Source organism: Theobroma cacao, chromosome 1 (assembly GCF_053813885.1).
Source record: "Theobroma cacao isolate CCN51 chromosome 1, ASM5381388v1, whole genome shotgun sequence".
Classification (NCBI taxonomy): Eukaryota; Viridiplantae; Streptophyta; class Magnoliopsida; order Malvales; family Malvaceae; genus Theobroma; species Theobroma cacao.
Window position 1 is genome coordinate 13,356,382 of NC_142639.1, and position 72,089 is coordinate 13,428,470.

The following is a 72,089-nucleotide window of genomic DNA, read 5'->3' on the forward strand; positions in this document are numbered from 1 at the left end:
GGCTGCGTCTACCATTCGGGCAGCACTTGCTGCTGAGCAGGTCGATAGTCCTCCACATCCTCCACCTCCTCTGCCACCTACTGGTATTCCCGCCATGCCTATTAAGGCAGCACAGGCATTGGCAGCTTTCTTTACCGCAATGGCTGGTGGAGCTCAGACTGGTCAAGTTCCACATATAGTACCACTAGTTACTACTTTAGTTCCACCACCGGTACAGGATGTATCCATTTCCAATAAGCTAAAAGAGGCTAGACAGCTCAATTGTGTGTTTTTCGCGGGTGAGTTGGATGCCACTGTGGCAAAGGACTGATTAATCGGGTTTTAGAGACTCTCTGATATGAGATTAGACGACGACATGAAGCTGATGGTGGCTACGAGATTATTAGAGAAGAGGGCTCGTACTTGGTGGAATTCAGTGAAGTCCCGTTCCACTACTCCTCAAACGTGGTCTGATTTTCTCAGGAAATTCGATGGTCAGTATTTCACTTATTTTCATCAAAAAGAAAAGAAGAGAGAATTTTTGAGTTTGAAACAGGGGACTCTAACTATAAAGGAGTACGGGACTCGTTTTAACGAGTTGATGTTATATGTGCCAGATCTGATGAAATTTGAGCAAGATTAGGCTAGTTATTTCGATGAAGGGCTCCGTAATGAGATTAGAGAGCGGATGACAGTGACTGGTAGGGAGCCACATAAGGAGGTGGTACAGATGGCTTTACGGGCCGAAAAGCTCGCGACTGAGAATAGGAGGATTCGAACTGAGTTTATAAAAAGGAAGAATCCTAGTATGTCTTCTAGTTAGCTAGTAAAAAGAGGCAAGGACTCAACGATTTCAGGGAGTACTACTTCTGTTTCTGTGACATCTCCTCGACCTCTATTTCCACTATCACAACAAAGACCTTTGAGGTTTAGCAGATCTACTATGACTGGTTTTGGGAAGAGTTTCGGAGGTTCTGACCGATGCAAAAATTATGAGAATTATCATAGTGGGCTATGTAGAGGGCCAACAAGATGTTTCCAATATGGACAGACGGGTCATATTAGGAGTAATTGCCCACGGTTAGGACGAGTCATGGTAGTTGCATCATCTTCACCAGCTCACACTGATATGCAGATGAGAGATTCTTTTGGGTTGCCACCGAGACAAGGAGTGCCCATACGGTTCAGTGTGGAGAGTAATACCCCGACACATCCACCTTCGAGACCACAGACTAATACCTTGACAAGAGTTTTCGCTATGATGGAAGATGAGGCACGAGTCCGACTTGGAGCAGTGACAGGTACTATGTCTTTATTTGATAAAGATGCTTATGTTTTGATAGATTCTGGCTCAGATAGGTCTTATGTGAGCACCACATTTACAACGATTACTCATAGGAAAGGAAAAAAACTGATATGTAAGCCTTGCGGGGTTTCGGTTGGCATTCCGGATAATGAGTGTCAATCGAGACGTCGCGACGATTGTCATGGGCCTGAGGGAGGTTCCGGGTCGTGACAATATCAGCTAGTTGCCTATCAGAATTGCAATGGTGGAAGACAACATCTCCATTCTTTTTAGCATCATGAATGGCATGGAATTTAATCTTAATATGCTTTGTATTCCCATGATACATAGGATTTTTGATGATGCCAATTGCTGGCTTCTTGTCAATGAACATGTTAATAGCTCGAGTTTGAGGAAAATACAAGTCATCAAGTAGTTTTCTCAACCAAATAGCCTGGTTTGAGGCTTCAGCAACTGAAATATATTCAGCTTCACATGAGGACTGAGCAACCACTGATTGCTTGCGAGAATTCCATGAGAATACTCCATTTCTAAGTGTAAACACATAGCCAGAGGTACTTTTAGAGTCATCTAAGTTTCCTCCCCAATCACTATTTGAGAAACTAGTGAGTTTGAAGTCTTGCTTTCTTGTGAAATGAATTTCATAATCCAAGGTTCCTTTAAGATACCTTAGAATTCGTTTACCAGCAGCATAGCGCAGATCAGTAGGCTCCTGCATAAACCTGGAAAGAAAACTCACAGAGAACATAATATCTGGTCTCGAGGAGCAAATGTAAAGAAGGCTCCTAATTAAACTTCTGTAAGTAGATGGATTTTGAAGCTTAATTCCACTGTCAATTGAAAGTTTGTCATTCACAACTAAAGGAGTTAAAGTAGACTTACATTGGCTCATTCCAAATCTCTTCAACACTTCATAGACATACTTTCTTTGTGACAATCGAATGCCTTTAACAGATTGTGAAATTTGCAATCCAAGAAAATAACTCATTGGACCCAAGTCTGTCATATCGAATTCCTCTTGCATTTCCTTCCTGAATTTATCCAAGGTAGCATCATCTCTTCCAGTAACCAAAAGGTCATCAACATATAAGGAGACAATTAGTTGGTGATCTTTGGTACTCAAAATGAAGAGAGTAGCTTCATTACAACTTTTCACAAAGCCTTGCTTGGATAAATAACTGTTAATTCTGCTGTACCAAGTTCTAGGAGCCTACTTTAAGCCATATAAAGCTTTATGAAGCTTGTAGACTTTGTCTTGATCAGCTAACAACTTGAACCCTTCAAGCTGCTCAACATAAATTTCTTCTTCAAGTACTCCATTCAAAAAAGTAGATTTAACATCTAAATGATGTACCTTCCAACTTACAGTAGCAGATAAAGCAAGTAGTAAACGAATTGTATCATAGCGGGCAATAGGAGCATAAGTTTCAATATAATCCAAACCTGGTATTTGACTGAACCCTTTCACAACTAAGCGAGCTTTTTATTTGTTTAAACTCCCATCAAGATTTATTTTCCTCTCATACACCCACTTGACTGGAAGAACATGTTGGTTTGATGGTTTGTCAACCAAGCTCCAAGTTTGATTTTTGTTAATTACTTCCAGTTCATCAAACATAGCATTTATCCACTCAAGATGTTGCATGGCCTCTCCAAATGTGTTTGGCTCAGCTATGGCCACAAAGCTGCTATGATAAATATCATAAATGGATTGTGACCCTCTCACAGGCTCATCATCAATGTTATCATCATAAATTGGTTCATCAGTAACCACATCGTTTTCTTGCACATCAGTATTCACAAAGATAAGAGCAGGCACCTGATTATTGGCAGTAGTTTATATGTTCCAATTCCAGTTGGAAGCTTCATCAAATGTAACATTTTTGCTAATGATTATTCTGTCATGTTTTGGTAGATAAATTCGATAAGTTTTTTACTGTGTGCTATAGCCTATGAAAATACCCCTGTGAGCTCTTTGTTGAAGCTTATCACGCTGTGTGTTTGGCACATGACAGTATAAAATGCTTCAAAATATTCGAAGATGATCAACAGATGGTCTAAAGCCATGCCAAGCTTCAAATGGAGTTTTGTTCACTAAGGCTCTAGTAGGAAGCAAGTTGAGCAGATATACTGCTGTGCTAGCAGCTTCTGCCCAAAATTTCTTGGGCAAATTCTTCTCGAACAATAAAGATCTGGACATTTCAAGTATTGTTCTATTCTTTCTCTCAAAAACACCATTCTGCTGAGGAGAATATGGTGCAGTGAGTTGATGAGAAATTCCAGTACTTAGGAGAAATTCAGAAAACTCATTCGAGGTATATTCACCCCATTATCAAACCTCAAGGTCTTTATCTTGCAACTTGTCTAAAGCTTTACTTTGGCCTTAAACTTCAAGAACATTTCAAATACTTTAGATTTTGCTTTTAAGAAATATATCCAGCAAAATCTAGACATATCATCAATGAATATTAAGTAGAATCTACTGCCAACCAATGACTCAACTTTCATAGGACCTGCTACATCAGTATGAACCAATTCAAGCTTGATTTTTGCTCGATGTCTACTGGCTAGAGGATAGGGCTTCCTTGATAACTTCCCAAATTGACATGCACCGCAAACTGGACCTTTGTTAGACAATTTAGGTAAGTTATCAAGTAAACCAGCAGAACTTACTTGATTAAGAGAGGGATAGTTGTAGTGCCCAAGCCGCTTATACCATAAGTTTGTTTCATCAACAACTGTAGTTGCTTGCATGCAGGAATCATTCCAATTTAGAGAGAAGATTCTATTTCTCATTGGAATAGTCATCAAATAATCGCCTGTGGGTTCATAGATGGTACATGCAGAATCTTGGAATAGTAAAACATAAGAGTTTTCCACAATTTGTCCAACACTCAATAGATTTTGAGTGATGGTTGGAGCTGAAAGAACCTCAGAGATGTGCTTGGTGCCAAAACAGGCTTGCACACTGACTGTCCCTTTTCCTACTGCATGTAGGTAAAGCCCGTTGCCTATTTTAACTTGTGAGCTATAATTCTTGTCCAAATCAATAAACATAGCTTCAAAAGGAGTCATATGATTGGAGCATCCACTATTGAGCAGCCATTGAGGATTATCAACTTGATGAGAATTTGTCAGTGCCATAAACAAGGTTTCTTTAGCCATTTCAGCTTTTTCAGTCTCCTTTGTTGGTTTTTCTAGTGCAGTTTGTATGTTCTTACAAACTTTCTCCATGTGACCAACTTCATTGGAAGCTTTGCATTTAGCATATGGCCTAAACCAGCAATGTTCTTTTGCATGGTTTCGTTTCTTGCAATAAGAACACATTTTAAACTTGTTTTTTTTGCTGGAGAAATGACTTGGTTGGTAAAGCTTTTTATATTTTTCTCTAGAATTTTTCTTAGAATCAGAATCAATGTTGGCTTTCCCTTTATGTTTAGCAACTAATGCACCCTCCACAATAGCATCTTGACATGCAGTTCTCCTCTGTTCATAAGCTTCAAGTGCACTCACTAGCTCAGTAACAGTGAGTTGAGTGAAGTCTTTAGTATGCTTTAAAGAGGACACTATTGCTTTAAATTTTTCTGGAACACTGTTAAGAATTTTTTCAACAACCTGTACCTCTTTCAAGTCTTCACCTAGCATACGAATCTGATTTACCAGATGCATGACTCAATCAGTATAGTCCATGACAGATTGATTGTCTTTCATTTTGAGAAGCTCAAACTCTTTTTGAAGATTTTGAGCCCGCATTTGTTTCAATCTTGCAGAGCCCTGAAACTCCTCATAGAGTTTATTCCATGCTTGCTTTGCAGTCTTGCAACCTATGATTTTGCTAAATATTGTCTCAGACACAACTGCATGAATGAATGACAAAGCCCTGTATCGCTTTGCTACCTCTTTAGAGTACTGTTTAATCTGAGTAATTGTTGCATTATCTCTCAATGTAGGTGGCTCCTCCTTAGATTCTATGGCATTCCAAAGATCATATTTTTTTAGATAGGCCTCCATCTTGACAGCCCACAATGAGTAATTTTTGCCATCAAAGATTGGTGGAGATGGGTGAGAAATAGTGGGAGTCGACATATTGTTGAAGTTTGAGCAATTTGAAGAGTGGTGGCTTGACTTTAGATGTATGGTGAGTTTTTTGGTATTTCAGGTCCAACTGAGATCTTATATTTACAAGAGCTCTGATACCATGATATATTTCTAGTCTATAACAGGAACCAGATGGCAAAGATGCTCTGTTATAAAACTAAAACAGAGGTTAACAAAGCTTGAAAGAAAGACTGTCGATGGTTACAAGAAACTGCAGAACATACTTCATTGATCATATTGAAGTACAAGTTAAATATGCAGTAGGCATGATTAACACTTGTAACATACTCTAGACACAAGTGTTATGGCATAAAGACAACAAACTCATGCAACTATACATGTAGGAGATGGAATTAACAGAAAACATGCATGACTAATGACTAGTACAATGAAGCAAAGTATAACAAAAGCTTGACAAGTGTACATTATCATGCAAGTATTAACTTAACATCAGCAGTTGTGGAAGTCATGGTTCGATATTCTGCTTTTATGATTGATCTAGAGATCATGGGTTGTTTCTTGGAGGACTGAGAGACACAGTTGGCACTCATAAATGGAATGTCCACTTGTACTACGCCTTGTATTTGAGCAATTGGCCTAGTCTACATCACAATATCCATGGAGCTTAAATGGACTTTGAGCAAAGAATGTGAGGACACAGTGAATCATTCCATTGAGATATCCGAGAATACATTTGATTGTTTTCATATTTCCTTCAGTTGGAGATTAGAGGTGTTGACATCCTGAACAATGTCGAGTTGTGTGTAGGTGAGGTATTGGAAAGCACCTACTAGACTTCTGTATTCTTTTGGATCAATGCTTCTGGAGTCTTGTGGTGAAAATTGCGACTTGAGAGCCATTGGGGTGTTGAAATGAGAGCAATCGGTGAGCTTGGCTCGGTATAGTAGGTCCTTGTTGTGCTTGCTTTGTGAGATTATGATTCCTTCTGAGAAATATTGTACTTCAAGGTTGAAGGAAGTAGCGTAGTTTTCCAAGGTCTTTGAGAGCAAATTCTATGTGGAGTCTATTTATCAAATTCTCAATAAATTTGTCATCATTACCTGTGAGAACAATATCATCAATGTAAATAAGCATAAGCACAATTATATTGTTCTTGCATAATGTAAAAAGAGAAGGGTCAGCTTGGCTGCATAATAAGCTAGTGTGGATTAGAAAGTCGGACAACCAATCAAACCATGCTCATGGTGCTTGTTTGAGGCCATAGAGAGATTTGTATAGCTTGCACACATGATTTGGCATTTCGAAATTCTTGAATCTAGGAGGTTGTTCAATGCAGATGGTTTTTTTGAGGTAGCCATGTAGGAATGCATTCTTCATGTCTAATTGTCGCATTTTCCATTTTGAAGATACGCTATAGCTAGAACTAATCTTATTGTGGTGGCTATGGCGACAGGGTTTTATGTTTTTTTTGTAGTCTAAGCCTTCAACCTAAGTATATCTTTAGGCCACGAGTCATGCCTTGTATCTTTCGATGGAGCCATCATCCTTATGTTTGATTCAAAAAATCCACTTGGACCAATGATGTTGGTATCTGGAGGTCTCGGAACCCAGGTCCAGGTTCGATTGTTACTGAGTGCTTGAAGTTCTTCAAGCATTGCAGCATGCCACTGGGGAATGGAGAGAGCTGCTTTGTCGTTTTTTGGAACTGTGGTGACTGTGGTGTTGTGTGCCTCGTTTGTTTGCTTGCCTTGAAGCTGCTTGATGTTTTCAGCTAGAGTTGGATCAAGGTTACGTTGTGCATCAAGTTTTTGGCGAGTCACCATTAGATGTATGTTTGCTTGCTCGGTGTTTGTTTCTGAACCTGCAGAAGAGGATAGGAGTTAGATTATCACTTACGTTTGGCACATCAATGAGATTTTAAGATTTATTTCTTGCAGATTAGCCTGCTGTTCATTTTCGACTTTAGAGATTCGAATTGTTTTAAGTGGATTGACTTGCTGTTCATTCTCAGTTACGGTCATGTGAGTTGGGTGCAGTCTGAATTTCAGCAAGTATTTGACTTTGTGCCTTAGGTTTGCAAAAGTCATCAGAGATAGAACTTAAGACAGTGTTGATCCCTTCTTGCATTTGAGATTCATTATTGCCTTGGTTGTTTGTTGGTGTGGGAATGCTAGTTTTCCCTTTTTGTACCCAAGCCCTGACAAGTAGACCAGATATATGGTGGGATTTAAACATCGGTATCCTTTGTGCATGGGACTATATCCCAAGAAGTTGCGGGGATTCGTCTTTTTTGAGAACTTGGTTCTTCCCATAATCCCTTAGATAAGGAAAACACCTGCAACCAAAAATCCTTAGACCACCATAGTCAGGATTTTTTTAAACAATTTTGAAAAAGGAATTTCCATATCAAGTGTCTAGGATGACAATCGATTTATGAGATATAAAGATGTAAGGAATGCGTCTACCAAGTACTTAACAGGTAAATGAGCTTGGAATAACAAAGTAAGACCAGTTTCTACAATATGACGATGTTTCATTTCTGCCACACTATTTTGCTTTGGTGTGTTTGGGCAAGAAAATTGATGATGAATTCCACAATTTATCAAATGACTTTCAAATTCAAAAGATGTAAATTCACCACCACTATCACTTTGAAAAATTTTGATTTTTTGATTAAATTAATTTTCAACCATTCTTTGAAAATTGAGAAAAGTTTTGAAGAAATTAGATTTTTTCTTTGAAGAAAACAACCATGTATATCTTGTGCAGTCATCGACTATCACAACATAATATTTAAATTGCTGACATGATAAAATAGGTGCTGGTCCCCATAAATCACAATGTAATTTATTTAATGGAAATTTAGAAATATTATTTGAGAATGAAAATGGGATTTTACATCTTTTCCCCATTGGACAACTACTATGAATCGTTGAGTTTTTCTCCCAATTGGAAACATTAATTGAGCCTTTTGATTGTAATTCTTTTAAGTATCTTAGATGAGGGTGACCCATTTGTTGGTGCCATATGTTTTGTTTAAATGCAAGAAAAGCTTGTTGCTTAATTTCCTATAACGCATAAAAACCTCCATTTCTGAATCCCTTAGTATCCTGCCCTGTCAAGATTTAATAACAAAATCGCTAGCAGAGAATTCAATGGTGCAGGTATTGTCTTTTGTTAATTTTCTTACAGAGATTAAATTTTTCTTTGTTTTTTTGGAACAATCAACACATCAGTTTAAGATCTCCATAATTTGTTTCTATTTTTCCTTCACCTATGTGAAAAATTTTGAGGCTTGCACCATTTCTTACAAAAATGAATTCATTACCTTTATAAGGAGTAGTTTTCATGAATTTACTTGGATTATTTAAAATGTGTGACATGGCCTCGGAGTCTGCATATAGGTTTTAGTCCTTAGTTTCTGAATTCATTGTAGCAAGTGCCTTAGGAAGATGGTCCTCGGATTGAAATGAATGATCAAACTCGTTCCAGCATTCTAGAGTCGAGTGTTTGGCTTTTCCACAAATTTGACATGTCACTATTTGTTCCTTTCATTGAGAGTGATTACTATTGTTCAATTTTCTATTCACGCAAGTGCACGTATTACAAAGATAATATGGAGATGAGTAGAGTGTTGATCCCATAGAAAATTGAATTAATCTTTATTGCTAAGTACTAAAATAAACACATTCTAATTTTATCTAAACAATTAAAAAGAAAGATTTGAAACTAATAAACTAATAACTAAAACTAAAACTAATCTAAAATCTATTAGCAAATTTATTTTATTAAATTCGAGTGACTACCAGACTTAAGATTATGATATCCCTCAATACTTCATCTGAATATTGTCTTTCTCTCTTAACTTAGTTTAATGGATTAAGTTGCTAACCTTAAATCCTAAATTATTTACAAGTCTCTTTCGAGTTTCTCATAAAAATACATCTCTCAATTAATTTACTATATGTCTATGCAAATTATATTGAAGAAAAATTCATTAAGTTTGTATTCTAATTTTGGCTACGTATGGCTTATAGGTATATGTCTACCCTATATACAAATTAAACCACCTAATCAACTAATTAAGTGTATTCGATCATACATTATTCTATTTAAGGTCTACCTAAATCTCCTTCGTCAAGGTTTAACTTAGGTTTCTAATTCAATCTAATTGGTGACTAGTCAACTAGAAGCATTAAGAACAAAATAAAATAAACAACTTAAATCTATCAAAAATAAGTAAAAGAGAGATAAATAATTTAGACTACATATTGAGTTCAATCATAATCTTAGATTAACAATTTAGTTCTCCATCAAGTCATATATCATCATTGAATAAATATTAAACATTAAGAACAAAACAAAGAAAATTAGAGAATAAAAGAAAAGATAGAAAAACTCAAGAGTTGTATTCTTGATCTCCAAGTCTCCTTGAAGCCTGCAAATTCTTCTTAGCTTCAATGACTCTGTGGCTTGACACTTAGCTGTTAATCTGGTGTTTCTTTTTTTTCTCCTTAAGTCCTCTGAAAGGTTATTTTTATAGGCTTTGAAGTTAGGCCAAGTTGTGTGGAGAAAGAAGTCAATTTTAGCTGTAATTATCTCACCAAACTATGTGAGTCGCAACCTTGCCTAATTAATTAACAAAAATCATAACTGCTCTAGGACTACTACAGTATGTCAACTTTTATAAGTTTTTAACCATCTTTCTTGCTGAACTGGGTAAAGTGGTAAACATGAAAGTTGTATCTTTTTCTCTTATCTTTCCAATAGTCCAAGAATCACTTCATTTGGAGCTCTATAGAGAAAGTTATGACCAAAATACCTAAACATATGCATTAGAAGTTAGTACCTTGAAATTGCTCTCCTTCTTCCATTAAAGTTCTTCTTTCATCAAACACCTACAAAAGCACAAATAAATCAATAACAACCTATCTTAACCACATTAACAGCAAATTAAGTAAAAAATTAACTAAGATTAGATTGACTCACCTAAAATAACTAATTTAAAATAATTAAATAAAACCTATTAATTTTTATGCATTATTACAAGAACTACGTTAATTTATTATCAAAATTAAGTCCAAATAACTCAATTGGTTTTTTGATAGCAGCTAGGCTATCACAGATACTTTTAAATTTTTTGAAATATTCATCAAGTGGCATATTTCCCTTTTTGAGAGAGATCAATGTGTCATTTAACAATTGTTCTTTCTCGACTGTGTTAGGTAGCAATTGGTTTTCAACTGATTGCCGTACTTGAGATGTAGTTTGTACATTCTCTAAAGAAATGAGTACCTTAGTTTCAATATTTCAAAGTAGCCAAGCAATTACCAATCCATGGTTGTTATGCTAGACTTGGTATTATGGGTTAGGAGATGTTTTGTCGTCTTCTCCAATTATTTTTTCGCAAGTTTGTTTCATTAGTCAAGTGATGCTCTAAGCCAATGCTTTGGATTAGAGGTTCCACCTGAGGACACCACAACAAGAAATTTGAGCTATCTAGTTTTAATGATGTTGGGTTAGTACATTGGTGCAGGGTTTGAAGAGAAAGAAAATGTTTGGGATTTGTTGAGTTGGCCATGAGACTATGGTTTTTTTGTTCCAACCTTTGATGATAGCTCGATAATATAAAGAATTTGAAACAATTGTAAGAGATTTAACAAAAAATAGTTATCATTCCACCTTATTCATGAACACATAGTTACCTATATATATATATATATATATATATATATTTGTATATGCTATTTACACGAAAGGTTATTTAAGTAGAAAAGTCTATTAAGGAAAGATTTTATCTAATGGCTATAATGTGATTGTGCAATCCCTTGAGAGAGGACCATGCATTTGGCTAAATGTATGCGAAGCTGATTTGGACTTTCCTTTAAGGTGGAAAGAGTCGTTGGAGAGAATTGAGGAGCTATAGCCGTTGGAGAAGATTCTATTGAGTGACAGATTTCAACCAGTATTTTTGATTGCTAATCTTCCCTTTTAGCGTGGACCATGTGAATCCCACATTGTAGAGATATGTTCTTAGTGGGTAGAGCCATAAATCTCATATAAAAAGGAAGCTCCTAGCGAGGAGTCAAGAGAGAATTCCAAATGCTAGGGAGGGGAGCTATTAATCCCTTATCGGTTATGTACTAGAGTGATACTAGTTATATAAGGGTTCACACCTTTAATCTGTGAGGTGCCTTTTGTGGGATAAAACCATTAAACCAGTGAGCTAAAGTGGGCAATATCTCATAAGGGTTGCCTCAAACTTATTTGAGTTGTTTATCTACTTCAACTTTCACCAACACAAAGTCACTGCCACTTCCTTCCTTCCTACTATTTTTGTCGCACCATATGCCCCCGTCGACTCCACCTCTCTCTTGATCAATCTCTTTCCACGTCTCTCCCTTTCCTCTTTTTCATATTGTTTTTCTCTCCTTTGCTTCTCTCCACCTATCTTTTCTTCATTATTTCCTTATCTTTCTTTCACCTTTCTCCCTCTCTACATTACTCTATCACTGGACAATATTCTCCCACCCCAACAACTATACACCCACAATGAAAATTTGGATTTTTTTCCGTAACCCGAAAAAACTATGGCTCTTATTCCTCTCTCTCTCTCTCTCTCTCTAGCATAAGTTTAGGAAACTTCATTTATTTTAATTTTTATTTGTTCTAATTAAAAAGTTTGAAGCTTGAGAAAAGCTGAAGGCTAGCATGGAAAATATTGATTCTAATTGTGCTCTATACTTTCTTTCTTGCATTTTCTCTGGAAGTGTTTTATGCCTCATTATTGTAGTAATTTTAGGGTTTTCTTAATCATCCTCCTTTTGCACGCTTGTTCCGTTTAGTATAATTTTTTTTGGGTGTTGGTTGTTATTGATACACTACTAGCTTTTTCATTCTCTTTTCTTGATTTCATTCGCTCAAGTTACTATTTTGTTGCCCCAAAAAATAATACTACACTACAACATTTTTACCCTTTTATTGCAAAATTTTAGATGCATTTTTTCTTATGTAACTAAATTCATCATATTACTCTTGATACATTTCATTTAATTACACTATTTAAAGTGTAATCACATAAAAAAATTGAGAAAAGCCCACAAAATAAAAGTAGCCAACAGCCTAAAAAAAAAAACAAACAAAAGCCCCTTACCCTTTTCGTGGTCAAATAGACTATATTCTTGCAAAATCCCTTTGGCTCTGCCCTGCTGCTTTCTCTTTTCATGATTCCAAAAAATGCCAAACAAATGAAGAGTTGATGATGCCAACCAACTCAAATGGATTTGTGTCGCATGCGTAGTCCTAGACCTGTTCCTATATTTGAGCTTGCCCATTTCAATTCCCAGGTTCTCTGCTCCGTACAAAATATTTGATCTACTCTCAATTTTTCTAAGACAGGTAAATCTCTTTTTCTCGATTCATCAATTCTCTTTTTCTTTCTTTGGCTACTAAGAACACTATCGGTTGACACAAATCTAAAGAAATCCTTAGTGATTTTCTCAACTCTTTTGATTTTATGTTATTTTTTCAAATTTATTTGAAATTTGATAGTTGAGAATTTTGAACAAATATTGAATAGAGTTTTTTATTGTGTTCAGGCAAGTGTTCATATTCAATTCTCTAATTCTGATTCAGCTACTCACTCTATTTCTCCTTTGATTTTCTTTTATTTTAAGCATTATTTATGTAGTTCAAGTTTATATTAGAGTTTCCTATAACACTAATTAAGGATTTGGATCGCAAATTAGGGTTGCGTAGGAAATATAGATATCAATATAGGGTTGCTTAGGGTTGTTGGTCTTTCTTTTATTGATTTGTGAGATATTTTTAAATTGGATTTTCGTTTTCATTAATTTTCTCTTTTTTTTTTTTTTTTATTTTCTACTTGATTGCAGTTAATGTTTCTATTTTGTCTCTTTGATTTTAAGAGTAAGATGACTTTGGTTGCTTGAGAATCTGACATAGGTAAGTTTCAGTGCTTTTTCCTTCTATTTCTTTTGTAATTTAGTCGATGATGGAATTAACTTAAAGAAATTGTGTTGTAAGCTCTATGATAGTGCTTATCTTCATTACAATCGCCTTTATACTGCTCAGCTAAGAAATTTAAAGACATACTTTGATGAAATTAGCAACTGGATTATAATTTTGTCCTTCACTTTTTATTTATAAAATTTAATGTAATTAAGCTATAAATTCCCAAAGAACCCTAATTGTGATAAGCAATAATATAACTTATATTCTACATTATAGGCACACAAGAAGAAGCAGCTGAAGCTTATGATATTGCTGCAATTAAGTTTAGGGGGACAAGTGTTGTAACCAATTTTGACATAAGTAGGTATGATGTAAAGAGAATTTGCTCAAGCTCTACTCTTACTAACCTCAAGTCAAGTCAGCTTATAATTAGTAAGCTTTTAACATTAAATCCCCAAAACACCCTTTGACTCTTTACCTCTCATTTCCATCTTATTTCACAGATCCGGGTCTTCTTCTTCTTCTTCTATCAAGGTACATGTTTTGTTATTGCTTTTTTCAAGTTTCAATCTTTAACCTAGTTTTTGTTCATAGCTGTCATTATCATTTGGTCATTCTTTTTGGGTGCTTTTCCTTTGCTGTAAGTTTTTCAGATTAGATCAGCTAATTAGGTTTTGCATGGTAGATTTGTTTTGCCTTGTTGGGTTTTTCTTTTTGAAGTCCCAGATTGGGTTCTGAGGATGCTAGGAAAGGGAAATGAGGATAAAAGTTTGTAAAAGATTTTGAGTTTATGTTTTGTTCTGTGTTGCCTTTACTCTAAAAAGGAAAAAAAGAGTATAAAAAGTTTAGCTTTGCTTGAGTTTAGGTTGCAAATACTGGCTCTATGGATTGGCATTTATGTTTTCTTAAGACCAAAATTGAGGATGAATTAATTGATTCAAAGTTCAAAGCTATAGGGCTGGTTTTGTTGAATTTGACATAATCTGCTTATGAATTATGTTTTTGGTTGTTTGTTTTAACATTTTTGAGCAGTAAATATTAGCAAATAAAAGGCAGGAAATTGGATTAAAGCTGATCTGTCGAATTAGATAAAGAACAGTACGGTTAGATCTAAAGCATATTCTAGCCATGTCTTTTATTGGTACCAAGCAGAAATGCAAGGCTTGTGAGAAGACTGTTTATCCTGTGGAACTTTTGTCAACAGATGTGGTTCCTTATCGTAAGTCTTGCTTCAAATGTAGTCATTGCAAAGGGACTCAAAAGGTAAGGTTTTTAATTGCTTTGAGTCATTTTCTATTCCTTTGTTGATGTAGTTGCAAATATAGTTGACATGCTTGTTTTGTACATTGATTAGGTTTAAAGCAAATGGGATATCAAATTATGTTGCCGTTTATTGCATTTACACTGAGGTCACTAAGCATTTTATTTTTTTTGCTAGTTAATTTAGTAGATCTTTGTTAGAATGTGTAATCAAAAAATATACTAAGGAGTAACTTGGACACTATTGTCATCTTACTGCTGGTTTTTTTTATTATTCATTTTTTTCCTTAAGAAAGAAAATTTTGGGTGATTTTTTGTTGTAGAAAATTAGCATTGTTGTAGGCTCTGTGAACGAGTGTTGCTCACATGATAGATTTTGTTAACCAACTTTGTTGATTTATGTAATGAAGTTTCTGCTTCTAACTTAGCAGCATGTCTTATGTTTCCAGTTGGGTAATTACTCCTTGATGGAAGGTGTTCTTTATTGCAAGCCTCATTTTGAGCAACTCTTCAAGGAGACGGGTAACTTCAACAAGAGTTTTCAGTCACGTATGTATTTTTCTCGTGATGGATAAAAGTTTTTATTTGACTTCTTGATAGTTTTGTTTTGTTGGTTTAATTTGTCATTAATTTTATTGTCAGCAGCTGCAGAGTCAGCTGAGAAGTTAACTCCCGAGCTGGTAAATATCCCCTGCAACACCAAATGTGTTTGATGTTTGATTACGTAAAGAGCTAAAAGTTGTTATTAAATGAGGATATATGATGAAATTATATCTTAGCAAGCATTTTGCATCTGCTAATGCTTCATCTCTGATAATACCAAGTATAATATCTTTCCCCTTCTCTTCCATTATACCAAGTATTTTTTATTTATGATGTTGTTAACTTATAAGTTATTTTGTTAGTAATTTATTTTATTTTTTATTAATACAGAAAGTTAATAGTTAAGTATTAGGACATAAGTGCTTACCTATCTTTATATCATTGTTGGTTTGGTATTAATTGACCCATCCTTTAGGTTAATTTTATTTGATTCATGAAGAATTGGCCGAACTGAAAGATAGCCCTTTGCTTGTCACTTTAAGAGTTTTTATCATTTTAAAGTTCTAATTTGTAATATAATTTAAGATTTATGATTTGTGATATCATTTTTACTTTTCTTAGATGGTGGAAGTTAATGTTCCTCAACTTCTCTTGGAAGAATAAAAGCACAACTTCGAACAAATGAGCCTAACAAGATACTTGGAAGAATTGATTCCAAATGCTGCTATTGATGAATTCTGTAAGTCATTTTATGTTAATTTATGTAATTGCTTTGAAGGTAATTTTGTTCTAGCATTATCATTGGAATTGTTCTATGCTGGATCCCTATTAGGATTTTCTGATGTATTGTTCTCTACTGGGAACTTCCTTGTTTTTGATGACTCGTAATCTTAGGGGTCTCTTTTTTAAGCTTCTGGTGGCAGTTTCTATTAGCGAAACGCAGCAAGGTCTTGCGATTTATTGGCTTGGCTCTGATTTTATTTTTGTGACAGAAGCATTTCTTTGTTACCTTGCTTTTGGCTCCTATTGTTTTCAGTCTTCTTTTCCATCTTGTCCTTGCTGAACTTAGCCACTTCATAGAGATTTTATTGTAATTGTACAGCTCTGTTACCACAACAATTTTTATGCCATTAAAGTCTTAGGCTAATAAGACAAAAGACTTGCCATGGCATCCATTGGTGATGGATTAATATAATTATGCTTTTTAGAAAAATATTACCTATTATATGAACTACTTGCAAATGATTTTTATCTTGCAACTTAATCTTTGCAGGTAAGGACAGCAATGTCAGTTGGGTTTGTTAGGTTGGAGAATGGACAAACAAATATGTATAGAGAGGAATTGGAGAGAAAAAGAGAGAGATGACTAAAATTAGTTGAGGAAAATGATTGTAAAGATTGATTTTTAGACATTGTAAACGTTGTAAAGACCTTTGAAAATGATTTTTAAAGCATTTGATTTTTGAGGCATTAGTTCTACAATTTGATTTCATGATTTGTGAGCATGTCTTTCTATCACATATTAAAGGTTATATGTCTCTATTTTATACTTTTTAGCTACACATTTTATATGCTGCCATATGATTTAAGATTGCAGTCATATAGCATACAGCTGCACTTTAATTTTGCTGTTGAATCCCATAAAGAAGTGCAGCCATACTTTTCCATACATTGGCTAAGGCTGCACTTAGAAAAAGTACAGCCTTAACCTAAGGTTGCATATTTTTCACCGATGACTGCAATTTTTTTTGCAGCCAAAGGTCAAAAATGTTGTAGTGCTAACTGCTATTCTAGTTTCTCGAACGTAGCTAAGCACACTAGTGCATGCTTGATAATTCTCATATGATTGGCCCAAGGAAGGGCTTAGATGGGGAGTAATTGGTTGAGTTGAACCATTAATTCCTATCAATTCAATCAAGTTTATTTATTAATTTATTGTAGATGGTCACATTTTCAATCAATCGATAACATTGGTGATACACGATATATAAATACACTAGCACATTGTATGGTAAAGCAGGAAAAATGAAAGCAAGCATTGTTCTTCTCTTTTATCCCAGTTCCATTGATTGTTAATGTACTTTAAACTTTAAACCCACATTTTAAGTTCACAATAAAATTGTTAAGGTATTTGAAGGAAAATTCTCACTTGAGAATTTATCAAGGAGTCATGGCATTTATATTGTTGATGTGTAGTTTCCACAAGAAAGAATATTACAATTGAGAAAATGAAGGAATTTTACAGTCAATAATGAAAAACATGAGCCTCAAACATAAGACATGTTGATATTGGGAGCTGTTTACTTGCCATTAAACCATTCCCATTCTGGCTCTTAGATTGCCAAACCACCGAAGTTTTTTTTTTTCTTAATCATAGATAATTTTATTACGTATCAAAATAATTGATACAAAGATTGGTCTGAAGTAAAGCTACAGAAAATAGGATACAACAGTCTACCTATGAAAAACACTTAAACGATTGACTTAAAAACACCTTATCAAATAGAGAAATGACACTACAATACAAAAGACTCAACATTATACTTCTGAAAAAATCTTCCACCGCCTTTAACTGTTGCAATTCAAAAATCTTCCCACTCATTCCAGCGTCACATAAAATCACAATAAATAGTAGACATATGTCCCAACACATAATCGAAACTATATTTGTCAAACCGCAATTCTATATCTCACTAGATGCATTGAACTCGAATAGCCAGATCAAAATAGATTAACAACTAATAGCACAATCACATAAGCATACTTAACCTTAGTCAAACTAAACAAACAAGAATCCAAACTCTCAATCTCAACATAGACTTGTAATCGAGAAATAGAAAATAATAGCTTGACAGACCATTCATAGAAATAACATCCAGCGTATTTAAAGACCTCAATCAACCCATACAACTCCTTAGTGCACAAACAATCTTAATTACCACCATGCAAAAATATTTCACCAGGTTCCATCCTAAATTTTGCTAAAGAATCGGCCACTGCATTCGCCTTTAGAAGAGTATGAACAAAATCAACATCACCAATACCATCACACTATTTATCAATCTCATTAATCTCATTGAAGGTGTTCCATGAATTCTTAAAATGAAGATGGTTCTCCCTCACCCATGCGAGTGCCACCTTAAAATCATACTCAATAGTCAATTTCCTTTTGCCCATCCAAGTAGAAGAAGCAAATAGTTTGAGTGTATTTTCAATGACCATCAAATCAGCATAATTAGAATTTCCCAAAAGTCCAAAAAATATTCCCAATATACACTTCCATAACCAGCTGGACCTGGTTTATCACATGCTAATTCGTTGTTATATATGTCGTACAATTAGAAACAAAAAGACTCCATGGTTCTGACTTCCACACAATTTCATTTACAATTTCCTTAATTCCACAAGCCTTGATGCGAAGCATAAATCGCATTTTTATGAGAAAAATAATTTCATCTCCATTCCAACTTTTTTTAATTAAAGATGGTATCATTTGTAACTAACCAAATTGATCGACATGTAACCCCACACCATTAACCGACTTGTTTTTGTGACAGCTTTCCACTGACAACCTTGCCATGCTTGTAAAAGAGACTCCACGGTTCATGAAATAAACCATTGAAATTCTCACCATTTCAAGACACCACACCATACGTTCCAACTAAAATGACATGAAACATGTATGTGTTTGCAAATTTCATCAAATAATCCACACCAACTACATGCTAAACCTCATTATCAAATTTCATCCCTTTCATATTTAAAAAGCATTTAGTTGGATTTTCTATTTGACTTTGGGCATTGCTTTGCATAATGACCTGATTTTCCACAAATGAAGTATCTTGATGACTTTTTGCCTAGTTGCTCTTTCTTTCTTCCATACTTGATTCTTTTGAATTTCTTTCTTCTTCGGAACTTCCTAGTTCTCATGAGCTAGTTCAAGTAGGATGTCTTCTGAAGTGGCACTTCCTCCCAAATTAAAAGATTGCGATGAAAATGAGTATTCCATTGTCTTTATTGATGAAGTTCCACTACTTTACTTTGCATTTCCATAGCTAATGAAAAAAAGTCTTGAATACACCAAGCTAAGTGGTTTGTTTAAAAGCCACTTATTAAGTCAAAAGAAAAGTCCATCCCTTGACAACTCTCAAAACCCACCATCGTATAAACTTCGTTATGAGATGACAATTTTATAATTTGACTCCATACCATCGACATCTTTAAAGTAAGCTCTGTTGAAGGCAACCAGTTTAATTTATCAACACCATTTTTCTCGACAAGCAATTTTTTCAATAATGAATTCTCTCCTATTCCATACCTCCACCATCATTTGCTAAGCAACACCAAATTTTTGTGCATTAAATTGGAAATGCCTAAACCTCTAAAGAATTTGGGTTTACACACCACATCCCATCTCACTTTTACCATTTTCCTTTTTTACGCATTTTCTCCCCAAAGAAAATTTCTATGTAACTGCTCAAGCTTATTAAGAATTCCCTTCAGTGCTTTAAATATCAACAAATAATACATTGATAATAAATTAAGCTTTGAATTAATCAGGGCAATTCTCCCACCAAAAAAGAGGTACTTATGTTGCCATAAAGCTAACCTTCACTTGAATTGATTAATGGCCGAAGTACCAAAATAGTCCCTATACCCATGCATTTTTTTCAGTTTAGTCTCTGCATTCAAAATCAAAGCAATTTAGTCTTTCAATTTTGAGAATTGGAGCAATTTAGTCCCTCCCTCTAATGTTGTCCAATTTTGCCACATGGTAGTGCCGCGTCAGCATGTCATTTTTGGCCTCCAATCAGCCTATGATCCATAATTAAATCAATCCAAGCAGTTTGCCCACTTATTTTATGTCATTATTCTAAATTCCCAGGGGTATACAAAATGAATTGGAAAAAATTGAAAGAAGGTTTTTATGGGCTGGTGGTAAACAAAGTGGGGGGATTAATTATTTGAAGTGGGATACAGTTTGCAGTTTTAAAGAATGTGGTTGCCTTGGCATAGTTGATTGAGAGATAAAAAATAGAGCATTACTTAATAAATAGTTGTGGAGGTTTGGTAATGAATGGGATAACTTATGGAGAGAAGTTGTTATAGCGAAGAATGATTATGACCCAAGTGCCCTATAACCCATTGCTAAATTTACTCGTAATTTCTCTAATATTTGGAAAAATACTATTTCTCCTTTTGTGCCTACTAATAAGTTTTTCTTGCGGGTCTCACCTAATTTTGCCATTGTTATAGGTGATGGAAAATTCATTAACTTTTGGCAAGATCAGTGGCTAGACGAATTGATATTACAAAATGAATGTCCATGTCTTTTTGCATTGGCCGTGAACAAGAAAGGAAAAATATGTGAATTTGGCGAATGAATTAATCTCAAATGGTACTGAAAAATTGAATTATGGTGACAATTATTTGGAAGGGAATTTCAGTATTGGATGAGGCTATAGAGTTATCTAAGACAACGTACGTTAAGTACTAGTTTGTAGGATAAGGTGATATGGAAGGCTACCACAAGTGGAACATATACATCCAAATCTTTTTGCCAAAAAAATTCTCTAGTCTTATGGGGAGAATACTGATTTATGGAAAAAGGATAAGGATGGGCTTGGTTCATACAGAGTGGAGGTATTTGTATGGCAATTGATGTGGAAGGAAATAGTCGTTAAGGATGAACTTGTAAAAAGAGGACTCCTAGGTGATGATGTGCAAGAAAAACTGTGAAACTGTTAGCCATCTCTTTTTTACATGTGAGGAAATATCGAAGGTATGGAGCATGTGATGTGTCGAATGGAATATGAATTGGATTATTTCATCATATTCTCAAACATCTTTCATGGTATGGTGATCTCTAACTCCTCATTGTGTTCAATTTAATATGTGGTTAATTGCATTCAATGCTATCACTTGGTCATTGTGGAAATTCTGAAATGATATAATCTTTAATGGTAAAGTATGGGATGTGATTCAATTGTATTAGATCATTAAATTAAGAGTTGCAGTGTGGGTTAAATCCAAATGTCTTGAATTTCCATATTCAACAGAAGAGATCTTTCGAAGTCCAAATAATGTAAAAAGTGTTCAAAGTCATAATTCAAATCGTTGGATGAAATTTAACATGGATGGGACTTCCTCACGTGGTTCAAGCTAGGTTGGAATTAGTGGTATTTTAAGAGCTAGTGATGGCACGGTGGAGGTAAGGTTTTCTATATCAACAAGGGTTGCGGATTCAAACAAGGTCGAATTAATGGCAATTATAGAAGCTTTCTACATTTTTGAGAAGAGTTTGTATAATAATTATTACAAATTATGGATAGAAAGTAACTCAATGAATGCAGCTTATTGGATGAATAATTCGGAGGAGGTGCCTTGGAGACTTAGAGAATGGATTGTTAGTATGGAAACCTTGCAAAAAAATTCAAGCAATGAAGAGTAACACATGTATTTATAAACGCTAATGGTGAGGTGGATCGACTTGCTAAGGATGGAATTGGTACAAGGGAGCAATTCATACAAGTCTTGATGCCATCAGTAAATTAAATTGGAAGATAATGTTCATGGAGATTTGTTAATATCCGAGAAGAGTCTTCACAATTTTAAAGGACGGGTCACATGTGGATTATGCACAAAGAATCCAGCATGCAAATTTAATTTTGCAAAAAGATTGAATTTGAAAGGAGTCCATCATTTTTAAGACTCTAAAGCCAAGTGAAGGTTGGATGATACTATGTGGTTAAAATTTTCAAGAACATGTATGTGGAATTCAGCATGAAATTTAAATTTCAAAGAGTTTTATTTTGAAAGGAGTCTGTCATTACTAAGACTCTAAAGCTGGATGGAGTTTGCATATTATTTTGCTGTCTAAATGAGAAGTATTCGAACCTATCATTGGATCATTTGGATAGGTTATTCATGTTTGGATGCCAAGGGTTTTCAAGAGAGCTGTGGGCAGATCTAGGGTAGATAAATTCTACCCAAATCTCTCCAAATTTGGGCTTTAGGAGATGGGGTTATTTCTTTGTATTGTTTATTTTTTGTATTCATAAAATCCTAAGTATAGACTTTGGCATTAAGTAATAAAATTTGCTTACTTTTTTTTTTAAAGTCTCTCTGCCTAAAAATTTAATAATAATAATACTAATAAAGAAAAACTTTACCATGATTTAAGTGGATAAAATGTAAGTCATGATCTTCCAAGGTCTTACGTGCTCTTGAGTGTTCTATAAACTATCCCTAATGCAAAAACAGTGGGAAATGACAATTGAGAGGAGGAAGGTGAAAATGTAAAAGAAAAATAGTAGTACAATGAAAGACAGCCTTCGGTTAATGTATTTGGTAAGATGGTTAACCTTGGTATCATCGACATAAGAAAAATTATAAGGTTGAAATAATTTACTGTTCAACCAAAAGGGCAACAATCCATGTGCATAATATACGAAGTTTACCAACTTTGAGGACCATATAGCAAAGTGGATAAAAAAGATGTAACTTTTGAAAGATAAAATATATATCTCGAGGGTGATTAGGCAGCTACATCTTAAGTTTTGTTTATGTGATTTTAATTGCTAATTAATTCACTATGGCACTTGAATTTAGCTTCCTTAAGATAGACATAAAAAAATTAAATGGTGTTATTGAGATCATACATTTACTTTAGCAATGTAGAATAGAATCAATATCTATGTAAACTTTCTTTCTCTTTTTAACTCAATGTCATCATTAAGTTGAATCAACTTTTGTTTTGACTTAGACACAATAATTTAAACATTAATATGAACTTTATTTGAAGTCTTAGTTATTGACCTAAAACTTATAACACAAAAGTATTTTCAGTGGTTACTAGCTACGAAAAAAAACAGGAAATTGCACCTAAAAATGCAAAAAGAAGTAAAGTTGGAGTTGATTTGTCATAGAATGGATCTATGTATGCTATGGTATGAATTAACAGGTGGTTGAAGCAGCTAAAAATGGAACTTGGTTTCCATAACGCAAATAAGTTGGAGTACATATTATTCCAATTGTCGACTACTTGAAGTCTATTTGTTGGCAATATTTCTTGTGACTATGACTCAAAAAGAGGCCTCCATACTAAGGAACAATTGGACTTTTTGTGGCCTTCGGCTCCTTGCAATTTAATCACTATGGCTTTATGCACCAAGAAATATGGTCACCCCTTTATGTCACTAGAGTGATGCTCATGTGTTACGCTCAGAACATTGAATACTTTTCTTTATTCAGTTGTTGAGAAGTCGGCGAAATATGATGAATACTGAGCAAGAGAGAGAGGAAGAGGCGGCACATGAGAATGAGAGAATATTAGAGAATTCTCATTACCCAAAAAGGTATTCTTACAGTAGTATTTATATACAGGGTCTCTGTTAGTCAGAGAAAAACTAATACTTATATAACTAACAATCAAACTTTAACTAACTTTTAAACTCTAAAAACTCTATTAACAAAATGGTACACTTTGCTGTAGTTGTGGAAGGCTTTTATTGAAATGGTGTGCATCATTTATCTGCTTATGGCTTTTATTGAAACGGTGTGTACTATCTGTCAATTTGTGCCTTCTTTTTTTCAAACCCCGACCTACTATCCTCTGTACAATTAACTAACCTGCAGGCCTTATTCAACTAACTGTGTCTAATACTCTCTTTCAAGATGAGGAGTGAATATCATGAACACTCATATTGCCTAATAACTTGTAGAATTGTCTTAGCTGTAGGGCTTTGGTAAAAATGTCTGCTATTTGTAATTGAGTTGAAATGTGTACAAGCATTATTATCCCAGCTAAAACCTTTTCATGAAGGAAGTGATAATCCATTTCTATGTGTTTTGTCTTCTCGTGGAATACTGGATTCTTGTTAATGTGTATCGTAGATTGACTGTCAGAGAAGAGGTTTACTACTTCCTTGTGACTGATTCCAAAATCTGCCAAAAGGTATTGCAACCAAATAATTTCACAATAGGTTGAAGCCATAAACCTGTATTCTGCCTCTGCTGAGCTTCTAGCCACTACAATTTTCTTCTTTGATTTCCAACTTACGAGAGAATCTCCAATGAAAATACCAAATCCTGTGATTGATTTTCGTGAGTCAGGACATCTTGCCTAATTACTGTCACAATAGGTTGAAATTGTCAGACTAGACTTTGATTTCATTAGGATGCCTTGGCCTGTTGCCCTTTTAAGATACTTTATAACTCTGTAAGCTGCCATGAAATGTTCACTGCTGGGTTTATCCATGAATTAGGACAAAACTTGCACTGCATAGGAGATGTCAGGCCTAGTAAAGGTTAAATATAACAATTTACCGACCAGTTGTCTATATTTGGTAGCATCCTGAAGATTTTGCTTACCCTTGGTCTTGCATAACTTATGATTGTAGTCAATGGGAGTACTTACAAGCTTGGTTCCAAGTAGACCATGCTCTTCTAAAAGGTCTAGGGTGTATTTTCTTTGGCATATGGATATGCTTTCTGGAGATCGAGCAATTTCAAGTCCCAGGAAAAACTTGACTTTACCAAGATCTTTAAGTTTAAATTGTGAACTCAAAATTCCTTTGACATTAGATGCTGCTTGAGCTGAGGTACTTCTTATCAAAATATCATCAACATAGACTAAAATTGCCACAAAGTCCCCATTGTTTGCCTTCATGGTAAACAAAGAATAATCTGATGTTGATTGTGTGAAGCCAAACTGTAGAATTGAGGCAGCGAGTTTAGCATTCCACTGTTTGGATGTTTGTTTGAGTTCTTATAGGGATTTATGAAGCTTGCAAACCAACTTTGAACTTGTTTGATACTCCCTTTGAACAGAATACCCCTGTGGTAGTTCCTTGTAAACTTCTTCTTCTAGGTCCCCATTTAGAAAGACATTGTTAATATCGAGCTGAGATAAGCGCCAATTGTTTGCAGCAGCTAAAGCAAAGAAAACTCTTACTATTGTCTGTTTAGCCACAAAACTGAAGGTTTCCTGATAATCAAAACCTATAATTTAATTGAACCCTTTAGCCACCAACCGTGCCTTGTACCTTTCAACTTCACTTGCAACATTTACTTTCACCTTGTATATCCATTTACAACCTACAGCATGACAATTAGGAGGTAGTGGAACAATGCTCCATGTACCATTGTTTTCTAAGGCCTTCAACTCAACAGCCATGGCTTCCCTCCAATGATGATGATTAATAGCTTGATGGTAAAAGCTTGGCTCATGAATGGATGACAATGAATCAGTAAAGGTTCTGTGTGCAGGTAACAGTTTATTATAGGATATGTACTTGGTGATTGGATGTGCAGTGACTGTGTTTGAGTGGGATGGTAGGTCTGTATAGTATGCTTCCAAGTATTTGAGAGTTTGTTTAGGTTTGATACTTTTTTTAATTGGTTGTACTATGTCAGTAGTTGTGCTTGGCTTAGGTGAATTAGTACTACTGACTGCAGGTTCACCAGTAGGCAATGAGTCAATAGGTAATTCATTCACATTTAAACTAGAAGTTTCTAATACATTTGATACAGCTTTAGGGAGATGTGTTTCTATTGGTTCTTGGTTTTGGTGAGGATAATTGGATGAATTTGTATCAAAATAGTCAAAATAATCAGCATGCACACCAAGTGTTTGGTCAAATGCAGGATGAGAAGTAGCATGCTGTGATGAATGAAAAGGAAAAGTATCTTCATGAAAAACAACATTTTTGGATATTAGAGTCTTTTGTGCACAAAGATCATATACTTTATATCCCTTGATGCCATTGGGATATCTTAGGAAAGTACACTTGCTTGCTCTCTTATCTAATATCTTCCTATGCTGTGCTAGTGTGGATACAAAAGACAAGCATCCAAAAACCTTGAAATGATCATATGATGGTGGTTTCAGATAGAGCAACACATATGGTGATTTATTTTTGAGAATTCTAGTAGGCACTCTATTGATGATGTGTATTGCAGTAAGCACTACATCCCCCCAGAAGTGTATTGGAACTCTAGATTGGTGCATCAGGGCTCTTGCAACCATCAGGATGTGTTGATGTTTTCTGTCAACAATTCCATTTTGTTGAGGTGTATCAACACATGATAAATGGTGGATTATACCTGTCTTGGCAAAGACATCTGTAAGTTTAAACTCTTGGCCATTATCTGACCTTAAACACTTGATTTCAAGATTAAATTGCCTTTAAACTATAGCATTAAAGGAAGGTATAATTGTTGAAACTTGTGATTTGTTCTTTATCTGAAAAATCCAAGTAAAACGATAAAAATCATCCACAATGGTGAGGAAGAAACGATGACCATTTAAAATGGGAGTCTTATATGGCCCCCAAATGTCCACATGGATTAATTTAAAGGAAATCTTTGTGCTTTGAGAATAAGTAGGAAAAGGAAACTTTCTCTGTTTTGCCAATGGATAGATTTCACAAAATAACTCATTTGAACATTTAACATTTGGAAATTGTCGATGGATTACATTGATCCTTTTTATAGGAGCATGACCAAGTTTGAAACGCCATAAATCAAAAGTTCTATTCACTGCATTATAGTTACTAACGGAAGAAATAACAGGAAATTTAATAATTCTGTCAAAACAGTAATTTGATAAATCTTGAACTTATTTCTTATACTCCATGAAATATAATCCTGATGAGCCCTTAGCAACCCCAATCACTATCCATGAGGGAATATCCTTGACAATATAGTATATGTCAGTGAAAAAAACATTGGCCTTTCTTGAACTAATTAGCTGACTTACAGAAATCAAGTTGAATTTGAAGCTTGGAACACACAACACATTCCTTAAGATGAGTGGTGAGGTAAGTTTAACTATACCTGCATGACTAACGATAGCTCTTTTATTGGTTTAGAGCTGGACAAAGGAATTCTTAATTGGTTTTGCATAGATAAAGTCATCTAAAGAATGTGAAATATGATCAGTTGCACTTGAATCTACTATCTAATAATTTTGTTTTAACATGCAAGTGCTTATGTTTCTGAAGCTAGAAGGCATGTTGTTGGTGGTATTGAAACAAAAATGGTCTGAAATGATTCTTGTAAAAGCTGAATTTACCAATGAGTGTTTTGCTTGTTGGTTGTTTGAGGAGATGCCCTTACCATCACTACTGATTAAACCATTTTCATTGAGAATTTCCATTAGCTTGTTGACTTGTTGTGTTAGGACAGACAATTGGGACATGTTGCTTGAACCACTGAACTTTTCCTATTGTTTTGCTTGGGTTTCAACAGCTGATGCCTCATTGATTATTGTGACATTATTAACTGCAACTTTGCCTCTTTTAATATTAGGCTTTCCTTTTGTAAATTTAAAATCTTCTGAAACCCTATAATTCTGTAACATTTTTCTTTGCTGTGGCCTTTCTTGCCACAGTGGCTGCAGACCAGATCTTTTTTTAGCAAGTTCTTTGAATCAGTTGTGTGAGCATAGCAGAAGACTCAAGAATAGGCTGTGACTGGAACAATAAGTTTCTCTGTGTTTCCTCTCTCAATACAAGATTATAAACTCTGTCAAGGGTTGGAATGGGATCCATGAGTATGATTGAGATCAAATTGCTAAGAAAGATTCATTCAGACCATTCAGAAACCTGAACACCATGTCTTTGTGATATTGATCAGTATATTTCTTGAAACACTCCACATTGCATCTTTCACATTCGTAATGTGGCAGAGGACAATAACTCATCATCTCTTCCCACACTGCCTTCAACTTAATGAAGTATGCGCTCACTGATCTTGTTCCTTGGGTGATGTTCCCTAAGGTATACTACAAATTACACAACCTGGTGTCATCTGGTTGAGCATAGTTAAGTTTCAGTGTATTCCACATCTTCATTGCGGATTCTATGAAAAATATGGTAGAGGCTATTGGGGGTGAGATTGAGTCTAAATGCCAGGCAACTATGAGGTTGTTGCAACGAGTCCATGATGGGTACAGAGGGTCTGTAGCAGTTGGTTTAGGAATAGATCCATTGATGAAACCTATCTTGTTCTTAATGGAAAGGGCCAACAGAAACGATCTGCTCCATGCCACATAGTTATTAGTGGTAAGCTTTGGATTAATAATGACTGAGTTAGGGTGATTTGAATGGTGAAAGTAAAATGGAGATTGAGGATCTCCAATGGGTGAGATTTGTGATGAGGTTTGAGAGGCCTAAGGCTTTGATTGTGATGATTCAGATTCATCAGACATGGTTAATCAGTCAGTAGATGGAAGAACAGGAAAAAAAATAAGAAATCAGTAACGAGAGGATAAACTTACTGGTGAAGAAGAAAGATATAACCAGAAAATGGCAAGAACAAGTCATCTGATTATCAATAGCAACAATCATTCACTAGTATTCTAGACTTGCTTTGATACTATGATGAATACTGAGCAAGAGAGAGGAAAAGGCGACGCATGAAAATGAGAGAATGTAAGAGAATTCTCATTACCCAAAAATGTATTCTTACAGCAGTATTTATATACAAGGTCTCTGTTAGTAAGAGAAAAGCTAATAGTAATATAACCAACAATCAAACTTTAACTAACTTTTAAACTCTAAAAACACTATTAACAAAACGGTGCACTTTGCTGTAGTTGTGAAAGGTTTTTATTGAAACGGTGTGCATCATTTGTCTGCTTATGGCTTTTATTGAAACAGTGCGTACTATCTGTCTTCTTGTGCCTTCTCTTTTTCAAACCCCGACCTACTATCCTCTATACAATTAACTAACCTGCAGGCCTTATTCAACTAACTGTGTCTAATATGAAATAGATATGTAATTTTAAATGTATTATCATATAGAGCTGTTGGTGAATGTTTTAGCTATATAGTGCATTTTTTTACAAAAATATATGCAATGCAAGTGCAGTCGTAAGGGAAGTCTGGTGCTTTCATACAAAAATGATAAGGCTTGTTGTTTTTAAATTGCCAAGAGCAATTTTTACAGCTTTTATGTACGAAAGGTAAACCAAAAGTGTGTAGTGGAATTGTGGACAATTAACAATAATTGTGTAAGGCTCTTATTTTCATACAAAAACAAGAAGGGATCTCATTCTGCAATCGTCAAATGCACAAAAGGTGAACAAAAAGCTTCCAGTAGGGTTATAGAAATTTCATAGTGATCTTTTGGTGACTGACTTATATTGGATGAATGGTGTTAAACGTTAGTATTTTAATGCTTAAAGGGAAAGGTGTGTAAAGTTTTGAGTATGATGAGAAAATACATACGCATAATATGAATCGTAAACTCAAAAATGCTAGTTGAATAATAGTCACATAAACAAATATGCTTAGAACTTCAAATTCAAAGACAAGAAAACTTCAGGGAAGGGTGAGCAAAAAAGTATTTTGCTTACTTTTACTTTTGCATCTAGTTTACCAACACAACAACTTTTATTAATAGATTTGTGAGATTTTAACTAAACATGTATGTTTGACTATAATGCAATAAGAACAAACAATTATGAATGTACATATATTTGGAATGAGAATGTATAAAACACTATTATAAGGAAGAGGGCATGACATCATGGAATGAAAATAGGATTTTGTAAGGTATAGAAAAAATGTAAGAGTACAAATATAATACAGGAAAGAGAAATCATTATTTCACACATTTAATAGAAAACAATAATAACATGATGCTTGTAAAAGCACAAATATAGTTGTGTAACGTATGCAAAGAATAATAGCATATTGCTTATAAACATGTAGTGTAAATATTATGTGGTTGGAAAAATAAATGAAGATAGGATGGTAAAGAATTATGAGTAAAAGGTAAATAATATAGTATTAGGACATTGTTTTGAAGACAATTGAAGACTGGAAGTAATAAATAACAATAAATAGATTTAATCTAGGAATAAGATCATGATGGAAACAAGTTTTGAAATATTATTGAATAGGAACAGAGCAAAGTGCTGATATTATCGAATTTTAGTTTTTTTGGTCGAAAATTTTCCTCCATGGCTGTTGTTGGGCTATTTTTGAGGTGTTGAATTAGGGAAAAGCTCCCTTACAACTTGGCTATTGATTGGAGATGGTGAAAGTTGATGTTGAGATTTATCGGATGTGATTTGCATCAGTGCTGATCTAGATGTAGGTGTATCTAGTGCATTGAGGGACAGTTCATGTTGGATCTCATCACAGTCACGTAGATTATAATTTGCAATTCCTGCTTTGGCTGTCTTTAAGGTCAGGTCTATTATAAAGGTCTTCATCTGATTGATCAATGCTTTCATAGGTCCAATAGTATCATTTGATGGATGGTTTCCATGGCTACAAGTTTCGCTATGGTAGCCTCAATAAGTTTATTTGCTGGTCGTCTGAAGGCCACAACGTTCGTTTGTCCAAAATTGTCTTCAAGTACTAGCTGTATGGAGCATCTTAAAAAGGTGGAAAAGCATTATCTTAAGTAGAATTATAGAAATAATATGCATTTATAATCAATATAAAACTTGTATTTCATATATGGTTTTGAGTAAAAAATATATCCAAGCGTATGCACAATATGCATGATATTGTAGTGTTAGGCCTATTAATGTTTTGATATAAGAAATTAACAATTTCATGCTGGTTTTGTCAGCTTAAAGATATACATATATAGTTTTTGACTTTATTATTAGTTTTAACAGTATGTTCTTAACTAATGTCACTCAAATCTTAAAGTTTTTTTTGTTTCTAATTCTTTCCTTTGTTTTGTTCCTTTTTTGTCTACCACTTGCAAATATAATAAGCATCACAAGCAAACAAAATAATTTTCAGAATCAATATTTTGGATTGCAAAATTGTTTAAAGAGTTTAAACTAACTTAATTTGAGTTAATTACACCACGATAAAATAAAGAGATGCTTTTGTATGCACATGTAAATTCCTATTTGCTATATTTTGAAAGTTAGTAAAACAATTTAGTATTTGATCATTGTAGGCATATTTCGATGAGCAACTCAAGTTATAATAGTTATAGTCTAGAAGGAAGAAAAATGAAAAAAACAAAGGAAGAAGAAATGAGTTGTAGACGCGTTATCCTTCCCATATCATTATTTAGGCAAAACTATCAAATATTGATAATGACCCTTTGTCAATTTTATCACACAAGTGTATTTATTGTAACAAGTAATATAATGTAAGTAGAGTGTTAAATCCTACAGAGAATTGTCCCAACTTTTGGTAAATACTACAGTTAACACAATCTAATCCTATTCAAACAACCAGATTAAAGTGATTAATTAAATGCTAAACTAAAACTAAATAGTAACTAAATTAAATATAAAAACTGATGGGCAAAACTTTACTAGATTACACTATCCCTCAACACTTTATCTGAATCTTTTTTCTCTCTTTAAACTTACTTCAATGGATTGAGTTGCTAACTTAGAGTCCCAATTTATTTATAAGTTTCTATCGAAATTCTTATAAAAATATCTCTCATAATAAATTTACTATATGTCTATGTAAATTCAACTGAAGAAAAATTCATTAAGTTTGTGCTCTAATCTTAGATACATGCGACACATAGTTATATGTCAATCCTATATGCAAATCAAATCATTTAACCAACAAAATGAATTTGAACACATGTTATTCCATTCTTAGCCTAATCTAAACTCTATTCTTTAAGTTGTATTTAGATATCTAAATTAATTTAATTGGTGATCAGGCAATTAAAAGCATTAAACATATAATTGGAATAAACAACTCATATTCCATTGATAACAAGAAAAAGAGAAATAAAGTATTTAAATTACATGCTGAGTTCAATCATAATCCTATAAAAAGTAAATTAGTCCATAATATCTACTGAAAACATCATCCAAATAAAATCAACCATCGATCCAAGTCAAAGAAAGTGAGCAAAAAACAAGGTAGAGAGAGAAACTAAGATTTGAAGATTTTAAATCTTTAATCTTCTTTGTTTTCCCTTGCTTTCTTGTTTTGTTGATGGCTTTTTTTTTCTTTAGAAAAGCTACTCTGTATGCCTCGTTCGAATCCTTTGAAAAAGTCCCTTAAAATACCTCCCAAAAATCCTATTTTTTAAAATTTCGTAAAAGTAGATTATTAGGTGGATGGCAATGTGTCGTGGCCTAGCTCTTTGGGCACTACGGCACCTTGTTCACGGGAGGAAGTATGGTGGCTTTTCCTTTTATGGGAGCTGCGACCTTCCTTCACCATGGCGGTGAAACTCTCCTCTTTAGTCCATGTGAGTTGCTTTGTTGCATGTCCTTGGTCCATTCAAGGCAATGGCCTTGGCTCCCATGTGTTGCCTTGTGCAAATTCTGCTACAGTTCTTTCTTTTCCAACGTGATTTTCTCCTTAGTTTGAATTGAATTAGGCAAAGTCGTAAACATGAAGGTTGTTTCCCCGTCTTTTAACTTTCCAATGGCTTAAGAATCACATGAATTGAAATTCTATCATGAAAGTTATGCTCAAAATACTGCAGCATTTATGAAAGATGTACTTAGCCATACTTGTGTGTTCATCACTAATTAAAGCCTTTTATTTGAGAACCTTCAAAAACAAAAGACTAAATCAGTAATAGCTATTCTTAAGACATTTTAACATAAAATTAAACTGAACTACTTGAATTAGATTGACTCAACAAGGTTTAAACTAAATTAAAAAAAATGAATAAAACTACCTAAATTCGAACCAAAAACTCAAGACTTAGCTATTTTAGTACCCAAAATGTGGCAAAATAACTCTATATGCTAGAGTTATCATACCCCCAAACTTAATATTTTGCTAGTCCTCAAACAAAACATAAAATAAAAGAAAATAACATAAATGAAGAACACAACTAATTAGAAGTAGGTTGCCCCAAATCAATGATCACCTTTAATTTCCTCATAAGTTTTCCCATATTCTCAACTCAAAGAAAAACATAAATACTATCCAAGTTCACATTTCAATTCAAATGTGAGTTCATCCTTAAATGGATTTTTGTGTGTGTGAGTAATTTTTTACTAGGAATATCATGCAACACAGATAAGTTTATGCTTATGGAAAATTCAAATTAATGCTAGAGTTCCATATGTTTGCTTTCCATCTTTTTCTCTATGAATGTAAACTAACACTTAATCAAGGATTCTTAGGACTTTAATAAGCTTGTAATGTATGACTAGGGTTAAGGTAGGATATGGAATATAATGTGGCTGAAATCACCCTAAGCACATAATCATTTTAGGACCTATATAAGGCTTCAACTTCATTCTAAATATACCTTTTTTTTTTCTTCCAACTTTTCATTTATCAAACATTTTATTCATTTTTTTATCACAAGTTTAACACCCCTAAACTTATTCTTTTGTTAGGTAATGGGGTGAATACTAACACAATTCTTGAACTTTTTCAAAAACTCCACCTTTTCTACCTTTGTCAACTTTTAGCTCAACACACATCCTAAAATGATATATATACTTAAGAATGAAGGGTGAAAAATTAGAAATATATTTAAAGGCTAGGTTAAATTAATTATGTGTTTAACAGGGTAAAAAATTAAGCTCAAAGGGGTATACTAGGGATAAACTTTTGTGAAAGTAGGCTTGAAAGGCTCAAGCAGTCCAAAGATAGCCTAATTCATTTCTTTAACTAAGTATTGCTTATGATTTCACCTCTAGAGAGAATAAAAAACTCAGGACATAATTCGAAAATTTACATTCAGATAAACCTTCTCTAGATGTGCACAATAATTAAAAGTAAAAGATATGGTGCTCATATTGTGAAAAATCTAATCTTAACAATGATGCTTGACATAAGAATTTAACATAATACTCAAACAATAATCATGTTTACTAAAAGCAAAATATAATAAAATAACTAGGTTTCATCATTGGATAGGTAAATCAAAGAAATTGACATAACTAACTCTAGTTGGAGTTCTCAAAACATGAAAAAAATTAAATAACTCAATAAACTTAAAATCTAAAAATACAAATGCAAAAAGATTAAGCCCAAGCTTGCAAACTTAAAAATCCCCCCAAACTTAAAATTAACACTGTCCTTAATGTTACTATAATGGATAAAGAAATGAAAGAGAATACTCCCCTAGAATTGTAGAAGGACTCTACTCTTCCTCTTTATGCTTATCACTATCTCCAAGGTGGGATCATTAGGCAAAAAAGGAAAGTAAGCCATATCCATTCCCATGTGGTGCACACATACTCTCAACATCTGCTTCATTGCCTGATTGCACTCTACTTGATGTGCCATTCGGAGGTCAAGATGTTCCATCCTTTGTGTGCAAAGTTAGATGCTATGGTTGAGGCCGAGGACGTGGTGCAGATGAATAACTCCCACAGGCAGTAGAGTGTTCATAGGCATAAAATCGACCAATTATCCTTGCATTTAGAGGAACCTTTGGATGTAATAATTTCTCACTGCTATCCCATTGAACGTTAGCTTGTGTACACAATGTAGTGATGAGTGAAGGAAACCAAAGGCCATCTCGAGGTGAGCGAGCTATGTGGACAATATTATTAAAAAGCAACTGACCAACATTAATGGACTTGTTGGAGACCATAGCATAAAGCAACATTGCTTTATCCTTGGTGACATCACTAAGATGCTTGACTAGGAGCATCTTGGTCCTAGAAAGTGATACCAAACTTTATAGTCACTGTCCATGGCATTGGCTTTAAATGAGACTGTGTCACGACCCGGTACACTCCATGAACCCGTGACAACTGCCGCGATGTCCCGATAGACATTCATTACCTGGAATGCCAACCGAAACCCCGTAAGGCTTTAATATCAGTTTTCTCACCTCCCTTGCGAGCAATAGTTGCTAATATCATATTTTAAAAGATTATAAGCTATTTCCAATCCAAAACAATAAAAAAATAACTTTCGTCTCACAAAGGTATTTTGGTAATTTTTTCTCAAAAATTTCGAAACCATCTAAAAATGTAGTATATGAGTGAAAGATACATATTTCATAACCAAAAATAAGTTCAGATGTTTAAAACATTGATTTAAAGTGAAATGATAGCTATTAGAATAAAATAAAAATATTAAATAAAATATTCTATTTTCTTATGAAACAATATTTGTAGAGATATCTGTAAATAATTTTTGTAGTGTAAAAGCAAAATAAATTCGTACATACAATAACACAGTGAGCCAGAGTGTGTAATTTAATTTACAATGACATGTGAGCCCCACCTAATGACCCAAAGTAACGAAAGTTACGGACCTACGATTTTTGAGGATGTAAATCCAACTGTAGCCCTCGACGAAATCTGCTATCTATGGACTAACCTAAGCCTGAAATGGGTGGAAAGGAGGGGTGAGTTTTTATATACCCAGTGAGTAAACAAACATTATCTAAAATATCTAAAGCCGAGTAAATGGAGACAACTTAAAATAGTTCATCGTACTATGATTCGTAACGTTTCAAACTTATTTCAACTAAACAAAATAAATTCATTTCACTCAAATAATCAATATGGCTTATGAATTTCTTAAAAATTTGGCTTGTGTCAAAACTCATTCTTGGAGATACCTTGGCCAGGGCATCTAATCAAGTCCGCCAAGGTTGTTAAAGAAAAGTTCATATATGCATAAAACACATTTTTACGTTTAAAAGCATAGCCGTTCCTTGGCGTTGGCTGAGTTCACCCTCACGTGGTGATTTAGCATGTAGTGAACTCTAAAGCTTTACCTCAGGAGATACCATTCGTGCCTTTCGTACTAAGGTAAATATAACGGGGTTTACCATGCCCCTCTAATAGGTTGGTCCACGGAAACCCGCCCACTGCAGTAAGCTAAATACATAACCTACTAAATCAAAAACATTTCGATAGCATAACATGGCTAATATAATACTATCCAGCCTGTTAAGGCAAAACAAACAATTCGTACAATTTCAACACAATTTCCAATTTAGCCATTCATGCCAATATCACCATAAGCCATTCAATTCAAACCATAAATTTACAATACAATTAAACAGTCTCTAATTACTCAATTTCTAAAATCATCATTCAATTTCAAAATGATTTATAAAACTCATTTCATTTAATCACATTTTACTTATAAAACATAAGGATTTACCATTTAAACTCATTTTTCTATAAAATCACAAAAACGAATAAAAATTACTTTAAATAATTAAGACGATAATAAGGTTACTCACGATATCGGGAGTTCAAAATACTCCTATTCTTGGTCCTCTCGCACAATGTCTTTACTCTTGTTAGAAGACTCACCACCTATACACAATACATGATAAATAATTTAATATTTTGTGTCATGTCATTATAAATCTATTTCAGGCTCTATATGAATGCATGAGGTTGTTCAGATAGTTACTTAAAGACAGTGTTATACGTTGGTTCAATTATGATCGAAATGGATCGATTTTCGACTTAATTCGAACTCTCCACCTTTGATTTAACCAAAACATCCAAATTGAGTCCAATTATATTCATCACACTTCCAATGTCCCAAAATACACCAAAGTGCCTCAATGAGCTTGACTTTGTCATTGTTATTCAACTTATTTACTAAAAGAACTATACTTTAAAATTATCATTTTCGATTTCCATCACCACCATTAATTAAATTCTAACTAAATAACACAAGATATCACAAGAATCATCATCACTAGGTTCCTTATGAAATTTAGCCATGGTGGGTGCATAAACACTATGATTTTTCATACCTGATTTTTTTATACCATAAATCATTAGTTCCTAACCAAATCACTTGAAATAAAATCAAATCCACCATCAACAGACCATAAGGAAGATTTGGTCAATGAGGGTGATGGAAGAGCATGAATTTTTCTTGTTTGCTTTTCATGCTACACATCACCAACCAACTAAAAAACTAGAATAGCATGTTTTCCAAATAAATTCATCATCAAATCTTCTTCGCCTAGGTTCGGCCAACAAGGGATCCATCATGAAATCATGAATTTCAACCATGGAAAATGAGAAAGAATGCTTAGGAAAGATAAATCTCAAGCTAAAATTGAAAAATCTTACCTTTTGTCACTTGATTCCTTGAAATTCTAAAATTTTCTCTTGAATTTTTCTAACTAGGGTTTTGTTCTTTGTTTCTTTCCTCTTTTCTTTGGTGAGGTCGAACATATGGGAGTGAAATGGGAGAGTCATGTGCTAATTTTTAATGTAAATTATAAAGAAATGAAAGCTTTCCACTTGTCACCATTCCATTGGTCCATGTTTAACACTTAACAACTAAGCTTTCTTTCTCCACACATAAAGTATCTCAATTATCCATAATACAAAATGTTAATGGATGAAATCCTTAGGCATGACAAGTGTTGGGTGGTGTAAAATTCCAATTTTGCCTTTAGGTGGCAAAATAACCATTTTGCCCATACATCATGAAAAGTCCAATTTGATTCCAAATCAATCCTCGAAATCCGAATCACCATATTAAGTCATTTTGGGTTTTTAAAATTCTCAATTTCATCTTAAAATCTCTATTTGGACTAGTTCGAGGCTTAATTCAGCTTAGTTGAACCGCTAGGTTCACTTCCGACTTTTAACGATTTTTCGGGGCTTTCCAAGTATGCAAACATATTATCAAGCACATGAATGACATGGCAAATATTTTATACAGTTGGGCTTGACAGCACTACCTTCCTTAAAATAAAATTTTGACCTCAAAATTTCACTTACCGGATTCGAAAAAAAGATGTGGGTATTGGTTTCTCATTTGATGCTCGACTTCCCACATCATCTCCTCAATTCGAGCATTCTTCCACAACACTTTAACCATTGGAATGCTCTTGTTCCTCAACACCCGATCCTTTCGATCTAGAATGCGTATATGTTGCACCTAAAACTTCAAATCTTCATGCAACTCAATTGGACGTGCCTCGAGGATATGGGAGGGATTTGGTACATACTTCTTCAGCATCTAGACGTGGAAAACATTGTGAATCTGATCTAACTCCGGGGGTAATTTGAGTTTATAAGCCACTAGCCCAATCCTTTCAATGATACGAAAGGGTCCAATATATCTCGAATTGAGCTTTCCCCGCTTCGTGAATCGAATCACACCTTTCATTATCCAATAAATATCACAAATTATCATAATAGTGTAATCAAATAAGATTTAATACTTAAAATTTTCAAATTATTACCTTTCCAAGGAGAAACCTTAAGAAAAAGTTTATCATCGACTTCAAATTCCAAATCTTTTCTCCGTCTATCAGAATAACTTTTCTGCCTATCTTGAGCTGTCTTTAATCGCTCTCGAATAATCTTGATCTTGTCATTAGTCATGTCAATCAATTCTACATTAATCAATTTCCTTTCACCCATTTCATCCCAACAGAGCGAAGTTCGGCATTTTCTTCCATACAGAGCCTCGTATGGTGCCATCCCAATACTAGACTAAAAACTATTATTATACGCGAACTTCACCAATGGCAAGTGTTTGTCCCAGCTCCCAATAAAGTCAATGACACAAGCTCGTAACATATCCTCCAAGGTGTGAATAGTTCTCTCAGATTGACCATCTGTCTACGGAATAAAGGCAGTGTTAAATCTCAAATTAGTTTCGGGAGCTTCTTGAAATTTTTGCTAGAATCGAGAAGTGAACCGGGGGTATCGATCTGACACAATAAAAACTGGAACTCCATGTAATCTCACAACCTCATTTTATATAAAGCTTAGCTAGTTTCTCAATGGAATACGTGCTATGGATAGCTAAAAAATGGGCGGACTTAGTCAATCTATTCACAATCACCCAAATAGCATCCTTCCCATTCTACGTCCGCGGTAAACTCAATATAAAGTCTATGGTCATGTGTTCCCACTTCCATTTTGGAATAGGTAAAGGCTGAAGAGTACCCGATGGTTTCTGATGTTCCGCCTTAATCTGTTGGCATGTGAGACATTTCGCTACAAACTCTGCTATGTCTCATTTCATACCTGGCCACCAATAACTTTCCTTAATTGTCCGATACATCTTGGTGCTTCAGGGATGTAAAGCATAGACGGAAGAATGAGTTTCTTCGAAAATCACTTGTCTTAAGTGGTAATCCTTAGTAAAACAAATTCGGTCTCTAAGCATCAAAGTACCATCATCACTGAGTCTAAACTCACTAGTTTCTCCATCTTGCAGCTTTTGAACTTCCTGTTTCAACTCATCATCGAATTTTTACAATTATCTAATTTGATTCAACAATGAAGGTCTCACAACGAAACTAGCAAGTGGGGTTCCATCCTCGCCATTATTCAATTGGATCCCTAGAGATTTTATCTCAAGTAATATCGAAAAATAAGAACTCTAAAGTGCTGCTAATGAAGATGAGGATTTACGACTTAAAGCATTTGCTACAACATTTGCCTTCCTAGGGTGATAATCAATTACTAAGTCGTAATCCTTAATCAACTCTAACCATCGTCTCTATCTCAAGTTAAGCTCTTTCTGGGTGAGCAAGTATTTCAAACTCTTATGGTCGGTAAAAATCCGACAATGCTCACCATATAAGTAATGCCTCCAAATCTTCAATGCAAAGACTACTGCTGCTAACTCCAAATCATGGGTAGGGTAATTCATCTCATGCTTCTTCAATTGTCAAGAAGCATAAGCTATCACTTTCTCATCTTGTATTAACATGTACCCTAATCCCAATTTAAAGGCATCACTGTACACCACAAATTCTTTCCCATTAACAGGAAGTGTCAAAACGGGAGCGGAGGTCAATCGGTTCTTCAGCTCCTGAAATCGACTCTCACAAACATCATCCCACTCAAACTTAACTTCTTTACGAGTCAAATGAGTCAAAGGAGCAGCTATCAATGAGAATCCTTGAACAAACCTTCGATAATAACCGGTTAAGCCAAGAAAACTACGAATCTCTGTTATCGGTTTCGGTTGCTCCCATTGTAAGATTGCTTTAATCTTCTTGGGATCGACATAAATTCCATTTTGAGACACAACATGTCCCAAGAAAACTACTTCCTTCAACTAGAACTCACATTTAAGGAACTTGGCATGGAGTTGTCTCTCACACAAAGTTTGCAGCACAATGCGCAAATGGGCAGCATGTTCGTCATCATTCTTCGAATAGACCAGAATATCATCTATGAATATTATCATGAACTTATCTAAGTATAGATAGAACACCCTGTTCATAAGATCCATAAAAGCTGCTAGGGCATTAGTCAGACCAAACGGTATAACTAGAAACTCATAATGCCCATAACGCGTCTTAAAAACAGTATTGGGTACATCTTGCTCCTTAATCTTCAACTGATAATACCCAAACCTGAAATTAATCTTAGAAAACATCATAACACCTTGTAACTGATCAAAAAGATCATCGATCTGGGTAGAAGGTATTTATTTTTGATGTTCAATCGGTTCAACTAACGGTAATCGATACACAATCGAAGAGTGCTATATTTCTTCTTTACAAATAAGACTGACGCTCCTCAAGGAGAAGTGCTAGGACGAATGAAACCCTTATCCATCAAATCTTGCAACTAGACTTTCAGTTCTTTTAACTCCATTAGAGCCATTCGATACGGAGGGATAAAAATAGGTGCGGTACCCGAAAGTAGATCAATAGGGAACTCAAGCTCTCGATCAGGAAGAAGTCCTGGTAACTAATTAGGGAATACATAAAAAAACTCACTTACTATTGAGACATCCTCTAACTTAGGTTCCCCTTTTAAAGTATCGATCACATGTGCCAAATAAGCTAGATACCCTTTCTGTACTAGTTTCAAAGCTTTGATGGCCGAGATCACATAGGACGGTAATACTCGATGTTCCCCTACAAATACAATCTCTGCTCCCTCCGAATTTTGAAGTACAACTACTTTCCTGAAACAATCCACATTAACTCGTTGTGCAGTTAACCAGTCCATACCCAATATCAAATCGAAATCTCGAATTTCTAGAGGAATTAAGTCACTCATAAATTCTTCTTCACCAACCATTACCCCACAGTCTCTATAACAAGTGTTTCTAACTAGCTTTTCTCCTAAAGGGGTGTGAACTACAATTTCTTCCTCTAATGGTGACAGGTTTCTATCAGCAAATGATGCAAATGTCGTACTCATATAAGACTTATCCGAGCCTGAATCTATTAAGACATGAGCATCTTTATCAAATAAAAACATAGTACCTATCACTGCTCCAGGTCAGACCCGTGCCTCATCCTCCATCACAGTAAAAACTCTTGTCGAAGAATGAGTCTGTGGTCTAGAGGGTGGATGTGTCGGGGCGTTACTCTTTACACCAAACTGTATGGCTACTCCCTATCTCGGTGGTAACCCAAAAAAATCTCTCCTCTACATATTCGTGCGAGCTTGGGGAGATGATGCAGCTGTAGTGGCTCGTCTTAATTGTGGGCAATCACTCCTCATATGACCTGATTGACCATAATGAAAACATCGTACAGGCCCCCTACACAGCCCAACATGATTTCTCCAACAATTTCTACATCTATCAGAACTTTCAAAACTCTTCCCAGGAAAAGTTATCGCTGGCCTACTAGATCTGGTAGGCCTCTTTTATGGTTGTGGAAATGGGGGTCGGGAAGATGCTACGGAAGCAAAGGTAATACTCCCTGAAGTAGATGAGTCTTGGCCCCTTTTTGCTAGTTGACTAGAAGATATAGTAGGATTTCTCCTTTTTGCAAACTCAGCTCGCATTTTCTTTTTTCATTCGTGAGCTTTTCAGCCTTTAAAGCCATTTGTATAACCTCTTTATGTGGCTCCCTACCTGTCACTGTCATCTGCTCTCTAATCTCATTACGGAGCCTTTCCTCGAAATAACTGGCTTGATACTGCTCAATTTTTACCAAATCCGGCACATATAACATTAGCTCGTTAAAACGAGCCTCATACTCCTCTACAGTTAAGTTCCTCTATTTCAAACTCAAAAATTCTCTCTTCTTTTCCTTTTGATGGAAATAAGTGTAATACTGACCATCAAATTCTTTTAGAAAATCTGACCAGGTCGGAGGAGTAGTAGTACGAGATTTTACTGAATTCCATCACATGCGGGCCCTATTCTCAAGTAATCTTGTGGCCACCATCAACTTCATATCATCATCCAACCTCATATCCGACAATGTCTTCGAAACCTGAATAATCAAGTCTTTGGCTACGGTTGCATCCAAATCACCTGTAAAAGAAATGCAACCAAGTTGCCTAGCCTCCTTAAGCTTCTTAGAAATAGAGACATCCGGCATTGGTGGTGGAACAAGAGGTGGGGGTGGTGGCACTTAAAGAGCAGCTGGAGGAACTATAGGAGAAGCTTGACTAGTCTGAGCCTAGCCAGCAATAGTGGTGAAAAAGGCTACCAATGCTTGAGCTGCCTCATGAGACATGGCAGGAATACCAGTAGGTGGTGGAGAAGGTGAAGGATGGGGAGGAGTCTCGGCCTGTTTAGCAGCAGATGCTAATCAAAAAGTGGATGCAACCGATTCCCCCTCTACTGGATCTAGTTATGATGTTGGGAACTACCTTTTCCCCTCCTAGCCGATCTAGTGAGAGGTGGACATTCACGTCGAGGAGGCATGGTGATCTATAAGAAGAAACAAATCGAGTTTAAACAACCTTAAGTTCTATATGCAGATGCATGCATGCAACTCAACTTAACCTAACTTAACTTAGGACCACACTGACATTGTAATTTTTAAAATGACTTTAAATCTAAAAGCTCTGATACCACAAGAATTGTCAAGACCCGGTACTCTTCTGGAGCCCGTGACAACCATCATGATGTCCCGATAGACATTCATTACCCGTAATGCTAACCGAAACCCCGTAAATCTTTAATATCAGTTTTCTCACCTCCCTTGTGAGCAACAGTTGCTAATATCATATTTTAAAAGATTATAAGCTATTTTCAAATCAAAACAATAAAAAAATAATTTTCATTTCACAGGGATATTTTAGTTATTTTTCCTCAAAAATTTCGAAACCATATAAAAATGTGGTATATGAGTGAAAGATACATATTTCATAACCAAAAATAAGTTTAGATGTCTAAAACATTCATTTAAAGTGAAATGATAGCTATTAGAATAAAATAAAAATATTAAATAAAATATTTCATTTTCTTATGAAACAATATTTATAGAGATATCCGTAAATAATTTTTGTAGCGTAAAAGCAAAATAAATTCGTACATACAGTAAGATAGTGAGCCAGAGTGTAATTTAATTTACAATGACATGTAGGCCCCCCCGAATGACCAAAAGTAACGAAGGCTGCATACCTACGATTTTTGAAGATGTAAATCTAACTGTAGCCCTCAACGAAATCAGCTAGCTACAGACTAACCTGAGCCTGAAATGGGTGGAAAGAGGGGGTGAGTTTTTGTAAACCTAGTGAGTAAACAAACATCATCTAAAATATCTAAAGCTGATTAAATGGAGACAACTTAAAATAGTTCATCATACTATGATTCGTAACGTTTCAAACTCATTTCAACTAAACAAAATAAATTCATTTCACTCAAATAATCAGCATGGCTTATGAATTTCTTAAAAATTTGGCTTGTGCCAAAACTCATTCTCGAGGATACCTTGGTCGGGGCATCCAACCGAGTTTGCCAAGGTTGTTAAAGAAAAGTTCATATACGCATAAAACACATTTTTACGTTTAAAAGCATAGCCGTTCCTTCGCGTTGGTTGAGTTCACCCTCACGTGGTGGTTTAACGTGTAATGAACTCAAAAACTTTACCTCAGGAGATACCCTCCGCGCCTCTCATACTAAGGTAAATATAACGTGGTTTACCGTGCCCCTCTAATAGGCTGGTCTACGAAAACCCGCCCACTGCAATAAGCTAAATACATAACCCACCAAATCAATAACATTTCGGCAGCATAACATGGCTAATATAATACTATTCAGCTTGTTAAGGCAAAACAAATAATTCATACAATTTCAACACAATTTCCAATTCAGCCATTCATGTCAATATCACCATAAGTCATTCAATTCAAACCATAAATTTACAACACAATCAAACAGTCTCCAATTACTCAATTTCTAAAATCATCATTCAATTTCAAAATGATTTATAAAACTCATTTCATTTAATCACATTTTACTTATAAAACATAAGGATTTACCATTTAAACTCATTTTTCTATAAAATCACAAAAACGAATAAAAACTACTTTAGATAATTAAGATGATAATAAGGTTACTCACGATATCGAGAGTTCGAAATACTCCTATTCTTGATCCTCTGGCACAATGTCTTTACCCTTGTTAGAAGACTCACCACCTATACACAATACATAACAAATAATTTAACATATTGTGTCATGTCATTATAAATCTATTTCCAACTCTATATGAATACATGAGGTTGTTCGGATAGTCACTTAAAGACGGTGTTATACATTGGTTTAATTGTGATCGGAATGGATCGATTTTCGACCTAATTCGAACTCTCCACCTTTGATTTAACCAAAACATCCAAATTGACTCCAATTATATTCCTCACACTTCCAATGTCCCAAAATACACCAAAGCGCCTCAATGAGCTTGACTTTCTCATTGTTATTCAACTTATTTACTAAAAGAACTATGCTTTAAAATTACCATTTTTGATTCCCATCACCACCATTCATTAAATTCTAACTAAATAACACAAGATATCACAAGAATCATCATCACTAGGTTCCTTATGAAATTCGACCATGGTGGGTGCATAAACACTATAGTTTTTCATACTTGATTTTTTTATACCATAAATCATTAGTTCCTAACCAAATCACTTGAAATAAAATCAAATCCACCATCAACATACCATAAGGAAGATTCGGCTAATGAGGGTGATGGAAGAACATGAATTTTTCTTGTTTGCTTTTCATGCTACACATCACTAACCAACTAAAAACACTAGAATAACATGTTTTCCAACTAAATTCATCATCGAATCTTCTCCCCCTAGGTTCGGCCAACAAGGGATCCATCATGAATTTCAACCATGGAAACTGAGAAAGAATGCTTAGGAAAGATAGATCTCAAGCTAAAATTGAAAAATCTTACGTTTTGTCACTTGATTCTTTGAAGTTCCAAAATTTTCTCTTGAATTTTTCTAACTAGGGTTTTATTCTTTCTTTCTTTCCACTTTTCCTTGGTGAGGCCAAACATATGGGAGTGAAATGGGAGAGTCATGTGCTGATTTTTTAAGTAAATTATAAAGAAATGAAAGCTTGCTACTTGGCACCATTCCATTGGTCCATGTTTAACACTTAACAACTAAGCTTTCTTTCTCCACCACATAAAATAACTCAATTATCCATAATAGAAAATGTTAATGGATGAAATCTTTAGGCATGGCAAGTGTTGGGTGGTGTAAAATTTCAATTTTGCCCTTGGATGGCAAAATGACCATTTTGCCCTTGCGTCATGAAAATTCCAATTTGACTCCAAATTAATCCTCAAACTCTGAATCACCATATTAAGTCATTCTGGGTTTTTAATATTCTCAGTTTCATCTTAAAATCTCTATTTGGACTAGTTCAAGGCTTAATTCAGCTTAGTTGTACCATTAGGTTCACTATCGACTTTTAACGATTTTTCGGGGCTTTCCAAGTATGCAAACATATTATCAAGCACATGAATGACATGGCAAATATTTTATAGAGTTGGGCTTGACAGACTGACATTCCTTTAAACACTTTCCACTCAATACTAAGGTTGTAAAGTAGATTAATGACTTCATCCAAATAAATATTCCCATTCAAATATTGCCCATACTTATCATTGTCAATGTTCGGAGTATTGTAGAACTAATTAATTGTTTGGCTATAAAAAGCTACTTGACACCTTATAACAAAAGTTTGCCCATTTACATGGTTATAAGCATTGGCATAAAATTTCGTAATTATAGGCATTATAGCTACGTCAAGTTGAGCACATAATTTATCCCACTACATGTCGTTAATAACATGACAAATATCACTATAAAAGGCAAGATACACATCAATACCCCTTTCCGGTATCGAAAATTTTTGCAAAAATGATTGAGTATGGCATAATGAAGCTTTAGCTTACACAAATTTGCTGTTATCAAAACCACTACTATTGCTACTACCTCAAGCTTTTTTTGGTGCCATGAGACCATGCTCAATAAATTTGCCATAAGCTCAAGCTTTTTTTGGTGCCATGAGACTATGCTTAATAAATTTGCCATAAGCCAACCTAACTTCTAGAAAAGGTTATGCAACAACTAATTAAACTTTCACACTAAAGCACTATCATAAATGTAATTTTCACAAGCTTCACAATTCTCAAATAAGTGCAGTAACTTAACCCAACCAAAATTTGGAATACCAATGTTTAATTCTCCAAGAAAATAAAAGTAACCAAGCCAATCCTAAATCACATTCACCAAATTCACACTCCAACTATTCTTAACCACAAAGTTTTTCTTTAAGAGTAAAATCCATAAAAGATAAGATATCTTCGAAGAAGTTTAAGAACTTACTTGAAACTTTTTGCACGTAATGGTTGTTGAATAAAGTGATGAAGATTTGGTCCACTTTTTGTGAGTTTTGATGCAAAAATCTTGAAGATTTTCGAGTGGGTGGGGTGGGTACTTTTAGAGAGAGAAAGGAAACCTAAATTGAAAAAAAGGGTTGAACAAAATTCAAGGAGAAGTGTTTTTAAATTGGGGGGGTGGGTGACTAGGTGCCACTGTGCCGTGGTCTTGAGCCCTTGTATGGGAGGGAGCATTTTGGGGGCATCATGGTGCCCCACTCTTAGGAAAACATAAGTATAATGGGGGCACTATGGCCACAGGTGGAGAGTGCCACGGTGCCATTTTAATCTCTTTTTTTTTTGAATTAAGAATAAAGAATATTAAATAAGACCTGTGAAAGAAAAAAGAAAAAAATTAACGAATAAAATTTACAATTGAAAATAAAAATAAAAGTAAAAATAACTGTAACTATTAATAAAAATTGTCTAAGTTTATAAACTTGGATTTATAGTCATTAGTCAATTGACTATAAAAATTGACTATAAAGCAAGTAAAACTCAAGGTGGAATCACCCAAATTTTTCATGGAGTAATGATCACGGTCCTACATATTCATCATAGCCTATTTTCCATAATGGTTTTCAGTCACAAGTTAAAGCTCCTATGCTAGAGAAAAAGCCTTCAATAGAGGATATGTTCATGTAATTCATGACAAAGACAAATGCCTTCATGACAAAGACTGATGCCATCATTCAAAGTCAAGCAGAATCAATCCAAAATATTGAGACAAAAGTGGGTCAACTAGCTAGTGCCATCAATAATAGACCTCAAGATGATGGGGTTAAAGTAGATCAAGGAAATACTTCCAGCAATCAAGTTCGAGGTGAAGAAATTGAGCAAGAAAAAGAAGTATCTACATCACCACAAGACAAGCCATATGCGCCTCCCATTCCTTTTCTGGATACAGTTGATGAGTTATCTAAGGACGTTATAGCAAAAGCGCATTATTGAAGAAGAACTCAATTTAAGAAGTTGGATAAGAGTCAGCTTATTTCACCACCATGGGTTAAGCAAGCATTAAATCTTGAGTTAAAGGCACTACAACCTTATCTTAGGAGGAGCCTACTTTCACACCTCAAGCTTTTTCCATGCAAAATCAAACCTCAACCAAAGTCAAGCTATTGACTATAAAGAAGCGCTTCTTGGGAGGCAACTTAAGTTTTCGAAACTCTTATGTTTTAGTTATTTTTATTTTATTTATTTATTTTTTTTAATAAAAAAATTTCTCTTACAATTGACAATAAGGATAATGAGGATGAAGTTGAGGACTAGCGCTTCACTAGATTCATCCAATCATTATAGGAGTATTCTTTACCTTTTTTATTTTTTCTAACATTTAGGACAATATTTAGTTTAAGTTTGGAAGGGTGAATTTATTTTTCTGGTCGTGAATATTCTGTGAAAGTTTTAGATTTAATTTTATTTGCATGTTTATGTAGATTTATAAATAATTTAGGATTAGTTGGTAAATGAATTTATTTCTTGTTTGAATTTTAGGAATCTAGAGTAAAGTTGTGCCAATTTTTTTTATGATTTATCTATCCAATGATGATAACTAGTTGTCTTGAATTCTTAGCTTTTGATGAATAAGGTTTTTATTTGGATTTATGTTAAATTCTTTTGTTAAGTATCATAATTAAGATGTGATTTCCATAATTTTGAGCACTATATTTTTTACTTTGAATTATTCTGAATATTTAGAGAAGGTATATATTGATGTAAATTTTAGATTATGTCATAAATTCTAGAATTTGCTTAATTCTCTCTTAAGGTGAAATCTTAGGCAATACTTAGTTAGGGAGATGATTTAAGCCATTTTTGGACCGTTCGAGACTAAAAAGCCAACCTTGTTAAATCTTTATCCCTAATATACCCCTTTGAGCCTAATTTCCCTTTTCTTTGTTTAACTACATAATAATTGAGCCTAGCCTTAAAATTAATTTTTTAATTTTACAAACCTCACTCTTAGGCATGTATATTGTTTTAGGAGATACAAATTGAGCTAAATGTTGAAAAAGGCGGAAAGGTGATGTTGATGTGAAAAAAAAGTTTAAAATATAAAAAATAACCCCACTACCTACAATACAAAGAAAATAAGTTTAGGGGTGTGAAATTGTGAAAAAAAAACTGTTAAAAAAAAGAAAAGTTTAAATATGGAAGAAAATGTGTAATTGGAGAAGGAAAATAGAGCTCTACATATAGGTCCTAGAATAATTATGTGCTTAGTGTAATTTAAGCCACATTAATATCCTTTATTATACCTTGACCCTAGTCATACATTACAAGCCTATTAAAGTCGTATTGATCCCTTGCTTTGTATTAGTCTAAATTAGTGGAGAGAGAGATGAAAAGTAAACCTATGAAATCTAGTACTAATTTGAAATTTGTGTTGGCATAAACTCATCCGGATGTCATAATATTCTTGGTAAAAGACTTCACACACACACGAAAATCCATTCGAGAATGTGCTTGCATTGGAATTGAAAGTTGAATTTAAATAATGCCTATATTTTTCCTTGAGTTAATGATTTATAAACATACTTTTGAGAAAATTATAGGGAATTATTGAGCTGATGCACTTTATCTCTAGTAGTAGTAGTAGTACTAGTAGTAGTAGTAATAGTAACTAGATTTATTTTAGTTTTCATTAATTGAATTTGATTTTCGTAAATTAGGTCTTTTTCTATGTTTTGCTCGAGGACTAGGAAAATATTAAGTTTGGAGGTGTGATAACTCTATAGTATACAGCGATTTGGACTTAATTTTGATAATAATTTAGCTTAGTTCTTGTAGTAATGCATAGAAATTAGTATGTTTTATTTAATTATTTTTAATTAGTTAATTTAGGTGAGTCAATCTAATCATAATTAATTTTATACTTAATTTGGTGTTAATATGGTTAAGATAGGTTGTTATTGATTTATTTGTGCTTTTGTAGGTGTTTGACGAAAGAAGAATTTTAATGAAAGAAGGAGAGCAATTTTGAGGTGCAGACCTCCACTGCACTTGTTTTAGTTTTTGGGCCCTAACTCTCTCTACAGAGATCCAAATGAATTGATTCTTAGACCATTGGAAAGCTAAGAGAAAAAGATACAACTTTCATGTTTATCACTTCACCTAGTTTAGCATGAAATGTGGTGAAATATCTTGTCAAAATTGATGCACTCTAGTAATCCTAAAGTAATTACTATTTCCATTAATTAATTAGGCAAGACTGCGACCCACGTAGTTTGATGAGGAAATCCTTATTAGAACTGACTTCTTACTTCACCCAACTTAGCCTAACTTCAAAGCCTATAAAAACAACCTTTCAGAGGACTTTTAAAGAAAAAAAAAAGAAAAGAATGAAACACCTGATTGACGGTTGAGAATCAAGCCACAAAATTATTGAAGTTGAGAAGATTTTAAGGGATCCAATAAGACTTGGAAGATAAAGATTATAATTCTTGAGTTTTATCTTTTTTATTATTCTTTTATTTTCTTAGTTTGTTTTTATTGTTTAAACTTAATTTGACAATGATGTGTGACTTGATGAGAAATTGAATTGTTTATCTAAGATTATGATTGAACTCAATATGTAGTCTGAATTATTTATCTCTCTTTTACTCATTTTTTATAAATTTAAGTTGTTTATTTTATTCTCTTTTTAATGCTTATTGTTGTCTGATCATCAATTAAATTGAATTGGAAACCTAAGTTAAACCTTGACGAAGGAGATTTAGGTAGACCTTGAATAGAATAGCATATGATCGAATACACTTAGTTGATTAGGTGGTTTGATTTGCATATAGGATAAACATACACCTATAAGCCATACGTAGCCGACATTAGAGCACAAACTTAATTAATCTTTCTTTAATATAATTTGCATAGACATATAGGAAATTAATTAAAATAGGTATTTTTATGAGAAACTCGACAAAGACTTGTAAATAATTTAGGACTCTAGGTTAGAACTTAATCTATTTAATTGAGTTAAGAGAAAGAGTCAATAACCAGATGAAGTATTGAGGGATATCATAATATTAGGTCTGATAGTTAAGTGAGTTTTATTTACCATTCAATTTTAGTTTTAGTTTATTAGTTTTAATTTTTCTTTTTTCTAAATTTAATTGTTTGGATAAGATTAGGGTGTTATAATTTTAGTAGTTAATAGTGAGAATTAGAATAATTGTCCGTGGAAATGATACTTTATTCATTATTATATTACTTGTTAATGATACGTGCACTTGCGTGACAAATCAACAACATGCTTCAAAGTACTTATTGCAAAAGTGATTACCTTCATCACTCATAGTCGCTCTTGGTGTGCCAAATTGAGTGAAGATGTTCTTTTTCAAGAATTTCAACACCACCTTAGAATCATTCTTAGGTAATGCTGCAGCTTCCACCCATTTTGATACATAGTCAACAGCTACCAAAATGTAACGATTGTTGAAAGAAGAAATAAATGGACCCATGATATCTATATCTCTCACATCAAAGATCTCCACTTCACGGATGTTATTGAGAAATATCTCATGTTTTCTTAAGATGTTGCCTATTCGTTGACACTTGTCACAATTTAACGCAAAATGGTGAGCATCCTTGAAGTTGGCCAATACAAACCTTATTAAAGCACTTTTGCTGCAGTTCTATGTCCTTTATATTGTCCACCATAGTCTCAAGAATGGCAATGCTTAAGTATGTGTCCAAGTTCTTTTCTTAGAATGCACCTTTTAAGAATTTTATCTACACATTGCTTAAACAAGAAAGGCTCATCCCACACATAATATTTAACATTGTGAAGAAATTTCTTTCTTTGATGGAATTTCAAATCAAGAGGTAAAAGGTTATTTACAATATAATTCACATAATTAGCATACTATGGTAATATCTTTTGATCAACTCATAGCAATTGTTCGTCTAAGAAAGTTTAACTGATCAAAGTTGGATCGCCTTGTGTTCCATTCTCCAACCTTGATGGATGGTTTGCCACTTGATTTTCTATGCTTTTCAATCTTTAATCTCTAAATCAAATTCTTGCTGTAAGAGTATCCATCTTATTAAACATGGTTTGACGTCTTTTTAACCAATTAAATATGTGATCACTGAGTGATCAGTGTACACAATTACCTTAATGTCAACAAGATAAGAATGAAACTGATTAAATGTGAACACAACAATAGGTAATTCTTTCTTAGTGCTAGTGTAATTCATATAGGTCTTTGTCAATGTTTTGCTAGCACAATAAATATAATGAAAAATCTTTTCTTTTCTTTGGCCTAATATTGCACCTACTACATAGTCATTTGCATCATGAGTTCAAAGGGGAGATTCCAATCGAGGGCTATAATGCTAGGTGCAGAAACCAACTGTTTCTTCAATTCTAAAAATGTAACAAGATAAACATCATCAAATTTGAAAAGAACATATTTCTCCAAAAGGTTGCACAGTAGTTGGAAATTTTGGAGAAGTCCTTAATGAATCACCTATAGAACCCAACATATTTAAGGAAACTTCTAATGCTTTTCACTGATGTTAGTAGTGAAAGCTTTTCAATTGTCTCAATCTTTGGTTATCCACTTTTAAACCTTTGCTGGAGACTTTATGACTAAGAACAATACCTTCTTGCACCATTAAGGACCATAGTAAGATTAAAACGACAATCATCAAAATTATCTCCAAATACAGAAAATCATCCATAAAAACCTCGAGACATTGCTTCACCACGTCTGAAAATTTGCCAATATACATCTTTAAAAAGTAACAGGGGCATTGCAAAGTTCGAATAGCATCCTCCGAAAGGAAAAAATGTCATACGAGCATGTGAAAGTAGTTTTTTCTTGATCTTAAAAAGCTATTGCTATTTGATTATAACTAGAATAACTGTCACGACTCAAATTTCGAGCCATGACTAGCGTAAGGGCCCAATGGACGTAGTCCACTAAGCCCAAGCAAGCTTATCTATTATCTTGCTCATTATCCCATCCAATATTGCTAAGTCACATTTCATAACTTTGAATCAAAATAGTGATAGATATTACCATCTTATAGTGGCATACTCATTGAAATATACATACATTGTCTAAACATATGGCTTAGTAACTTTCATTGGGTTTATCTATACACAACAAAAACAAGAGTACTCGACTTCCAACGGAGAGACTCCGACGAATATATAGCTACTGAATGCCGAGACACCTACCAAGGGTCGAATGTATGAGAACACCTCGACCTAGCTACCAGCCATCTCATGATCTAAAAACATGAAGTTGAAAATGGTGAGTATAAACCCAGTGAGTGAACAAGGAAGGGAACAAGCAATTTATAAGGGAGAATTTGGAAATCATGATGCACTTGTTTTGAAAACAATGTAATTTGGTTTAATTTCTTTCTTAAACCCCCTTGTTTTGGACATTGATCAGTGGACTCTTAGTATTGCAAAGACCCATGCTCAATCATGAAGATAAGGGAGTGGAGGAAATTATATTGGAACCTGAGCAAGGTAGCAACGTGACAGCACATTTCTCACTGCAGAAAAAGGCATTCTTGGTTTGCATATGTTTCGGTTTTTCAAGCATATCTTCCACTACATGGGTCCAATTGACATGATTGTTCAGTCATTAGAAAGCTAAGAGGTAGGGTTACGACTTTACTGTTTTGCCCAGTTCTAATCGAAAGGTGGTCAAAATCGCTGTCAAAGTGACAGTACTGTACCATCACCGAGAATTTCTGGCGGTAGCGAGAATCCATTTCGCTGCAGCCAAATTCCTTGTTGCAATGAACACCAATTTGACAATACTTAGCAACTTTCAACCTTCAACATGCAAGATTCACATATGCAAAACCATATACCATAGTCATGAACTTTGATTTCATAAACATAGATGTATATATATAAATGCATAGATAAACACCAATATCAGTATAATCACACCCGGCTCATGTACATCCCCCCACATCGTGCACATAGTCGGCGCCATCATGTGCATCCCCCCACATTGTGCATAATTAGTGCCATCGTGTACATTCCCCCACATCGTGCACACGGGCACTATCATTATCCATCTCCCACACTGCCATCATCACCGGCATGTGCATCCCCCCACATCGTGCACACACACGGTTATAGACATCATACACAATATCAACTATCATGCACAACATATATATATATATCATCATAATGAAATGGTGCATGAATCAATAATAACCACATATCATAGACATAAAACCATTTAGCAAAAGCTTGTTCCCAAGGCACTTGTTTTAAGATAAAGTTGTATAAAATCATTCAAATGCTTTGTGCAATTTCATTCACATTCCCAAAACAAGTTTTGATATGCAGTTCACTCACCGGTAGTAGTTGAGCCTTTAGCCAACTCTAACCTCCCTAATGGTCCAATTGGGATAATGGGGCTTCGTTGGAACCTACCATCAAATTAACATCACCATAATGTCAATTCATGCTTATAAACCCTAAAAGGTACCCCTTAGCTAGCTTTCAATTGCCATTTTAAATGGCTATTTATTCCCACTATCCTCGTCACAATAGAGTCAATACACAATCTCAACAATAAACCCACAATTCAATCACTAAACATTATCAACACTTGAAACCCAATGCTAATTTACTGCTCACCTTGATAGTTTAGTAACTTTGAATTTCTTTCCAACTATTCTCAAGCTATTATAAGGCTTTTTCTTTCTTTCTCTCTCTAAACACCTAGCTAGTGAGAGATAGTATGAAAACAAGATTTTTCAAGGGTTTTAAAGAGAGAGAGTGAAAAAGCATAAGGATTTATGAAAGGGTGCACCAAAAGCATGAAAATTTAAGCTAATTTGAGAAAGGTTATAAAGCTTGATATCAAGCTTCCATGGAGGATGGAAGCAATGTGAAAAGGAGAAGAAGAAGAAGGACAAAAGCTGCTAGAAAAAATGTGAAAAGCTACTGGAAGCAAGATGCTTATAGCCCAAGCTTATCCAATTCCCTTATAAATTACGAAAATGCCCTTTTGCAAGTTAACTTGTTTTTCTCCCATCCTTTGTGCAATCTTTTTATTCTTTTGACACTGGAACAAGGTCCACAATGATCTAAACTACTCGGGTTTACGAAAACTTAAAATTTTGACTCAAGATGCAAAATGACCATTTTACCCTTTTTGTTTCCTTCCATTTTAACTTAGTCCTCCTATCACTCATTTAACTCCAATTTCCTTCTATACCTTCTTCTACACATGTACAAACAAGGTATGAAGTTTTTACTCTAGCGCGATGTCCCCATAATATTAAAATATTTACTTACCCGCGTTATCTTTACTTAATAAAGATACACGGCCCCATTAACGTCATTTTTCTAAAAAATTCTTTCATTCTTCTTCTCCCCCACTTAGATTGACCATATACTTCTTCATGAAAAATTTTGATACTGAATAAAATATTAATATTTTAATATTATTTTATTAATAAAATATTATTTTATTCCAAAAATTTTTCTCTTGCCTCCTTTTGTCTCATTGGCACCCAAAATACCTTATTATGCCTATTTAGACCTTAAAATATCATAAAACTTTCCTCTAGAAACTTATTAGAAGAAATGACAAAACTACCCCTAGTTCGTGTTATTACATCTATGCTTAATTACAAGCCTATAGAGGTTGAGGTCTCATAATAACCATCCAAGAAACAATAAAACTTATTTCCAGCCAGTCTCTCTAGCATCTGATCAATAAATGGCAAAAGAAAATGATATTTCCTTGTGGCTTTGTTGAGCTTCCTATAGTTCATGCACACTTTCCATTTAGTCACTATTTTAGTAGGAATGAGCTCATTGTTGGAATTAACAACCACAGTCATCCTTCCTTTCTTTGGCACACATTGGATTGGACTTACCCATGAACTATTTGAAATTGGATAAATAATACCAACATCCAACCATTTAATGATCTTATTTTTGACAACCTCTCTTTCATGATAGGATTAAGTCTCCTTTAATGCTCAATGGTGGCTCTATGGTTATCTTTCATAAGGATCTTGTGCATGCATACACATGGACTATTTCCCTTGATGTTGGCAATGGCCCATCCTTATGCCTTTTTATGCTCCCTTAGCACTTGCAAAAGCTTAACTTTTTCTACATTCGTAAAAACAGAGAAAATAATAAAAGAAAAGTAGATAAGTTACCAAGATTAGCATACCTCAAATGTGTTGGCAATGGTTTAATATCCAAAGTAAGAGGTTCTTTAATGGATGGCTTGGCTGGTGAAGATGAAGTAGATGAAAGATCCAAAGACTTAAATTGTGTCCTCATGACATGTGATGGAGCATCAAAAAAATTCACACATTCAAGAAACTCATCATCCTCCCTATTAGTATTAACAACTAAGCAATCCTCAAGTGGGTCATTAGGATAGTGCTCATTAAATACTTTAAAAGTGACATTATTTATTACATTTACTGTAAAATATTCATTAGATTCTTTAAGAAATTTTAAAGATCTAAAAATATTAAAGGTTACCTCTTGGTCTTGAACCCTGAAGGTAAATTCTCATTTCTCAACATCAATAAGAGCTATAGCAGTGCTTAAGAATGGTCTCTTAAGTGTATTGGGAACATCTCGATCTTCCTCCATATCAAGCATAATAAAGTCTACTGAAAAGACAAACTTATTAACTTTAACAAGCACATATTTAACAATACCTCTTGGACATGTGAGAGATCGATCAACAAGTTGTAGGGTCATAGTAGTTGGCTTAATTTTCCCCAAACCAAGTTTTTGATAAATCAACCAAGGCATCAAATTAATACTAGCTCCCAAATCACTCAAAGCTTTTACAAAGACTAAACCACTAATAGTCCAAAGAATAGTGAGACTAGCAGGATCTTTAAGTATTGATTAAAACTTGTTCTGAATGATAACACTACATTCTTTAGTAAGTGCAATTGTCTCGTGCTTACCCGATCTTCTTTTCTTGGTCAGAATGTCTTTCAAAAACTTGACATAAGTGGGCATTTGTTCCAAAGCTTCAGTAAAAGGAATATTAATGTGGAGCATTTTAAATACCTCTATAAACTTTAGGAATTGCTTATCAAGATTTTGTTCCTGAAAATGCTAAGGAAAAGGTAGTGGTAGGTTTGAGTTGGCCTCCTTTGCTTGAGTTTGAACATCGCCATTCTCAACCACTGTTGTTTTCTCAACTAGCTTATCTTGAGTTTTAGCTTGCTTGCTATTTCTTCTTACCTTTTTTCCACTCTTAAGGATGACTGCCTTAACATGTTCCTTAGCTTTTCTCCTAGGGTTAACTTTCGTATCACTAGGTCAAGCCCTTTGAGGTTTGTTGTTGATGGTGATGGCAATTTGACCCACTTGTGTCTCAAGGTTCTTTAATGATGTTGCCTGCCTATGGATAAGAGAATTGGTCTTTACCATATACTACATAAGTAAATCTTCCATAGATGGCTTTTTCTTAAGTATAGGAGCTCTAACTTGAGGTGAAAATCCAAGAGAAAAATTTAGCTTTGAAGTTGATGAAGATTCCTAATTATTGTTCTAAGAAAAGTTAAGATGATCCCTCAAGCCTAGATTATAAATGTTAGAATATGGATTGTTCTACTACCTATTTGGGTTTCCAACGAACTGTACTAATTAAGAATTAGCTAGGTAGTGATCATTAGAATGCCTTTTTCCACACAGATCACAAGTGACAAATGGGCTCTGAACAGAATGAACTGCCAAAGTATCAAATTTCTTAATTAATACAGGGACCTGTATATTCAAGGCATTGGCAACATCCATATCAAGAATACCAACTGATCTCCTAGGCACTGATTTCTCATATGGCCATTGGTAGTTATTAGATGCTATCTTCTTCAATAACTCATATGCCGTCAATAGATTTTGCCATAAGTGCTCCTCAAACTGCAGCACCAATGGTAGTTCTAATAGGACTCATCAATCCATTATAAAATGTCTGTACCTATAACCACTTAGTTATCTCATTATGAAGATATCGCTTGAGTAAATCTTTGTACATCTCCCAAGCCTCATACAATGACTCTGAATCTAGTTGCATGAATGATGCGATGTCATTCCTCATTTTTGCAGTTTTGGCTGGTGGAAAGAACTTAGCTAAAAACTGTTGAGCTAGATCATCCTCAGTAGTATTAGAGCCAATAAAAAGTGAATTTAGCCAATTCTTTGTCTTATATCATAATGAAAAGGGAAAAAGTCTTATTCTAATTACATCATCAGTGACTCCGTTATGTTTGAATGTATCACGGATCTCTAGAAAATTCACAATATAAACATTAAGGTCTTCATTATGTAGTCTTCCAAATTGCACTAAAGTCTGAATCATCTAGATGATTGATGGCTTGATTTCAAAGTTATTAGCTAGTATTGTAGGTCTTCAGATGCTAGAATGAAGACCTTGCATAGGAGGAATAGCATATTTCCTCAAAGATTTGTTCTTTTCCCCTTGTTGTTTAGCTATTGTTTCGATGTGAAATAATGCTTGTGAATTTTTTCTCCAAAGTCCTTGAAAAGTCTTTTCGATTTTTGGATCAAAAGGAACAATTTCCAAACTTCTCACTCTTTGCATACAATGACCAACAATACCTAAAAATAAAGAAAAACAACATTTGAATTAAGGTTAGAATTTGCTTGGCATTAATATTAGCATGAAAGTAGGAAAACAATTCTTCGGCAACGACGTCAAAAACTTGTTGATTTTACCATGCAAGTGTATGTATTGCAACAAGTAGAGTGTCAAATCCCATAGGGAATTGTCTTAACTATTGCTAAGTACTAAATTAACATAATCTAATCTTCTTCAAACAACCGAATTAAAGTGATTAATTAAAAGCAAAACTAAAACCAAACAATAACTAAATTAAATCTAAAAGCTAATGGGTAAAACTTTACTAGAATAAGTTCAATGAATAAAAAGCCTCGGATCACAATATCCCTCAACACTTCATCTAAATCTCCTTTCTCTCTCTAAACTTACTTTAATAGATTGAATTGCTAACCTAGAGTCTCAATTTATTTATAAGTCACTATCAAGGTTCTTATAAAAATATCTCTCCTAATTAAATTAATATATGTCTATGTAAATTTAACTGGAAAAAGATTCCTTAAGTTTGTGCTCTAATCTTCGCTACATGCGAGACATAGGTATATATCTATCCTATATGCGAATCAAATCACCTAATCAACTAAGTGAATTTGAACATGTGTTATTCTAATCATGGCCTAATCTAAACTCCCCTCTTCAAGTTGTATATAGATATCCAAATCAATCTAATTGATGATTAGACAATTAGAAGTATTAAACATAGAATTAGAATAAACAACTCATATTTCATTGATAATAAACAAAAGAGACATAAAGTATTCAAATTACATCATATTTATTGAAAACATAATCCTAGAAAAAGTAAATTAGTTCATAATATTTATTGAAAACATCATCCAAGTAAAATCAATCTTCAATCCAAGTAAAAGTAAGTGAGAGAAGAATAAAAGTAGAGAGCGAAACTAAGATTTGAAGATTTTGAATCTTCAATCTTTTTTGTTGTCCCTTACTTTCTTCTTTTGTTGGTGGTTCTTTTTTCTCTAGAAAACTGCTTTGTATGCCTCATTTGAATCCTCTGAAAAAGTCCCTTTAAATACCTCCCAAAAATCCTATTTTTAAAATTTATGCAAAAGCAGATTTTTAGATGGACGGCACAGGGTCGCAGCCTAGCTCCTTGGACACGAAGGTGCCCTACTCACGGGTTGAAGTATGGTGGCCTTTCCTCTCTCGGGTGCTACGACCTTCCTTCACCTTGGCTGTGGCATTCTCCTCTCTGGTCCATGTATGCTGCCCTCCTGCATCTTGGTGCTATTGCCTTGGACCATTCAAGGTTGCGACCTTGGCTCCGATGTGCTACCTTGTGTAGATTTTACTGCAGTCCTTTCTCTTTTGGTGCAATTTTCTCCTTGATTTGATCTGAACTCGACAAAACGGTAAACATGAAAGTTGTAGCCCTGTCAAAGATTCTTAGGACTTTAATGAGCATGTAATGTATGGCTAGGATCAAGGTAGGATATGGAATATAATGTAGTTCAAATCACCCTAAGCACATAATCATTTTAAGACCTATATAGAGCTTTAACTTCATTCCAAATATACTTTTTTTTCTTTTCTTCCAATTTTTCTTTATTCTTTTTTTTTTCATCACAAATTTAACACCCCCAAACTTATTTCTTTTTGAAGGTAGTGGGATGAATACTAACACAATTGTTGAACTTTTTTAACAACTCCACCTTTTCTACCTTTTCAACTTTTAGCTCAATAGACATCCTAAAATGATATATACACACATACACACACTCTTAAGAGTGAAGGGTGAAAAATTGGAAATTTTATTCTCAAATAATATTCATATTTACTAAGAGCAAAAGATAACAACATAACTAGGTTTCATCATTGGATAGGTAAATTAAAGAAATTGGCACATCTAACTCTAGTTGAAGTTCTCAAAACATGAAAAAAATTAAATGATAAACAAACTCACAAAACTTAAAATCTAAAAATATAAATGCAAAAAGATTAAACCCAAGCTTACAAACTTAAAAATCCCCCTAAACTGAAAACTAACATTTTCCTCAATGTTACTAAAATAGATAAAGAAAGGAAAGAGAATACACCCCTAGAACTGCTGAAGCACTCTGCTTTTCCTCCTTATCCTCGTTGTTGTCTCCAAGGTTGGGATTATTTGGCAATTAAGGAAAGTTAGCCATATCCATTCTCATGTGGTGTGCACATGTGCGCAACATCCATTACCCGATTGCACTTCATTTGATGTCCCATTCGGAGATCAAGATGTTCCATCATTCATGGCAAAGTTAGAACTTGAGGTTAAGGTCGAGGATGTGGTGCAGATAATGAACACCCACCAACGGCAGAGTGTTCATGGACATAAAACCAGCTAATTATCCTAGCATCTAGAGGAACCTTTGGTTGCAATAATTCCTCACTGCTACCCCATTGAACACCAACTTATTTGCATAATGCAATGATGAGTGAAAAAAACCAAAAGCCATCTTAAGGTGAGTGAGTAGTGTGGAATTATTAAATGTCATGTACTTGCCATGTCATTGGAAAACTAATGAGGACATTGATTTAATGGTAATTATTAATGAAGGAACTAAAAATTTAGATTTAATAAATATGTAGAGATTAGAATGCTGAAAATATAAGAATTTGCTGCGTGAAAGACAAAAGTTCAAGGTGAGATGCATATTTATGAAACTACCATATTGATGCTAAATTATGATACAGTGGTAAAGAGTTTTATGTTATTAGTCCAAATATCAATTTGACATTTAGCTCTTTTATTTTCTATTCCGAAATGCACTAAAATAATTGTACCATATTTACTTATTCAAGATCATTTTATTTGAACATATTGACTATCTTGTAGAGCTATAGCAATCTGTTAGTAAAGTAAAAGTAATCTGCATTTTACAGTGGACTTACTTTTGTATTTTTTTGACTGTTGTTGCAACCAAGATGACAATGGGGTTTATTGTTTGATTTAGGAGCTCATCTTCATCTACCTCGTGGGCTTGATCCCCATATAAAACAACTTTTAAGTTGTTCCCACTGTCAATGAGAGAGGTGAATGTTGATTTTGTTTAATGTTCATGAAAAGTAAATATGAATACAAACATATTGATTTATTGTTTTACCTAGGATCTTAAATGAAAACGTTCCGTTTCTTAACGTCATTTGTTCTATTAGGCAATCAAACATTTTTTACAATAGTCATGGATTTCAAAGCTCTACTGATATCTGGTGGGAAAAAAGCAATTAGGATTAGCATGAATATTGTTAGATTCACATCATGAACAATGTCATGGAGAGTAGGCATGATGAATAAATTTTAAGTTTAAAACAAATTTGAAATGAGTACAACAACATGCATAATTTTGTGTGGTAGAAGTATGGTCAACATAAATTATTTGTGCAATAGTTTAGAAGAATGGTAAGATCGTAAGACCTGTTAAGATAGCATCATGACAAATCTTGCTGTCCAACTGTTCAAATGTTGTAAAGACAAAGTAGTGTGTTGGGTAAGGGGCCAAATCATCTTGAATTTCTTCAATCTGAGTTTTCTTGTAAACATTATCATCAGCTCTAATAGAATTGCGTTGAAAGATTTTTTTTTTGTTGCTGACTTGAAACCTTTTCTTTCGATAGAGGCGGCGTTGTTTAAGTTTAGATGTAAATAGATGCACGTCTGAGCTTTCAATCATACAGTGCATAGCATTTTTCTGCATAATCGAATGAAGTTAAGATTAGTCAACGGTGAAGAAATCGTGATTAAAGAAAAGTGGCAAAAAAACTTATACTAATTACATATAGTCAAATTATGGAAAGTATGTGTGAGTGATGTTTTTGCAACGCAAAATTGTTTACCTGTGCCTCTGTGGCAAACAAATCTAGACTCAACAGTGTATCTGGTCAACGTGGATCAATCGATTCCCATAATGGTATTATTTTGACTTTCATTAAGGTGTATGATTGGAAAGGGTGGAGATCATGCAAGTATTGCTTAGTCATTGTTAATCTATGCGCGGTATTGATCAATAACAGATTGTAAGTGCAGCACCAAAAAAAATTGATGCAGAAGGATACTAGTGTTAAAGTTACTAATGTTTTGTCAAAACGAACACTAAAACAAAGCGAACATTGTAGGGGGTTAGTTTAAACAGGTAATGAGCATAAAATACATAGTAAAAAAGTTGAAAATCTTAGAGAGTTAATTGGTATTAATATAGTTTATGGTACATATAATGAACACAACAACAATTTATCGACATAAAATGATTGATCACTCGTCAAATACACATAACGGAATTTATAAGAATGATGGTGAATGATGCAAAACAAATTATTAAGAATAGTGAAGAACTATTTATGTAACCAACGAAATACTGACGGAATTGTTGCCATTGCCGATGAATTATGCTTTTAAGCTTCTGTAAAGGGGGTTCTTGTGATAGGGAGAGGAAGTGTTGCAAACAAGTAAAAAGATGTGCCAGAGGAGGCAGAGAGGAAGATTGAAGCAGTTCCTGAAGTACTAAGTGTTGTGACAGGTGGAAGACAATAAGAAAAGAATTAAAGAGACTTAGAGAGTACAAGATAATTAGAGAGAGAATTTAGAGAGAGAAGCTCTCAAATTGAGAATGTGTTAGCTTGGAGAGGGAAAAAAGAGTCCTTTCAAATGAATTGTGAGGCTCTATATATAGTGTTAAAAGTGACGGTTACATAAGAATAGGCTTTAATGCGCCTAATAAATGACATTATTATGAAGAATATTAATGTAAGTAACCGTTACTGTAATTGAATGTAGTAAGACTTGTTCTCAAGTAAAGGTAATAGAAAAGAGGTGTACAAGAATAGGTACGAGAGAAGAAGCTGTATGAGAATAGGTACAAGAGAATAAGCTGTACATGAATAAGTATACGAGAACAAGATAAGAGGGTGAAACACTTGTACTTCAGGAAAGGGTTAAGAGGAAGACCTCTTAACTACCTCCATATCTCAGCCACCAAGCCAAACTCTTTGAAACATCCCAAGATGAAAGTAACCCCTGAACCCTGTCACTTATTCTGAGTTACTTTCACTGTCATCCAAGTGAAACAGTTATTCTATTCAAAGTGGTTGTTCTACTTGTATTAGTTATTCTATATGGAGTAATACTTTACTTTTTCTAATTGTTCTGCTTTAAGTAATACTTGAAGTAGCGCTTCACTTGTTCTGCGTGAAGTAGCGCTTCACTTGTTCTGCGTGAAGTAGCGCTTCACTTGTTCTCTATATAATATTATGTTGTAACATAATTCTTTAGAGTAACGGTATTAACCAAAATCTAGTATCTACATTTTGCCCCCTGCATAAGAATTCATTGTTAAAAAAAATAATTCTTATGTATTAATTTAAAGTATAATTTTTTTTTTTTGTACTATAACATATTGTATCGTATTACTTTGAACAGTAATGCCTTGGGCAGTACTACTTTAAACAGTAACACCTTAGCCAGTAATGCTTTAGGTAGTAACACGTTATTGCCTTGTGTAAAGTGTAATATCGATTTTTTTTTTTTTTGTAATGTTAAAATCTTTTGTAATATTTGATTGATTATGCAATAATATTTAATATCTTTCGTAATATTTGATTGCATTTTTTTTTATGTCAATATCTTTTGTAATATTTTATTGATTATGCAATAATATTTAATATCTTTTTCATAAAAAAAATCTTGATTCTATTTGTAATATTTTATTGATTATGTAATAATATTGAATATCTTTTTCATTAAAACTTTGATTCTATGTGACTTATAAATATCAAATTATTATGAATAATTTTCTTCATTCATATTCAGAGTAAAGCAAAAAAATTCAGAGCAAAGTCAATTCTTTTGCAAATCTTTTCAAATAAGTAAGTTTTTCTTCTTCTTGTAATCTTTTATTTATTTATTTTTTTTTAATTTTGTGTTCAATTAATTAAATTTAATCGAATTTCTCTTACTTGTTGCCCCCTGCATGAATTTTTATTTTTATTTATTTTTTTTTTATTTTTTTGTTTTTGAAAATGAGAAAAAGAAATTTTTCATGCATAAGATGAGATTATATATGTATATATATATATATAGAGGGGGGTTTACTTTAGAGGAGTTTGTAGTGGCAAAGCTGCAAGTTGCAGCAGTTTTTTTTTTTTTTTTTTTTTTTTATATATAGATATAGAAAAGGAGTGTACTTTGGAGCAGTTTGCAGCGGCAAAAGCTGCAGACCAAAATTTTTTTTTTTTTTTTTATATAAAGAAAATGGCTTTATTTTGGAGCCGCGAGCTCTTTTGGATGGAGCTCGCAGTGTGCCGCGAGCTCTTTTAATTAGAGCTCGCGGCATGTGCCGCGAGCTGCTTCTATTAGAGCTCGCGGTACATGCCGCGAGCTACTCCAATTTGAACAAATTTGTTTTTTTTTTTAAATTTTATAATAATATTTTTTTTAGTTGACTTTTTGTTTCTCCTCTTATTTATTAGCAGCACAAGCTGCGTTTTTTTTTAATTTTTTTTTTAATTTTTTTAATTAATTTTTTTTAATTTTTTAATAATTTTTTTATATTTATTTTATTTTATTTTTTTTTAATTTTTTTTATTTATTTTATATATATATATATTTTTTTACTTGGTTTTGGTGCTAAAGCTTGTGGCTTGTGCGGCACTTTTGTTTTGAAGCTTTTTTTTTTTAATTTATTTACCGCAAGTTATTTCTATTGGAGCTTGTGGCATATACTGCGAGCTATTTCTTTTAAAGCTCGCGGTTTATGCCGTAAGTTATTATTGTTGTTTTATTTTTTTTTTATAATTTTTTAATTATTATTTTATTTTTATTTAAAGTTATAATTTATTGTTTTTTTATTTTGACATATAGTGTTTAATAGAAAAGAGAAATATTAGAATAAAGATATCAAGAAAAAGATTAAAGTGAACGGCCTGTTAGGAGGGAGAAATACTAGAATAAAAAAAAACAAACTAGTAAATGCATAAAATGTTGGCAAAAGCTGCATGTCTTTCTTTTGTCTTTTGTTTGACTATTTTACTTTGTGGTTGTGATTTTTTTTTTTTTTATATACATAACAAATAAGTAAAAAAAAAAAAAATTATTATGTATGTATACTTATCTCTTTTTTTCATGATCATGTTTGTAGGCAGCTTTTTCCATCATCCTCTATGCCTAGGACGCGTGTCCCTCCGAAAATCAATTATGGTGAGCCTGGAAGAGTTGCAACAAGGAAGAAAACCACTGCACATAAAAGGAAGAATAGTGATTCCAAATTAGTTGCTCCCAAGAAAATTAGAGTAGGAAAGAGTGGTGAAGTTCCTCCTGTTCCTGAAAATTGGGAAGATGAAATTATTAGAGAAAGAGGAGAAGATCGTTTTTGGGAAGAAGTTCGTGCTAGACAGGTTGACGAACATCCCTCTGAGTCTGTTGGATATGATTGGAATCGTTTATGCTCAGAAACTCCTCCTCATAAAAGAAGTGGTATTCCAGGACCATCTATTCTGAAATTCAGGTTTGAACGCGGTGAGTTTCCCCTTTCTGCTACTAAGTTAGGCTCCAATTCTCAATTTGTTCATGGTTGGGATGAATGGGTAACTAAGGTATTGAAGAACCCTTCTTACGTTAAACTTCTCTCTTCTGCTGGGATACTTGATGCTATACGTATCACTTCTAAGCTCAATATTCGTAGAGAAAAAAGGATAGATGTGTGGCGTGCTATTCTTGCAAGGTGGAGCACGTTTTCTCATACTATGATTACTGCATGGGGAGAATTTACCTTCACTTTAGAAGATGTATGTGTTCTCTTGGAACTTCCTTGTATAGGAAAGGATGATTTTCACTCTATTAAGCTTTCTGAAGAAGAGGTATGTACTCGAGACTTTTTCTTTGATCTACTTAAGAGTCTGAGTAAAACTTCGAAGGTTGCACGATTTTCCAATTGGATAGGGGTTTTTTATAAAAAGTTCAATGCTAAAGGAATTGAGATTGATTCTCCTGAGTACCCAGACCATAAGTATGAGCTAGTAGCTTTAATAATTTTTTGGTTGGCACGGCACGTACTCCCAGGGTGTCCAGATGATGGTATCTCTTCAGCAGTTGTTCCTTTAGCAATAAAAATTGTTAAGGGAATACGCTTTCCTCTTGCTCCACTATATTTAGGATCCCTATATAAGAGATTAGACTTATACCAACTCAAAATTATTGAGTCAGCCGGGCATTACAAGGTTTTGACTTATGTGGATGTTTCCTTCTTTCAGATGTGCTTGTGGGAAAGGTTTGGTACTTGCGCTCCCATGCCCAATGCATATCCTTTTGCATCTTTTTCTGTGAATAACCTTTTATCCAGAAACAACTATAGAGCTTGGGCATGGCATGATCGACTACAAAGGGGTAATGTTCTTGAAGTGATGGATGTTACAAAAGAATTCAATCCCAGACCTTATGTGCAGCCTATAAATGGATTTGGTGATCCTGCAATTTATTATGACCTTCATCCTTTACAGTCTGGAAGAATGCGCTCACGAGGTATTAACTTTTGTATATGGGTTCATAGTTCCCATTTGCCTTCTATGATTGAGAGTTCTAGTTCTGGTGGAGATAGAAACTTTCGTTCTGTTAAAGTGTATTCTCCTTATAGAGTGGCACGTCAATTTGGATTTGATCAACCAGCTCCACCTGACTCTTCTTCGCCTATCAGCTTTTCTTCTTGCGTTTCTTCATTTCTCATGACAAGACTTTCACTTCATTCAGATAAACTTAAGAGTTGTACTATCCCAGCTTTTGATAGAGTTGGTATCCATTCTTCTGGGTGGTTTGCTTATTGGGGAGAATGTCTTGGAGAATGGAGATCTTTTACTGTGCCCTTAACTAATCCCACAGCTCGTCTCTACACTCCTCATGTAAGTAACAATGATGTATCCTTGCGCTTGATTCCTCTTAGAAAGAAGAAATGCATGACTGAAGAAGAAGATACTGCAGTTCCTGCTCCTATTCGTCAAACAAAAGATAAGCATGCCTATCGAAAAGTAAGTTCATTTATTTTTTTTTATATATATATATATATTTTATTTCCTCATTTTCATCAATTTTTTTTTTTTGGGAGAATCAACTACAAGAGTAGAACTCAATTCAGTTGAAGAGGAAGAAACTTCTGAAGTAGAGACTGAAGAAGAATCATGTGACTCTGAACGTAGTGATGAATCTGATGATGAATCCATTGATGTTGATAAAGCTGAAATTGAGGGTGGGCCAACCCCTTTTGATGATTTCATTGATTTTGACGTTTTATTTCCAAATCATGTTCATAGTTCTACCATGAACCAGGTATAAACATATTACTATGTTACTCTAATTGATGTTGTTCCATTCCCCTCTTTTTTTTTAAATTAAGATCGTTCTTACTCCCCAGGGTATTCGAGATGAGGTTGTTTCTGACACTGAGACTATTCCTGCTGGTGAAGTTGTTCCTGAGGTTACTCCAAATATTGAGGTTATTGAAGATGTTAGAATTGATACTGATAATGTTAGAGCTATTCCAATGACTCCTCGTGCTTATTCCTCCCCAGTGCCAGAACATAGAGATACAAGTAGTGTTTCTGGCACTCAAATAGCACATACTGAACAAAGTAGTAAAAAAGTTGACTTCCATGGTTTTCAAGTTTCACTGGAATATGTGACATACTTAGAACAGGTTTTCAACATAGAGGGAGAGTTTTGGAGTACCTCATTTGTAAAGAACGTAGACGTCATTTGCTTAATGATGGACGTATTGGGTAGAGCTTTAGTCATTTCTCATGCTCCATTGATGAGTACTTCACCAGAGGAATTGCAACAGATGTTACAAGATTTCGATGATGCTTGTAACTTTGGATTCAAGCTTGAATGCCTCAATGATTGTAGATCAAAAGCCAAGATTTTTCTCAACAAGTCTTCCTTGGAAGATGAGTTAGAAGACATTGCAGCGAAGATAACTTCATTAAAAAAAACGTGAAGCTGAAGTACGAGAACAATTAGATGTATTTGCCAATAATAACTCTTCTCTATGGAATATGTAATTGGCTAGTCTTTTACTTTTCTTTGACTCTTTTTGAAACTCATTTGAGTCAGTACTTTGCTATTGATATAGCACATTTCTTTTTCTTTTACAATAATAATAATGCTGCGCTTGTTGTGTACTTATTCACTTTTTGTATCATTATATGCGGCCAAAAGATAATTCTCAACTTTTCATCAAGGAGATTAACTCTAACTTGACGTGAAAGAGATTATTTCATCCCTTCAAATAAGCAAGCATAAGAGCTGCGGCCAATTTGTGAGTAATAAGTTAAGGCCAAAGATGAGCGATAAAGCTTGCGGCCAATAACATACTATCATTACAGCCAAATTATGAGCGATAAAGCTAGCGGCTGAAATGTTAATGATTAATTATGGTCAAATATTGAGCGATACAGCTTGCGACCAATAATATTATTGCAGCCAAGATATAAGAAATGAAGCTAGCGGATAAATTATAAATAGTAAAACACAGCCAATATAAAAGCGGTGAAGTTGCGGCTGAAATGCCTTTCCTTGCAAAAAAATAAATCATGTATTTCGCATACAACAAAGAGTGGAGTTAGAACCTCATACATGATACTTCTTTATATATTGAAAATTGATCGGTGCAGTGATGGCGTTGTTCTTTGGATTTATCAATTTGCAATATCCACTTTCATTCACCTCATGAACAATATATGGTCCTTCCCATTTTAGGCTAAATTTAGAAGATGGTGTTCCTCTTCTAATATGCTCAGCTGCGCGTAACACTAGATCTCCCTCTTCAAAATTCCTCCTCTTCACTAGCTTGTCATAAGCTCTACTCAACCTTCTTTGATAGACTGATAAATTCTTCTTTGCTCTATCTCTTCTTTCTTCCAATGCTTCCAATTCTAACATCCGTAAATTATCATTATCAAGTTCAGCGTCTAGAGCTAATCTTGCAGACGGAACTAGAATTTCAGCAGGTAGCATTGCCTCTGTTCCATATACTAGTGAAAAAGGAGTTGCCTTCGTAGGTTCACGCTTAGAAGTCCTATATGCCCATAATGCTACTGGAAGTGCATCATACCACATCTTTGGTTCTTCATGCACCATTCTACTAAGCACTTTAAGTAAAGTCTTGTTAGTAGCTTCAGCTTGACCATTTCCTTTCGGGTAGTAAGGAGTAGACTTCACATGATCCACATCGTAAAGAGCAAGTAATTCCCTTACATTGGCATTAATGAACGGAGTACCATTATCTGAAAGAATACGTCTAGGTATGCCGAACCTGCAAATGATGTTTTCCTTGATGAAATTTGCCACATCCGGCCCAGTCGCATTCTTCAAAGAAATAGCTTCCACCCATTTAGTAAAGCACTCTGTTGCTACTAATATCCAAGTATATCCTTTAGAAGGAGGATTGATAGGTCCAATCAAATCAAACGCCCAAGTATGGAATGGCCATGGAGTAATGATGCTATGAAGTTGTACAGCTGGAGCATGTATAGCATTCCCATAAATCTGACACGGATAACACTTCCTTGCGTAATTCACTGCATCTGCTTCCATAGTAGGCCAATAATACCCAAGATCCAAAAGCTTCTGATAAAGTTTTCTTCCACCTTCATGCTCCCCACTACTACCTGCATGCACTTCTACTAACAATGGATTGACATCAGCTGGGGAAACACATTTCAATGATGTTCCTGCAAATGAGAGCCTAAACAAGTCATTTCCTTTAAGAAAAAAACGTTGAGCTCTTCTCTTGAGTTGTCTTGCATCTTGAAAGTTAGCTGGTAAAATTCCATTTTGGAAAAAATCAATATAAGGCCTACGCCAATCACCGGCACTTCCCACAAAATTACACTCTTGTACATCTGGTGGTTCAGAACATCTAATGCAAGCCTTTTGAAGCTGTAAAGCATCTTTGGACATAGATGGCCAAAAATATCCTGCTCTTTGGATTAAGCGATGTAAAGGTGGTCCTTCCTCACCACACCATTGTTCGTGGGCTATTCTCAATCTTTCTTTTGCCTCTTCCTCAGAAACGCATCTTGCTAGAACTCCATTACTTCCTTTGTGGTAAAGTGTACCATGAATCAAAATGTAGTGCCTTAAGCGTGGAATAGCAGTAGAACTAGGGTTAAGCAGCTCTTTTATGATAGATTTTCGCCAATTCTCTTCGTCATAAATTGGAGGTAGTAATAGCTCACTGGATGGACATGAGATAGTCCTCTTGAGTACAACTATAGGAATACTTCGTTCTTTCTCCGGAATACAAACTTTAGAAGCCAAAGTAGCAAGAGCATCTGCATAGCGGTTCGTTGTTCTCGGAGTATGTTCACATCTCACCGTTTGAAATTTCTCTAACAAAGAATGAACAAGAGTCCTGTAAGAAGCAAGTATTGGTTCTTTCAAAGAAAACTCACCATTAGTCTGCTTTACAATAAGATTAGAATCCCCATGGATGCAAAGATTGCTTATCCCAATTGTTGCTGCTGCATACAACCCCAAAACTAGTGCTTCATACTCAGCTTGATTATTTGTGCATGGGAAATCTAGCTTGAAAGCTAACGAGATAGGTTCTCTACTTGACTCAAAAGAGTTTAACTCTAAACATGAAATCAAGAAATTCTCATCTTCACTTGGTGCTTCCAAAACACGAAGACCTTTTCTCTTCAAAGAGATGTGACCTCTACTCAAATGAGAGGCAACTAATTTAGAACTTTGTACTGCAGAGTTATCTTCTTTATTCAGAGGAATAAGAACTATTCCGGCACCTCCTCCAAAACTATTTGAAGAACCATCAAAGTATAAACTCCACTCCCCTTCTTCAATATTTACTGCGCACACTTCTTCATGAAATTCAGCTGGAATGGCATCAGAAATAATCTCTTCAAACTGAGATGGAAAATATGCTAACAAATCTGAAAGTGCTTGAGACTTTATAGCTTTTGGCTGAACAACTGATACATCAAATTCTCCCAATAAAAGAAGCCACTTTGCTACTCTTCCAGATAGAACTGGCTTAGAAAGTAAAAACTTGATGGGATCTGACTTTGTCACGATTATGAGCTTGTGTGCCAAGAAATAGTGCCGAAGCTTTTGAGTTGTATAGACTAAAGCAAGACAGTGCTCTTCCATAGGTGGATAATTCAACTCACTTCCGTGTAAGCATCTACTAATGTAGTACACAGGTTTTTCTTCTCCATCCATTTCCTGAACAAGTAAAGCACCAATTGAGTATGGAGTAGAAGTCAAATACAACATCATTGGCTTTCCTTTGATAGGCATGATCATCGTTGCAGGAGAAGTAAGAATCTTTTTAATCTTCTCAAATGCTTGTTGTTGTGGTTCACCCCATATGAATGGAACACCTTTCTTAAGCAAGGCTTGAAAAGGCACAATGATTTCTCCTAAAGCTGGAATGAATCTCCTAATATAAGAGACTTTTCCCAACAAGCTTTTGAGTTGTTTTTGATTCATCGGAGATGGCATGGATTGAATAGCTTTTATTTTTGTAGGATCAACATCTATACCTTTTCTGTGAACCATAAAACCCAAAAATCTTCCAGCTGTTACTCCAAATGCACACTTTAAAGGATTCATGCGAAGATTATACTTTCTACACCGTTCAAATACTTTTTTCAGATCTTTAAAGTGATTAAAAGCCTTCTTGGATTTCACTACTATATCATCCACATAATCTTCCATAAAATCATGCATCATGTCATGGAAGATAGCTGTCATGGCACGTTGATAAGTTGCACCTGCATTCTTTAATCCAAATGGCATTACAGTGTAGTAAAAATTTCCAAATGGAGTTCTAAAAGCTGTTTTCTCTG

General features: G+C 34.4%; 3 protein-coding genes across 23 annotated transcripts; 1 reads left to right on the forward strand and 2 right to left on the reverse strand.

Moving 5' to 3' along the window:
- Window positions 1-886: 886 nt before the first annotated feature.
- LOC148764546 (uncharacterized) lies at window positions 887-4,954 on the reverse strand. Its single transcript, XM_088805892.1, has 4 exons — window positions 3,776-4,954; window positions 2,886-3,104; window positions 1,513-2,495; window positions 887-953 (listed from the first exon to the last, which is right to left on the reverse strand). Exons 1-4 carry the CDS (start codon window positions 4,952-4,954, stop codon window positions 887-889), a joined length of 2,448 nt encoding a protein of 815 aa, XP_088662018.1.
- Window positions 4,955-12,237: 7,283 nt separating this feature from the next.
- Window positions 12,238-16,463, forward strand: LOC108660959 (LIM domain-containing protein WLIM2b-like). 21 transcript variants are annotated; one of them, XM_088802990.1, is made up of 11 exons: window positions 12,239-12,742; window positions 13,240-13,309; window positions 13,595-13,682; window positions 13,822-13,852; window positions 14,351-14,421; window positions 14,523-14,581; window positions 14,673-14,727; window positions 15,028-15,127; window positions 15,221-15,258; window positions 15,743-15,860; window positions 16,395-16,463. In XM_088802990.1, the coding sequence occupies exons 6-10, from the start codon at window positions 14,523-14,525 to the stop codon at window positions 15,782-15,784; spliced, it is 294 nt and encodes a 97-aa protein (XP_088659116.1). In that variant the 5' UTR covers window positions 12,239-12,742; window positions 13,240-13,309; window positions 13,595-13,682; window positions 13,822-13,852; window positions 14,351-14,421; the 3' UTR covers window positions 15,785-15,860; window positions 16,395-16,463. The 21 variants fall into 21 exon arrangements, with proteins under 21 accessions (XP_088659121.1, XP_088659116.1, XP_088659119.1 ...); XM_088802995.1 differs by lacking the exon at window positions 13,595-13,682 and having other exon boundaries at window positions 12,238-12,742; XM_088802988.1 differs by lacking the exon at window positions 14,351-14,421 and having other exon boundaries at window positions 12,245-12,742; window positions 14,471-14,581.
- A 7,329-nt stretch (window positions 16,464-23,792) lies between these two features.
- On the reverse strand, window positions 23,793-26,269 carry LOC148764547 (uncharacterized). The gene is made up of 5 exons (XM_088805922.1): window positions 26,228-26,269; window positions 25,200-25,784; window positions 24,918-25,109; window positions 24,494-24,833; window positions 23,793-24,067 (listed from the first exon to the last, which is right to left on the reverse strand). The coding sequence occupies exons 1-5, from the start codon at window positions 26,267-26,269 to the stop codon at window positions 23,793-23,795; spliced, it is 1,434 nt and encodes a 477-aa protein (XP_088662048.1).
- Window positions 26,270-72,089: the final 45,820 nt, after the last annotated feature.

Coding starts and splice junctions, on each gene's coding strand:
- LOC148764546 (XM_088805892.1), bottom strand. CDS start 4,954: ATGCATCTGGTAAATCAGATTCGTATGCTAGGTGAAGACTTGAAAGAG. Junction 3,105..3,775: donor CTATGAAAGTTGAGTCATTG/GTTGGCAGTAGA, acceptor GCCAATAATCAG/GTGCCTGCTCTTATCTTTGT. Junction 2,496..2,885: donor CTATGTTTGATGAACTGGAA/GTAATTAACAAA, acceptor GGCTTAAAGTAG/GCTCCTAGAACTTGGTACAG.
- LOC108660959 (XM_088802987.1), top strand. CDS start 14,447: ATGTCTTTTATTGGTACCAAGCAGAAATGCAAGGCTTGTGAGAAGACT. Junction 14,582..15,027: donor ATTGCAAAGGGACTCAAAAG/GTAAGGTTTTTA, acceptor TTATGTTTCCAG/TTGGGTAATTACTCCTTGAT. Junction 15,259..15,742: donor AGAAGTTAACTCCCGAGCTG/GTAAATATCCCC, acceptor TACTTTTCTTAG/ATGGTGGAAGTTAATGTTCC.
- LOC148764547 (XM_088805922.1), bottom strand. CDS start 26,269: ATGGCCAAGAGTTTAAACTTACAGATGTCTTTGCCAAGACAG. Junction 25,785..26,227: donor AGATGTCTTTGCCAAGACAG/GTATAATCCACC, acceptor CATTCATCACAG/CATGCTACTTCTCATCCTGC. Junction 24,834..24,917: donor ATCAAACAAGTTCAAAGTTG/GTTTGCAAGCTT, acceptor TCAATTCTACAG/TTTGGCTTCACACAATCAAC.